The 60,948-nt window shown below is 39.5% G+C and overlaps 1 long non-coding RNA gene across 4 annotated transcripts; it reads left to right on the top strand.

The window, feature by feature from the left end:
* The first annotated feature begins 6,416 nt into the window (after positions 1–6,416).
* On the top strand, positions 6,417–30,655 carry LOC109551042 (uncharacterized). 4 transcript variants are annotated; one of them, XR_012327315.1, is made up of 4 exons: positions 6,419–11,892; positions 12,039–15,556; positions 16,528–16,563; positions 28,831–30,655. It is a non-coding gene; the product is annotated as an uncharacterized lncRNA (long non-coding RNA). The 4 variants fall into 4 exon arrangements; XR_002177749.3 differs by having other exon boundaries at positions 6,430–12,565; positions 15,341–15,556; XR_012327316.1 differs by having other exon boundaries at positions 6,417–15,653.
* Positions 30,656–60,948: the final 30,293 nt, after the last annotated feature.

The following is a 60,948-nucleotide window of genomic DNA, read 5'->3' as shown; positions in this document are numbered from 1 at the left end:
CTCCCCTTATACAGTGTCCCAGACAGTCAAAATCTCCCCACAGTGTTCCTGCTAACAGTTCACAGTTTCAGTGGACCCAAGACTGAGCCCCATCTGGTAAACAGGGCTTGGTACAGAGATTCCCTTAAAGTGATCTGACCATGCCACACAGTTTGCCTAGAAATCTTCTCCTGAATTTCTATAAAGCTAGGCCAGTTTTTAGAACTCTCCTTGAATTATTGGAGAATACAGTAATTAAAATAAACTATAATTGTGGATTCACTACAACAAAGTTTCCATAAAGAAACTTTGTTTCTAAATAATGGCATTTAGAGTTTTCTTGTTATTAAAAGGAGATGAATAAAGGTTAAATTTAATGGGGCGGGTATAAGGGTAAAAACATTTTTTGGAGGACCTACATGTGTCGGGAAATTGGTATGTTTTCTCATTTGACTCTCACAACTCTATGATGTAGATGTTATTATTCTTATTTTACGAATGAGAAAACTGGCTTAGAGATGTTAAATAACATTTCCAAAAGCATATGGGTAGTGAGTGGTGGACTTGGCATTCAAATTCAAGTGTGTGGGCTCCAGATTCTAGGTCTTTACATTCTGTTACCCAAATAATTACTCTTACTGAACTCCCTATTTCTCACCCCAGCTCTAATTCATTTCTTCTTTATCCTCTTTACTTTTCCCCTATTGTCCACCAGCCTGTTATATTTTTCATCATTTCTCCTTTCGATAGTCTCTTTAATGTCTTCTTTTTTTTTTTTTTTTTTTTTTTTTTTTGCCGTACGCGGGCCTCTCACTGCTGTGGCCTCTCCCGTTGCGGAGCACAGGCTCCGGACGCGCAGGCTCAGCAGCCATGGCTCACGGGCCCAGCCGCTCCGTGGCATGTGGGATCCTCCCGGACCGGGGCACGAACCCGTGTCCCCTGCATCAGCAGGCAGACTCTCAACCACTGCACCACCAGGGAAACCCTAATGTCTTCTTTTAATGACTATCTTTTTAGTTTCATTTCTCATCTCCTAGAGCTTAAGCCACTGTCATCTTTCCTAGACCACTGTATTAATATACTAACTGATCTCATATTTATTTTCTCCTTTCAGAGTCTGTTCTCCATACATGATTATCTTAGAGGAAATAAGTAAATTATGCCACTCCTTTGCTCAAAATCCTGTAATGGGCTCACATCACAATTTAGAGTAAAATTCTCCCTTTTGATGGCTAAGACATTCTGTGGGGTCTGGCTTCCACTTTAACCTCTTACTGAGTCTCCTGCTCTGCTCCTCATTCCAGCCACACTGCTCTTCCTGCAGGATCTTGCACTCCAAGCTCATTCCTGCTTTTGTACTTGCTGCTCCTTTGCCTTCCCTCTGACCTTTCCCTGGCTCACTCTCTTACTTCATTTAGGTCTCTGTTCAAACATTCCCTCGAGAGAGAGGTATTCCTTGACTCTCTATTTCTAAAATAACCACCAACTAGTCCTACTCTAATGCCTTACCCTAGAATTTATCACTCACTGCCTGGAATTACATTAGTTGTGAACATAAATTTATTCTCTTTGTCTTTCTCCTGCCATTAAAATACAGGCTCCATGGCAACAGGAATCTTTTCTGTCTTGTTTAGCACTGTTTCCCAGAGCCTAGTATAGTGCCTGCTTGTAGTAGACAATCAGGAAATATTTTTTTGAGTGAATATACTTTCACAAGTGCCTCAGGAATTTTCAAGGTGATCTTAGCAAATTGCTTTTCTGGCCACTAAATTATTTCTTCACTTCTTTTATTTGTTGCATTTTTAAAATTAAACACTTACTCTAGCACTTGATCACATACTGCCTAATGATGTATTTTGTATTATTACTTAAATAACGTCTATACAGTATTGTTATAGTTTGTGTGTTTCAATTTTTATCTTGTCTGTAAACACCATAGTAGCTTAAGGATAACTGTACTTCTCTTAGTATTTTCCAGAGCAACACAGTTATTGATACCACATAGTAGGAAATCATAGATGCTTCATTATTTGATGATTGAATTAATGACATGTTATTAAATCCCAAGACAATATTCTAACACTTTTTCAATATTATTTCTTTTATCCTTATGACAACAACCTGAAAGTAGGAATTCTTATTCTCCTCTTGCAAATAAAACCGTGGTTCAGAAAGGAGAAGTGAAATGCTTCATTAAGGTTGTACACCTAAGAAAAGATGAAGTGGGTCTTAAACATAGATCCTGACTTGAAAACAAACGCTCTTTCCACTAGAGACTATAATTTTGCAGTAAATCTGTTAATATATAGATTCATTTATAAGGCACAATGACTCCCAAATCATACTGAGCTGACTTGTCTATTGTGGGTAAAGAGGAAGAGTAGAGTGTGTGGCTCTTGATTTTTACCTTTGTGCCATGCGCTTACAGTGCTGTGAAAAGAAGAACTGCAAAGGCAACTGGATCTACTCAAAAGACAGGCATTTAAAAACGCAAAACAAACGGGCATGAAGGGTAAAGTACAATTTTGATCCAATCCTCCATATTACTTGACCCCCCAAGACAAACTATGTTGCTTTCTTTTCCTTCCCATGACCATTATTCCTAATGAGGCCTGTGATGCACAGGAAAGTGTAGCTCTAATTAGAACTGGGAAACTCAATGTACAGCCTAAGGGAAAGTGAATCAATCACTAGCTAACCACATTTCAGTTCTCCACAGTTGTCCAAAGCTTGCAATATCCTTGGCATCTTTGCAAGCATGACATTGTGCAAGGTGCCTAGCCAAACCAAAAATATCACTGCCTAGAGAGTACAAAAGAGGGCAGCAGCACACAGTAGGGATTTGGTGATGTGGTGAAGCTTGACATTTCATGAGATCTTCACATTTGCTGTACTTTCTTATTCAAGCTGAATTTCCTGAATGTTAACATAAATCAGTGGCTCTCATGTTTTCATATACAAGAACCACCAGTGCATCCTGTATGAAAAAGCAGATTCCAGGGTCCTCATTGCTAGGGATTCTCATTTAGTAAGCCGTGGGTGAGCTTGAGAACCTGAGTCTTAAGTACCTCCAGGTGATTCTAATAATACATCATCCACGGAGGTATATCGGTCTAGAAACACCTTTCCCCCCACTCAGATATTTTAACTCTGGACTTGTGTTTTATGTCTCTGAATAATGTATTATTTTCCACATGAGCATGGAGGACAGAGAATATTATTAAATGTGTTAATTTTAGAGACTCAAATCCAAAATGATAATCAGAGAAGAGATTGATCTTGGAATGATTTATTCAAGCCATTTTGTTTTTTGTTTTGGTCTTGTAGGGCTTTTAATGCACAGTCAATCTTTTAAATTAGACATCAGCCAAGTGTTAGCTCACAATCTATATTGCTAAGTACAAAAAGCTGGCCCAGTGTTCTGGCAAGAAGGATGAGCTGTGAACAGTGAGGCCTGACAACCAAAATGGTGTGAAGTGCTTAGATCACCTTGGGGGGAATCTTGGCACTAATGCTAATCCTTATTTCCCAGAAGGTTCCTCAAGTGTCACACAGTGGGGAAACCATTAGCTGACACACTGCGAGAGGATTTTGATTGCTGTGATACATACATGCTGCATCTTCTGGGGATTTTTGTACTGCTTTCATTACACGATTTCTCTAAATAATTATTGAAAACTTATATTAGACTCTATAAAGTTATATATATCACAGTCACAGTCCTTGCTCTATTTACCCCATAATATGGATATGGGCAGATATGGATAAGAGCAGACCTGTATGTTATTAATTACGATAGAATATGAAAAGCACTACACAAATGGTATGAACAAAGTGCTCAGAGTTTGGAGGCTATGAAGAATGTGGAGAGGACGACATTTGAGCTAGACTGTAGAGTATAAGTAACCTTTCACCAGGCATAGAATGGAGCAAAAGCCTTTCTAAAGAGAAGGACTGCTTTAGGATAAAATAATAGCAACTAACATTTATGGAAAACTTATTACTTGCTAGATACTGTTATGAGCACTTGTGTTTTATCTCATTTAATTCTCAAAAACCTCTATGTAATGGGCACTGCTATTATCTTCCATATGAAAATGAGGAGAACCAGCTGTGTGCATATGTTTGCAATACTCTTGGATAGCAGGAGCGGGTCAGGCAGTGGCAAATGGTGTGGCGTGACCTGAGTCAACAGAGGAGGACTCAAAGGTAGGCTGGGGCCAGGCGATGAAGTGCCTTTGTTAGATGCTGATGAAGTGCTTTTACTACATGGAGGGTTTTGTTTTTGCTTTTTAAATTAGTGTTTCTAATTACAAATGTGATATCTACATGTGATTTTAAAATCTACAAAGAGCGCATAATAAAAAGAATCTTTGGCACCCTAGATCTTCATTTCCACGGCCTCCCTCCTGGGAAGCAACCACTTCTTGTGTATCTTTGTGGAAATCGTTTATGTATAAACATGTCCTTTCTTCACCCATTTTTGCACACACAGGAGCATACCATACAGACCTTGATTTGTATCTTGAGATTATTCCGTATTTGGCACATTTAGATCTATCTCATTCTTTTCCACAGCTCCGTCTTTTACAATTATGTGGTTGAACCATGGTTTATTTAACCCGTCCACTAATGATAGATATTAAATATGTTGCCAGTCAATACACAATGCTGATTTGAATATTCTTGTCTTTGAAAACATGCAAGTATTACTTACAGGAGATGCTCCTCAAGGTGGAATTTCTGTGCCCCAGAAAGAAATTTAAACAGGGGAGTGGCGTGAACAAGCTGGCCTTTTCTTTTTATTTATTTATTTTTTTGGCGGTACGCGGGCCTCTCACTGCTGTGGCCTCTCCCGTTGCGGAGCACAGGCTCCGGACGCGCAGCCTCAGCGGCCGTGGCTCACGGGCCCAGCCGCTCCGCGGCATGTGGGATCTTCCCGGACCGGGGCACGAACCCGTGTCCCCTGCATCGGCAGGCGGACTCTCAACCACTGCGCCTCCAGGGAATCCCAAAGCTGGCCTTTTAGAGCCATCAATCTGGCTGTTGTGTGGAGGATGGATTGGAGGGACGAGCAATTAGAAGCAAAGAGATCAGGAGTCTCTTGTATTTCTTCAGAAGCGAGACAGTGAGAGTTGTGGACAGCGCTGGCAAGGAGTGCTGGGAGTGAAGGACAGATTGGAGAAACAGTTAATGGATAGAGTCAACTGAGAGAAAGAGTTTGCACCCCCTTTCTGACTGCTTCTCTTTCTTCCTTTATGCCTTTCTGTTTTCTACCGAGGTCTTTGAGCAGATATCCAGAACCTGTGATCAGAAGTATTTGTGCCAACATCACGACCTTTATCTTTGAAAGTATTTTGAAATTAGTAACCACAGATAATTGAAGAAGCCAACAAGTAGTGGGAGAAGTGGGGGAGGGAACTGTTCTTAAAAATGAATTACAAAAGGGACAGACCAGTTACCTTAGTGGTCAAATCTGCTCCCAATGCTACTAGAGGATTGCGGATGGAGCTGTGTATCTGTGCATCTTTTATTGCCATCTTTCCTTTTTTAAATTTTTAAATTTATTTTTTATTATTTTTGGCTGTGTTGGGTCTTCGTTGCTGCACGTGAGCTTTCTCTAGTTGCAGCGAGCGGGGGCTACTCTTCGTTGCGATGCATGGGCTTCTCATTGCGGTGGCTTTTCTTGTTGTGGAGCACAGGCTCTAGGCACGTGGGCTTCAGTAGTTGTGGCATGCAGGCTCTAGAGAGCAGGCTCAGTAGTTGTGGCGCACGGGCTTAGTTGCTCCACAGCATGTGAGGTCTTCCTGGACCAGGGCTCGAACCAATGTCCCCTGCATTGGCAGGTGGATTCTTAACCACGGCACCACCAGGGAAGCCCTCCTTTTTTAAAAAAATTCTTTTCTCCTACCAATAAAAGCAAGCTTGTTATCCTTTTCATTTGAGGGTAGCTACTATACCCTCATTAAGCCCTGTGATTTCTTCATTCGTTGTCTAGTCATAATCTTAATTACCCCTGCTTAAAAAAGCTTAACCTACTTAAAGGAGAAATAACAAACTAATCCTAGTTTGACAACACATGTACATTGCATCTGGCATTGGAAGCAAAAGGGTTTACCCAGCATCTATCACTGTGTGGCTTCCAGGGGGAAAATGCAAAGAAGCAAAGGCTCAGAGTTATCTTCCTCTCTTCTCTCTGTCTCATGCATGGAGTCAGCTTTGGGAATGGACTCACTCACTCCAAGCCTGAGCTCCAGAGTACTCCACAGCCCATGTGCCCTAGGGCCATCCAGCTTTATGTAACAGAGAAATGAAGTAGAACTCCTCCTGGTGAGGTTGCAAATCAATTAGAATTTGAGAAACATAAAACTGAAAGCCAGAGAGGACTGGCTGCCAGTCACACAGTGTGTCCTTCTGCCACGGCATTCCTGCCCCAATGATATGGGTACCAATGTTTATTCTGTTCTGGCAGAAAAAAAAAAAAAGCCCCAACTGGTGCAGCTCACAGCACTTTGGCTCAGAAGGGACCCAGCACACTCACACACCTGTGCTGCTCATCCAGCCATCAGGTTTTGATGATGGGAATTGCAAGGCAGTAAAGACAGTGCCTGCTGTTCATTCAGGGGAAAAAGTGAAATCTGCAGCTCAGCAGCCTTCTGGGTAAATGGTGTTCACAGTTTGCTCTGGGCTTCCTGATGCTTCCATTTAAACTACTATTGTTCTGTTTTCCTGGAGGAAGAAGAAAGAAAAAGGAGAGTTTTAACTGGGATTTTTCAGGTGGTGGGGCCTATTTATTTGTTTTTAGTGGTGAAATTGACTTTATTCAGCACATTTCTTTTTATTCCTGGAGAAACAAATTCAGAGCATGTGCAGAACCAGGGAAACGGAAGAGGTGAGATGGAGTAGGTTCTCAGTTCGCTTCCTGCTTACATGCCTGGAACGTTTCTCTAAGGCAGAACTTCCTAAACAGGGTGGATTTCAGTGTTCCAAAATACTGATCCTTTCAGCTCACAGGTGGCAGGACAAGGCCTGAAAGGGCCTCCAGTGGCCTTCTCCATGTATTTCAAGTCACTTCCAAATATAGTCCTTTTGTGTATATAGCAAGATGTGACATTTTTAGAGGCACTAAGAAACACTGTTTTAGAGCCTAACAGTCCCAAATTCTTGGAGAGAAACACAAGATGGCTATTTGACCCCATCAAGCCTCTGGTTTGCTAGGTTGTGTGGATGTGTATGTGTTTTACATATATACACATGTATGTGTATATGTGTGTCTGTACATATATCTATAGAGAGTATTAGAGAGTTAATCAAGCGTGGTGGCTAATAGCATATGCTTTGGAGTCTAGAAGATTTGGTTTGAAACTCAGTTTCACCATTATCTCACTGTATGCGACCTTGAGCAGGTTATTAAACCCCTCTGAACCTTGGTTTCCTGGGGAATAAATACCTACCTTTCAGGGTCATGACCTTGAGCAAGTCACACTCTGTTCTTCAGTTTCCTCATCTGTAAACTGGGAAAATAATAGTATTTATCTCAAACTTTTGCTGTAAGAATTAATATGTTAACTCATGTCTTAGTATATGAGTTAATATGTATATAAATCAGTTAGAACATTGCCTGTTATGTGATTAACTATGAAGTTGTGAGTCTTCATTATCATTAATCATCATCTCGTAAAATGTTTAGCACAATGTTTATCCTGTTTAGCACAGGATAGCTATCATCATCATTATTATCATAGTTAGCTTTGGAGAAGAAAATGTTTTTGTTCCCACCACAGAAAACCAAAATGTGTGGAGCTCTGACAATTGCTGAGAACATAGGAGATAAGACTCTTTTCTGAGTGAGTGTAAAGTAGACGTCATCTTTGCAGCCTAGAAGATGAGCTCCAATGCAGGCCTCTTATCTAGTCAAAAGTCTCTTCTCTTTACCCCTTTCTTTCCAGCCTCCCTCCATCATATTCCCGTCTTTTTTAAAGCACTTATCCATTAATTCTGCCAAAAAGAAAAATGGGAATATTTGTGTTCTTTGGAACCCTGGCCTGTCCTTGCCATATCAAAAAGCCAGCTGCCAAGGAAGATTTGCCCTGGGGCTCCCTGGCTTCCCCTTGGCATTCCCGTTCCACTGCTCTCCATGTTGGCAGCGGAGGGAAACAATGTTCATGGGAAGGAGTGTGAAGAGTCAGCAAAAGCTGAGCTGAGCTAAAGTGTTATTAGAAACAGAAGAATAACCAACAAATTGAACTTTCAGACAGGAAAATAGAGGCAACCAAGACCAAGTCCAGGTGGGCACCCCACGGGCCCAGGAGTCTTGGGGCAGATATATTGTGCAGGGGTGTGACATGGCAAAATGACCCCCTGTGGACTTCTTGTTGCTCCCTGTCATTCCATCTCGGGGTCAATCTACACCATCTCTAGGAATCCGAGCAGACAGCAGCCCCTAGAAGAGGAATAAAGCAGGAATCGCTTCCCTGGTTCACCCTCCTTTTCCGCATGCATGCTGGATTGTCAGGGAGCTGGTAGAAGAGGGCATGAGTCAGAACTTGAATACTCCAACTAGAGTTCATTCCAAAGCTCTCAGGACAGCAGCCCTGCTAAGGGGCTAGGAGAGCTGCGTGGGAGTCAGATGGACCTGTGCTGAAATCCTAACTCTTCTCTGCAACTGAATGATCATACTCAAGTTATTAATTTCTCTAAGCCTTGGGACCCGCATCTGAGAGATGGAATTAAAGGCAGTTGCACACATTACATTGTGCCTGAACCAGTTAATGTATGGAAAGAACTTGCCACAGTGGGGCATCACAGGTGCTTAATAAATGGTAGCTGTTGTTATTCTATCATCATTATCATTAACATTAAAGTCATGTATAAACCGCTCTTCAATGGGTCTGTCCACTGCTACCCCTGAGACAAAATCTTTTTCCTTTTTTCACTCACATCTGCTGGCAGCTTCCTGCTGGCCTTTCTTGACTCCTTTTCCTCTTTGAATACTGCAACTGATGTTGCTTTAATCTGGGTTTTACTTGTATATATGTGTTTACTCTTTGAGATAGTCCTGGGACTCTGAGCTCTCCTTGAGCCACCCTGGTAAGGAGTGAGGTTGGGACAGAACCCAAGTCTCAGATCTCATCTCCTGCTCTGATCCCTCCAAAGTCTTTTCCTGCCATATCCAATCTGACTGAGGAGACTTATAAACTGCAGATGCGTTCATGGGGCACTTGCTAGAGGCAGGAGAAGGGAAATGATCCCTCCCCACGGAATGATCTCTGGGAGGGAAGGTGGAAGGGAGACTGGGTTACACAACAGGGAAAAATCTTTCTGTCAGTAGCTTCTTATTGGCAGTTATTCTGGTTTCTGGTTTTCAAACTGCTGTGCAAAGTCAGCTACTGACAGTTTGGGCTGCCGTTTGATGATGGAAGAGGTTCATAAGCCCAACTGAAGTTCTCCCAAGCCTCCTCCATGGGATTGTTTCAAAGAAAAAGAGAAAAAATGCCATTGGTATCTTCTTTCTCCGAAGCTTTGATAGTCTCTCCAGTTATCATTCCGGAAAGGACTCTGATCTAGTATTTCATGAGAAAACCTAAATGAAGCATGTAAAAATAATCTTCTGTGGGGTCATAGGAGGGATGGCATTAGATGCTACAGATGGAAATGTTGGCTCAAAGGAACTGAGCTTCAGAATGAACAGGACCCCTTGGACGGTTGTCGACACAGGGTCTCCCCACAGGTCAGAATAGGGAAAAGGTGGTTCATCCTCTTAAGTGGCATGAAAAGAGGGCCTCAGGATACTTAAAGAGAGACTCTGCAATGCCAGGATTCTAAGCCTTACAAATCTAGCAGATGTTTTTGGTAGAGAATTTGGTTGGCTTTGAAAAAGAAGTAGAGGAAGACTTTTAACTCCGCGTGAGGACTCAGTCTTTGAAGGCTGATTAAACGAATACGTGGGTAATACTGTGTGTTTCAGACATCTCCCTTTCTTCGCTTCTGAACCCATTTTCAAGTGATTTTATCCGAGAGTTTATTGAAATGGCTCAGAATATAATTATATCTGTCTTCTTGGCCCTACCTGAGGGATTTGCTCTTTTCCATCTCTTATGTCTAACGAATTCTTGTCACTAAGTTCAATTTCTGGAATTATCTAGCTGACAAAAGTCTATAAAGTTTAGTGTGTCCTGGACATATCTAGTTAAAGAATTATAACTAAATTAATATTTACTGTGTTGCAGAGTGGAACTTAGGTCTGCATCCCCTCACTAGAGGGGGTAAAACAATGAAATGCAATGAGATGAAGTGATTCTATCCTTCCAAGGACAATTTCCTGTCCAACTTAAGCACCTTAACTTTGGTGGCTAAGCTAAGGACAATCTACTTTCTTCTTGTCCCTCCCTTAACAAGGAACTTATTAATTCATTCATTCACTCAACAAATATTTATTGAATATCTGCTGTGTGATAGGAACTCTTCCAGAAGCTGGGAATATAGTAGTGAATAAAACCAAGTTTATGCTCTCATGAAATTATATTTTACTAAGAGGCGATAGACCAATAACCTAATGACTATATTATATAATGCTGGTGGAGATAAGTGCTATGAAGAAAAACAAAGCAGGCTATCTAGCAGAAGACTTGTTTGGAAAGCAAACTATTTGGCTAGAGAGAAAGTAAAACACTAACACTTTTTTTTTGTTGTTCCTGCACAGTTTATTAAGTAAAAAGTACACTTTTAAACCAATGAATAAACCAGGGTTAATTCTAAATGCATTTATCATGTGTCTAGTTGCTTTTGGTTTCAGATTTTTTTTTCTTTATCACCAGATATATAGCTTGAGATTTCATCTGCCTAAAGAAACATGTTATCATTAAGTTAAGTTTTGATATATGGCAGAAATAACATGACCAAAGCATTAACACTTCAGGCATCCTTCAACCTGTACAGTTTTGCCACTTGAAGGGCTCAGGACTCTCAAATGATATTAGTGGTGCTCAGCAAAGATAAACACCTTTGTGCGGACATGGAGACGTGTACTTGTCATAAAGAGGGAACCGTGTCTCAGGGTCAGGTTTGACTGCCCCGTGAACACCAGCACTTACCTCAGAGATGCGCTGGGCAGAAATAGGCTTGTGATGCTGAACCCAACACATCCAATTTATTTCTTCTTCTTTTTTTGGCTTTAAATCTGCATTTTAAAAATCGTGGTAAAAAACACAGAACATAAAAAAATTACCCTCTAATTTTTAAGTGTACAGTACAGTACTGTTAACTATATACACAGTGTTGTACAGCAGCTCTCTAGAATTTTTTCACCTTGCATCACTGAATCTTTAGTGAAGATTGAACAGCAGCTCCCCATTTCCCCCTCCCCTGCATTCTACTTTCTGTTTCTCTGAGTTTGATTATATTAGATACCTCATATAAGTGGAATCCTACAATATTTGTCCTTTTGCGACTGGCTTATTTCACTTAGCATAATGTTTTCAAGTTTCATCCATGTCATAACGTTGGACAGGATTTCCTTCTTTTTTAAGGCTGAATAATATTTCATATATATATATATACACACACATACCACATTTTCTTTATCCATTCATTCATCGATGGACATTTCATTTTGGATGGTGGATCCAAATTTGGGTTTGTGGATTGTGCTGCGGTGAGCATGAGTAAGCAAATATCTCTTCAAAATCCTGTTTCCAATTCTTTTGGGTACCAATTTAGGCATTCTTGAACCACTGTATGATGTGTTGACCCCGAATGAAATGCATGGATCACTCTCTTTGTAATTTGCAGTGGTTCCTCCAACCCCCATACACCAAGTACCAGCTGTCTCCCAGGCTCCAGAGACCCAGAGGAGAATAGTAATAAAAGCTAACACTTCTATGATGCTGGGCACTCTTTTAAGAACCTTGGGAGGTAAGTACTATTATTGTCACTCAGGGAGAATGCTGAGGCATACAGTTAACTGGCAAAAAGAAAATGGGGCTTAGTCTCAGGCAGTTTGACCCCAGAGGCTGTGCTTGTAACCCTTACACTGAACAATCTCCTCTTTGCCTTCCAAGTGTTCAGGGTATGGCAGGACGGGGCTGACAGACAAGGAAATGACCACATTCAACAGTGCAGGAATTGCTGCTGTGTATACGCTCAAACAATTTGCTTTGGAAACATGGAGCAAAAAGCACTGAACTCTATGAAGTTGGGCAGGATTTTTCTAGAGGCAGAGAGGTTTGTGTTAAATCCTGACAGGTGAGTGGGAGGAACAAATGAACAAAGGGGCATTTAAGGTACCTTCCAGGTAAAACAAAATCCATGTTTTTTCACACCTGTTTCGTGCATACCTGCATTCAATACCTGCTGTTCAATTTGTGTGTGCTAGACCAGACTGCAAGTATTTTGTGTACTATTAATCCCAAACCCTTGTCACTGGAGGGCAAGTATAATAATCCTCATTTTACAGGTGAAGAGACTGAAATTCAGAGAGGTGAAGTATGGTGCCCAAGAACATCCAGCCGAAGTCCAAGTCCAGTTTGTCGGACTCTCAAGCTGGTACTCCCGACACTCTGCGAAGTATAAAGGGAAGACAGATGAGGTAGAAGTCAAGCTCTTCACCCTTGGAGACCCCTGAGGGTGCAGTTGCCCAGGCAAAGGTGTGGTGTGAGCTGGTCCAACTTGGTCCACTGACTGATAAACCTGCCTGGAGTACACAGCAGAAAAGGAAAGGTTAAGAACAAGGACAAGGTAGCAAGCCCTTTCTTTAAAGAAAAGAAAGCGGGGCCTCCCCCCCGCCCCCCACTCCCGAGCTTAGCACTTCGGCACCGCGGTGGAGCTGGGTGTTTGGTTGCCTTGCAGCCACTGTTCTCCTCGGTCTAAGGTTGCAGTTCAAGGCTCCGTTCACCTGACACTACTGAAAAGCGGAGCGAGTGAAACAGTGGCTTATCACAAGGCACCGGAGGTCTCTGTTTCTGGCTGCGTTCTACCGTGCACTTGGCATTCTGAAAGCACTTGTAGATGGACTGCCAAAATGCCAGCTTTTTTTTTTTTTTTTATAAATCCAAGGTAGGGTCAGATTTTCTCTCCATCCACCCTCCTCCCCATCCCCCAAGGTAGTAATCGCATCATAGGGAAACCTGAGCTGCTTGTTTTTTGCCGCTTGTTCCTATTTGCCTGGAAAATACATTTGCTGGAGAAGAATCCGGGAGGAGCTCGGTCTTGATTTATTGCTCTTTCCCTGTGAAATTTTTGCTTCTGAGAATTCTATTGTGTCAGAACTGGGGTGGGATTTAGGTCTTGCTCTCAAGGACCCGAGTCTTGGTAATAAGATTAATAAAGGGCATATTCTGGTCTTTCAAGCACTGTGATGTGGGCACTTATTAAGGAGAACGGAGAAGGGATGGTTTGTTAAATTGCTTTGCTGTTCCTGTGGACCTTTATGTACTACCCTAATGCACACGATGGGCAGACTCAGAGGTTCGAGGCTGTCTCACAGGTCCTCCCCAGAACTCTGCAGCACGTCTCTATCTCCTCATTCTCTCCCACACATAACGCCAAGATGCCCTTGACCAAGGGGCTCAGAAGAGGAATAAGTGTGTTTTGCCTTCAATTCAAACATCCTTAGTGATATAGGTGCTCCACGAATGTGTGTTGAACGGGTGAGCTGGGATTTAGGAAAGAGTGGGCGATGGTGGAAATGGGGGCAACAGGCTGGTAGAGAGTGAGGAAGAGAATGGTAGTCCATAGTAGGAAGGAAGACAAAGCTGGTGTCCTAACCTCCTTTGCTTTCTCCACCACCAAAATCCTTTACAGTCCTGGCTTGGGAAATTCAAATATGCTCAATATGTTCACACAGAGGAGGACTTTTCTCTTTGCAAACATGCTTGGGGAGTATTTTTAGTAGAACTTAAATCTGTTTTTACTTTGGGTTCGAAGAGCAACTCACATCCAATGACATTTTCTCTTTTGTGAGACAATCATGTAGTTAAGCACTTGTCAGCAATGGCCACAGGATAGGTTTCTTTTTGTAACTGCGCCAAAGTTTGAAGGGAAAGTTTTTTGTTTTTTTTTTTAAATCATTTCTCAATTCAGAAACTGTATTTTGGTAGATATGGAGGAAAGGACACTTTTGATAAATATACAAGGAGATGAAACAAGGATTACCTTGATTTTAATTATGACAATAATCCAATTGCTCTTTTTCGTGTGTGTGATTTTTAAAAACCACTTTATTGATATATAATTTACAGTCCATAAAATTTACTGTTTAACTATACAATTCAGTGGATTTAATTTACTTATAGAGTCGCTACTATCACCATAATCTAAGTTTGTAGCATTTTCATCCCCCTAAATAGAAACTATGTACCTGGTAGCAGTTACTCTTCATTCCCTCCAGCCCCCAGCCCTAGGCAACCACTATTCTATGGATTTGTCTGTATGGATTTGCCTCTTCTGGACATTTCATATAAGTGGAATCATCTAATATGTGGTCTTTCTTGTGACTTCTTTCACTTCGCATAAGGTTTTCAAGGTTCATCTGAACAATGTCTTAGCCAGTATCAGTACTTTACTCCTTTGTATGGCTGAATAATATTCTGTTGTGTGGATATACCACATTAATTAATTTTTTTACTTTTAAAAATGATTTATTTAAAAATTTTAATTTTATATTGGAGTATGGTTGATTTAAAATGTTGTGTTAGTTTCAGGTGTACAGCAAAGTGATTTAGTTATACGTATACATGTATCTATTCTTTTTCAGATTCTTTTCCCATATAGGTTATTAGAGTTCCCTGTGCTATATAATAGGTCCTTGTTGATTATCTGAAAATAATCCAATTGCTTTTAAATGACAAAATACAAAGTTATAAGCAGTTGGGATCATAATTTCTGAATGTGTGAGGTAATTATGTACATTCTTAGTGGAGTTAGACTTAACTCCTGAATTGTAATTTATTTGTGGTAGAGTGTCATTTTTCAACCTTTTACTAAGTTGGGGGTCAGAATAATTTGATACACAGTTGTACCTAAATACTTCCATAAAGAGGAAAAAAAGAGATTAAAATGCTGCCAGTTTACTGTGTGATATCACTTATATGTGGAATCTAAAAAATACAGCAAACTAATGAATATAACAAAAAAGAAACAGACTCACAGATGTAGGGAAAAACCTAGTGGTTACCAGTGGGGAGAGGGCAGGGGAGGGGCGATATAAGGATAGGGGATTAAGAGGTACAAACTATTATGTATAAATAAGCTACAAGGATACATTGACTACACAGGGAATATAACCAATATTTTATAATAACTATAAGAGGAGTATAACCTTTAAAAATTGTTAATCACTATACTGTACACTTGTAACATATAGTGTTGTACATCAACTATACGTCAACTAAAAAAAAGAGAGAGAAGAATCTGGAAAAGACAAAATCTATGAGACCTTGCTCCACATTGCTTGTCGTGATGCTTGAGGCTAAAGAAGATGGCTTCTGCTTTAATACGTTGAGGCCTAGAGGAACGTAAAATGGACTCAGATTCCTGGTGGTCTTCACTAGACAGCAAAGCATGCTTGGAAGATTTCCTGGTAAGAACCTGAGACCCTGTAAGAGCTCTGAGGTCAAGGACAATGTCTCTCCTGTTCATAGCTCTATTCAGGACACCTAATAAAGACTTCTAACCCAGTAAGTACTCAATAGATAATTGCTGAGTAGGCTGAATGAAATAAAATGGAAATGGAAATCTGAGACCTTATTGGGTTAAGTGCTGATGATTCAGCAGTGAATAAAACAAAGTCCCTACCCCTATGGTGCTTCCATTCTCACACAATGGTGTTGGTGTAGAGAATTTTGTCAGAATCATTCCACAGGCAATATATATTTTTGTTGAGAAACTATTTTTCCAGAGTGAATTGTACCAAATCAGTTTGATTCCTTGATCAATTTTCTACAGAGTACAGTTAAACATTTCTAATATTTCCATTTTCATTCTTATTTTATTAACTTATTTTACTATTTTTACTGAGAGCTTTTTTCTTGTGAAAACTTTGCAGTGAAATTTGATTCCTTGGTTAGTTTTTTGTCCATTTACAGTCTACCAATTATAGCTTATTCTATTTGTAATTTTTGAACTTCCTTTTGATTCCTGTTTTTAATAAGTCTAACTTTCCCAGGTCAGATTGAAGACCTCATAATTTAGCTGTTGCCAATCTTATTTGATGTTGATTGGTTCTACCATTTGTTATAAGTGAGATAAGAGATCACTAGATTGTGTTTATATCCCCACTAATTCTTGACATAGTGCAGGATGGCTCTACTGTCTGGAATTATTCTCCCATGTTTAACACAGATCTTCTGATCACTTTGCATATTCTGTTCTCTGTGTCAGCAGAACAGAGTGTCACCATATCTGGTTTCATCTCTAACTTTATCTCCTCCCCTGACACTTTAGGCATTGTTAGTTTCAGCCAAATGGACTTCCTACTGAATGATGCTTTACATTTTTTGTTCTTTCTAGCTTGAGAGGTTTTGCTTATACAAATTTTACCAATCTCTTTAGGTCTATGAAGGATGTTTCTGAATCTTCCAATCAGAGGTAAATTTTTTTATATCTTTGATGGCACAGATATTATGTTATATTATATTGTTATGTTATATTACATATTATGATATATAATACATATATATATATATATATATATATACCCCAAGATATATGTACATATATAATGACCTTGTCTTATTTTCCATGTTTATCTTGAAATTCCTTGAAGGTACTGTTTGTGCCTTATTTATAGTTATGTTATCTAGGGTTACTTAAAAACCAAGCTGAATCCCTTTCTGAACCCATATCACAGTAGGCTGGAGGGATGATCAGTCTCATTCTTGTTGCTTCTCCTCCCATCACAAGTTCACACTGCTACTATTGAGACACCTTAATCGAACCTGGAATGGTCCTTTCATTTTCTGCAGCTGTGCCCCATCTGTACCATATGTGGGGGGTGGGAAACAGGCACTGGGGGTTCCTGGGCCTAGGTTTCTTGGTAATTCATACAGACAAACCTCTGAGGCCTTGCCAACTCTCAGGAGTACTCCCCTGAGATGGGCCTGGGTCCTCATTCCTCTTATTTCTGTAGAATACACATTTCTCAGTTCTACCCATTTAGGTTATTTAAGATAAGCTCAAAAGACAAAAAAAGTCATCTTCTTCAAGTGGCTTCTGCTTTCTTAGGAAAATTCTCTGCATCAAGGAGATACTAAGGGCCTGGCTACTTGCTTGGAATGGTTGGGGAAGGGAAAAACATAAAGAAGAAAAAAGTATTAATATTTTAGGGAAAAATCCTTCCACAGACAAAAAGCTGAAAGACTGGCTCTGAGATGTGAACCTTTACACAAATAAAGGACTAATCTGAATCAGGGTTGTAGTCAGATGTTCAGCTGACTTGACACAGGAGACCAGTCAACTCTAAACCATTGGAAATATGAGGAAATAAGGACTGGCAGTTGAGCTGCTGGGGATTTGGTAACTAGCAATAGCTAGAAATGTCAACAAGAGGAGAAGCAGCATCAGGAAGGTTTGGCAAAGAGCGGGGAGGGCATTGGGACTCAGGGTCAGGACACTGGTCTTCAGGAGGATCAATGGGACTCAGGCAGGACCTTAGCTCTAGAGGAATGGGCATCAGGTCAGGCAATCACAACAGGGTGTTCAATAAGGAAAAACACAATGAGGACCAAATCACCAGAAAGGGATTCAAAGGTTAACCATATCCAGAAGCAAGGCTGACTTCATGCTAGGTTGCTGAGTCATTGAGCTACTTGATTATAGTTCCAGAATTTGCCCTCTAAAAGGAGGAAGGAAGATTGGTCCTCAAGCTGGGGGTGGGGCTAAGTTCCAGCCCGCTGTAGAAATATGAGTTGCCCAAGGGATGGAGAGTGAAGGGATGGGGGAGGAATGGAGAGTGAGTTAGGCAGGCCATTAAACTTGGGTTTCAATGCAGTGTTTGAAAGGACACTGGCATAAAAATTAGTCTTCACACACTTCTCCACACATGGATGCTATCAACACTTAACTTTAACTTTGACCAAAATAAAAATGGCCTGCTTTTAAAAAAATCACGACTTATATTTCCTTCTCAAAAGCTCCGTTGCCACAATTCCAAGGTAGAGAATGTCTTATATGTTGAAAAATATAGTGACAATATTGTTCTGATAATGACTGTTAGTGAAGTCTCCAGAATGAATAGAACATTTTCTGGGAGGATTAGAGAGCATGTCATGGATGATTGCCAGTTTGTGAACCATTAGTCAGGAAACACTTGTGTTAAGGTAACTCTAAGACCTTCAGTTGGGCAACAACCATAACTGATGCAGTGAAAGCACTTGAATGTTTTTCAGTGACTTCATAAGCAAATAGATCCAATCTCTTTCCACTTTAATCTGTACCACATTCTACAAAGAAAAAAAGTTTTCTTAAACTATTAAACACATTCTTCCTCTTGCTTCAAAATTTTGGTAGATCCTTAATATGCTCCACATCAAGTCCAAAGTCTTCCTGTCAAAGATATCCACCACTTGGGCTTCCCTGGTGGCACAGTGGTTGAGAGTCCACCTGCCGATGCAGGGGACACGGGTTCGTGCCCCGGTCCGGGAAGATCCCACATGCCGCGGAGCAGCTGGGCCCGTGAGCCATGGCCGCTGAGCCTGCGTGTCCAGAGCCTGTGCTCCGCAACAGGAGAGGCCACAACAGTGAGAGGCCCGCGTACCGCAAAAAAAAAAAAAAAAAAAAGATATCCACCACTTGAACTCACTCCAGCTATTCATTGTTCTCTCATTGTTCCCAGCCATATTCTTCCCTTAATCTGTTCTCTGAATATGTCAGGCTAATCATTCAAATCTGACTTCCACTTCTGGTCATGCTGTTGATGCCACTGGAGCAAACTCCTTCTGTCTTCTTTGGGATATCCAGATCCTGCCACCTTTCCAGATCAAGCTCTTGTTTCACTTCCTCCATGAAACCATTTCCAAGAACTTTCTCCCTTCTTTCGACTCTCAGTGTTGCAGAAACAAATGGTCATCTACTTACAACAACTCTCCTTTGCTTTTTCTTTTATAGAGTCCCAATTTTGTTCTGGGCAGCTCTTTTGAAGCAAGGAGTGATAATACTCTGGCTAGTGAGACAGAAATGAATTTCTATGAATTGTTTTCCCAGTATAGATATGGCATCTCCTTTTCCTCTTGAGGCTTCTTTTATTTTTTTCTAGCTTTATTGAGATAAAATGGACATGTAACATTTTGTGAGTAAGGTGTACATATACATATAAATGATTACCACCATAAGGTTACTTAACATGTCCTTCACCTCACATAGTTACCATGTTTTTTATTTTTGTGGTGAGAACAATTAAGTTCTACTCTCTTAGCAGCTTTCAAGTATACAACATAGTCAACTGTAATCATCATGCTGTACATAAAATCTCCATAACTGATTCGTTTTATAAATAGAAGTTTATTTCTTTGACTAACATCTCTTTTGTTCAACCCTCCAGTCCCTGGCAATCAGCAATTGACTTTCTGTTTCTATGAGTTCGGTTTTTTTAGATTCCATATATGTGATACTGGTATGTCTTTCTCTGACTTGGTTTACTTAGCATAATGCCCTCAAGTTTCATCTATATTGTTGCAAATGGTAAGATTTCCTTCTTTCTCGTGGCTGAATAGTATTCCATTGTTTATATACACCACATTTTCTTTATGCATTCATCTGTTGATGGCTACTTAGGTTGTTTTCATGTCTTGGATATCGTGAATAATGCTGCAACGTGTATGGAGTGCAGTATCTCTTCCAGATAGTGATTTCATTTCCTTTGGTTTATACTTAGGCGTGAGATTGCTGTATCATATGGTAGTTCTATTTTTAATTGTTTGAGGAGCCTTTATACTGTTTTCCATAGTGATTGTACCAATTTACATTTCTATCAATAGTGTTCCATCTTTCCTTTTCTCCACATCCTTGCCAGCACTCGTTATCTCTTGTCTTTTGATACTAACCATTCTGACATGTGTGAGGTGATATCTCATTGTGGTTTTGATTTGCATTTTCCTGATGATTAGTGATGTTTAGCACCTTTCTATTGCCATCTTTATGTCTTCCTTGGAAAAATGTCTGTGCAGGTCCTTTGCACACTTTTTAATCAAATTATTTAGTGTTTTTGCTATTGAGTTGTATAAGTTCCTTCTATATTTTGAATAATAACCCCTTAGCTATATGGTTTGTGATATTTTCTTTCATTCCACAGGTTGCCCTTTCATTTTGTTGATTGTTTTTTTTGCTATGCAGAAAATTTTTAGTTTAGTGTAGTCCCACTTGTTTATTTTTGCTTTTGTTGCTTCTGCTTTTGGTGTCATATCAAACAAATCATTACCAAGATTGATGTGAAGGAGGTTTTCCCTATGTTTTATTCTAGGAATTTTATGGTTTCAGTCTTACATTTAGGTCTTTAGTCTATTTTGAGTTAATTTCTGTGAGTGATATAAGATAGGGGTCCAATTTCATTACTTTGCATGTGAATATCCAGTTTTCCTAGCATCATTTATTGAAGAAACTATTTTTCCCCCATTGAATATTCTTGGCTCCTTTTTCAAATATTAGTTGACTGTATATGAATGGGTTTATTTCTGGGGTCTTCATTCTGTTTCATTGTGCTATGTGTCTGTTTTTATGCCAGGACCATACTGCTTTGGTTACTATAGCTTTATAGTATAGTTTGAAATCAGGAAATGTATTGCCTGCAGCTTTGTTCTTTTTTCCTCAAGATTGCTTTGGCTATTTAGGGTCTTTTCCACACAAATTTTAGGAAAATGCTATTGGAATTTTGAGAGAGATTGCATTGAATCTATAGATGGATTGGGGCAGCATGGACTTTTTAACAGTATTAATGGCTTTTTTGTGCCATAAACATGAAAAAATCTTTCCATTTATTTGTTTCTTCTTCAATTTCTTTCATCAGTGTTTTATAGTTTTCGGTATACAGATCTTTCACCTCCTTGGTTAAATTTATTTCTATTTTATTGTTTTTGATGCTTATTATAAATGGAATTTTAAAAAAAATTTCTTTTCAGATAGTTCAATGTCAGTGTATAGAAACCTGCATGATTTTGTATCCTGCAACTTTACTGAAATTATTTATTAGTTTTAACAGTGTTTTTCAGCTTTATTGAGGTATAATTGACAAATAAAATTATAAGATATTTAAAGTGTACATTGTGGTGATTCAATATATATATGCATTGTGAAAGGATTCCTCCAATCTAGTTAAACACACAATCACCTCACATATTTATCTCATTCTTCCTCTTCTCCTTCTTCTTCCTCTTCTTCTTCTTCTTTTTTTTAAACATCTTTATTAGAGTATAATTGCTTTACAATGGTGGGTTAGTTTCTGCTGTATAACAAAGTGAATCAGCTATACATATACATATATCCCCATATCTCCTCCCTCTTGTGTCTCCCTCCAACCCTCCCTATCCCACCCCTCTATGTGGACACAAAGCACCGAGATGATCTCCCTGTGAGATGCAGCTGCTTCCCAATAGCTATCTATTTTACATTTGGTAGTGTATATATGTCCATGCCACTCTCTCACTTCATCCCAGCTTACCCTTCCCCCTCCCTGTGTCCTCAAGTCCATTCTCTACATCTGTGTCTTTATTCCTGTCCTGCCCTTAGGTTCTTCAGAACCTTTTTTTTTTTAATTCCATATATATGCATTAGCATACGGTATTTGTTTTTCCCTTCCTGACTTACTTCACTCTGTATGACAGACTCTAGGTCCATCCACCTCACTACAAATACCTCAATTTCGTTTCTTTTTATGGCTGAAAAATATTCCATTGTATATATGTGCCACATCTTCTTTATCCATTCATCGGTCAATGGACACTTAGGTTGCTTCCATGTCCTGACTATTGTAAATAGAGCTGCAATGAATATTTTGGTACAAGACTCTTTCTGAATTATGGTTTTCTCAGGGTATATGCCCAGTAGTGCGATTGCTGGGTCATATGGTAGTTCTATTTGTAGTTTTTTAAGGAAACTCCATACTGTTCTCCATAGTGGCTGTATCAATTTACATTCCCACCAACAGTGCAAGATAGTTCCCTTTCCTTCACACCCTTTCCAGCATTTATTGTTTCTAGATTTTTTGATGATGGCCATTCTGACCGGTGTGAAGTGGTACCTCACTGTAGTTTTGATTTGCATTTCTCTAATGATTAGTGATGTTGAGCATCCTTTCATGTGTTTGTTGGCAATCTGTATATATTCTTTGGAGAAATGTCTATTTAGGTTTTCTGCCCATTTTTGGATTGGGTTATTTGTTTTTTTTGATATTGAGCTACATGAGCTGCTTGTATATTTTGGAGATTAATCCTTTGTCAGTTGCTTCATTTGCAAATAGTTTCTCCCATTCTGAGGGCTGTCTTTTCGTGTTGTTTATGTTTCCCTTTGCTGTGTGAAAGCTTTTAAGTTTCATTAGGTCCCATATGTTTATTTTTGTTCTTATTTCAATTTCTCTACGAGGTGGGTCAAAAAGGATCTTGCTGTGATTTATTTAATAGAATGTTCTGCCTATGTTTTCCTCTAAGAGTTGTATAGTGTCTGGCCTTACATTTAGTTCTTTAATCCATTTTGAGCTTATTTTTGTGTATGGTGTTAGGGAGTGTTCTAATTTCATTCTTTTACATGTAGCTGTCCAGTTTTCCCAGCACCACTTGTTTCAGAGGATATCTTTTCTCTATTGTATATTCTTGCCTCCTCTATCAAAAATAAGGTGACCATATGTGTGTGCGTTTATCTCTGGGCTTTCTATCCTGTTCCATTGATCTATATGTCTGTTTTTGTGCCAGTACCATATTGTCTTGATTACTGTAGCTTTGTAGTATAGTCTGCAGTCCAGGAGCCTGATTCCTCCAGCTCCGTTTTTCTTTCTCAAGATTGCTTTGGCTATGTGGGGTCTTTTGTGTTTCCATACAAATTGTGAAATTTTTTGTTCTAGTTCTGTGAAAAATACCATTAGTAATTTGGTAGGGATTGCATTGAATCTCTACATTGCTTTGGTAGTATACTCATTTTCGCAATGTTGATTCTTCCAATCCAAGAACGTGGTATATCTCTCCATCTGTTGGTATCATCTTTAATTTCTTTCATCAGTGTCTTATAGTTTTCTGCATACAGGTCTTTTGTCTCCTTAGGTAGGTTTATTCCTAGGTATTTCATTCTTTTTGTTGCAGTGGTAAATGGGAATGTTTCCTTAATTTTGCTTTCAGACTTTTCATCATTAGTATATAGGAATGCCAGAGATTTCTGTGCATTCATTTTGTATCCTGCTACTTTACCAAATTCATTGATTAGCTCTAGTAGTTCTCTGGTAGCATCTTTAGGATTCTCTATGTATAGTATCATGTCATCTGCAAACAGTGACAGCTTTACTTCTTTTCCAATTTGGATTACTTTTATTTCTTTTTCTTCTCTGATTGCTGTGGCTAAAACTTCCAAAACTATGTTGAATAATAGTGGTGAGAGTGGACAACCTTGTCTTGTTACAGATCTTAGAGGAAATGGTTTCAGTTTTTCACCATTGAGAATGATGTTGGCTGTGGGTGTGTCATTTATGGCCTTTATTATGTGGAGGTAACTTCCCTCTATACCTACTTTCTGAAGGGTTTTTATCATAAATCGGTGTTGAATTTTGTTGAAAGCTTTTTCTGCATCTATTGAGGTGATCATATAGTTTTGCTCCTTCAATTTGTTAATATGGTTTAACACATTGATTGATTTGCATACACTGAAGAATCATTGCATTCTGGGATAAGCCCCACTTGATCATGGTGTATGATCCTTTTAATGTGCTGTTGGATTCTGTTTGCTAGTATTTTGTTGAGGATTTTTGCATCTATGTTCATCAGTGATATTGGCCGTAATTTACTTTCTCTGTGACATCTTTGTCTGGTTTTGGTATCAGGGTGATGTTGGCCTCATAGAATGAGTTTGGGAGTGCTCCTCCCTCTGCTATATTTTTGAAGAGTTTGAGAAGGGTAGGTGTTAGCTCTTCTCTAAATGTTTGGTAGAATTTGCCTGTGAAGCTATCTGGTCCTGAGCTTTTTTTTGTTGGAAGAATTTTAATCACAGTCTCAATTTCAGTGCTTGTGATTGGTCTATTTATATTTTCTATTTCTTCCTTGTTCAGTCTTGGAAGGTTGTGCTTTACAAAGGATTTGTCCATTTCTTCCAGGCTGTCCATTTTATTGACATATAGTTGCTTGTAGTAATCTCTCATGATCCTTGGTATTTCTGTAGTGTCAGTTGTTACTTCTCCTTTTTCATTTCTAATTCTGTTGATTTGAGTCTTCTCCTTTTTTTTCTTGATGAGTATGACTAATGGTTTATCAATTTTGTTTATCTTCTCAAAGGACCAGCTTTTAGTTTTATTGATCTTTGCTATTGTTTCCTTCATTTCTTTTTCATTTATTTCTGATCTGATCTTTATGATTTCTTTCCTTCTGCTAATTTTGGGGGGGGTTTGTTTTCTTTCTCTAATTGTTTTTGGTGTAAGGTTAGGTTGTTTATTTGAGATGTTTCTTGAGGTAGGATGGTATTGCTATAAACTTCTCACTTAAACCTGCTTTTGCTGCATCCCATAGGTTTTGGGTCATCGTGTTTTCATTGTCATTTGTTTCTAGGTATTTTTAAATTTCCTCTTTGATTTCTTTAGTGATCTCTTGGTTATTTAGTAGTGCATTGTTTAGCCTCCATGGGTTTGTATTTTTTCCAGATTCTTTCCTGTAATTGATATCTAGTCTCATAGCGTTGTGGTTGGTAAAGACACTTGATACAATTTCAATTTTCTTAAATTTACCAAGGTTTGATTTGTGACCTAAGATATGATCTATCCTGGAGAATGTTCCATGAGCAGTTGAGAAGAAAGTGTATTTTGTTGTTTTTGGATGGAATGTCCTATAAATATCAATTAAGGCAGTCTGGTCTACTGTGTCATTTAAAGCTTGTGTTTCCTTATTTATTTTCTGTTTGGATGAGCTGTCCATTCGTGAAAGTGGGGTGTTAAAGTCTCCTACTATTATTGTGTTACTGTCAATTTCCCCTTTTATGGCTGTTAGCATTTGCCTTATGTATTGAAGTGCTCCTCTGTTGGGTGCATAAATATTTATAATTGTTATATCTTCTTGGATTGATCCCTTCATAATTATGTAGTCTCCTTCTTTGTCTCTTGTAATAGTCTTTATTTTAAAGTCTATTTTGTCTGATATGAGAATTGCTACTCCAGCTTTCTTTTAATTTCCATTTGCATGGAATATCTTTTTCCATCCCCTCACTTTCAGTCTGTATGTGTCCCTAAGTCTGAAGTGGGTCTCTTGTAGACAGCATATATACAGGTCTTGTTTTTGTATCCATTCAGCCAGTCTATGTCTTTTGGTTGGAGCATTTAATCCAATTACATTTAAGGTAGTTATCGCTTATGTATGTTCCTATTACCATTTTCTTAATTGTTTTGGGTTTGTTATTGTAGGTCTTTTCCTTCTCTTGTGTTTCCTGCCTAGAGAAGTTCCTTTAGCATTTGTTGTAAAGCTTGTTTGGTGGTGCTGAATTCTCTTAGCTTTTCGTTGTCTATAAAGGTTTTCATTTCTCTGTCAAATCTGAATGAGAAGCTTGCTGGGTAGAGTAATCTTGGTTGTAGGTTTTTCCCTTTCATCACTTTAAATACGTCCTGCCACTCCCTTCTGGCTTGCAGAGTTTCTGCTGAAAGATCAGCTGTTAACCTTATGGGGATTCCCTTGTATATTTTTTGTTGAATTTCCCTTGCTGCTTTTAGTATCTTTTCTTTGTATTTAATTTTTGATAGTTTGATTAATGTGTGTCTGGGCATGTTTTTCCTTGGATTTATCCTGTATGGACTCTCTGCACTTCCTGGACTTGATTGACTATTTCCTTTCCCATGTTATGGAAGTTTTCAACTATAAACTCTTTAAATATTTTCTCAGTCCCTTTGTATTTCTCTTCTTCTTCTGGGACTCCTTTAATTTTTTTTTTTTTTTTTTTTGTGGTATCCTGGCCTCTCCCGTTGCAGAGCACAGGCTCTGGATGTGCAGGCTCAGTCGCCATGGCTCATGGGCCCAGCCGCTCTGCAGCATGTGGGTTCTTCCTGGACCGGGGCACGAACCCGTGTCCCCTGCACCGGCAGATGGACTCTCAACCACTGCGACACCAGGGAAGCCCTGGGACCCCTATAATTTGAATTTTGTTGTACTTCATGTTGTCCCAGAGATCTCTGAGACTGTCCTCAATTCTTTTCATTCTTTTTTCTTTATTCTGCTCTGTGGTAGTTATTTCCACTATTTTTCTTTCTTTTTTTTCTTTTTTTTTTTTTGCGGTACGCAGGCCTCTCACTGTTGTGGCCCCTCCCGTTGCAGAGCACAGGCTCCGGACGTGCAGGCTCAGTGGCCATGGATCACGGGCCTAGCCACTCTGCAGCATGTGGGACCTTCCCAGACTGGGGCACGAACCTGTGTCCCCTGCATCGGCAGGTGGACTCTCAACCACTGCGCCACCAGGGAAGCCCCTATTTCCACTATTTTATCTTCCAGGTCACTTACCCGTTTTTCTCTCTCAGTTATTCTACTCTTGAGTCCTTCTAGGGAATTTTAAATTTCATTTATTGTGTTGTTCATCATTGTTTGTTTGCTCTTTAGTTCTTCTAGTCCTTGTTAAACGTTTCTTGTATTTTCTCCATTCTATTTCCAAGATTTTGGATCATCTTTAGTATCATTACTTTGAATTCTTTTTTAGGTAGACTGCTTATTTCGTCTTCATTTGTTTGGTCTGGTGGGTTTTTATCTGGCTCCTTCATCTGCTGTGTGTTTCTCTGTCGTCTCATTTTTTTAAAAAATAAATTTATTTATTTATTTTTGGCTGTGTTGGGTCTTCGTTTCTGTGCGAGGGCTTTCTCCAGTTGCGGTGAGTGGAGGCCACTCTTCATCACGGTGTGCGGGCCTCTCACTGTCACAGCCTCTCCCATTGTGGAGCACAGGCTCCAGATGCACAGGCTCAGTAGTTGTGGCTCACGGGCTTAGTTGCTCTGTGCCATGTGAGATCTTCCCAGACCAGGGCTCGAACCCGTGTCCCCTGCATTGGCAGGCAGATTCTTAACCACTGCGCCACCAGGGAAGCCCTCTCTGTCATCTCATTTTGCTTAACTTACTTTATTTGGGGTCTCCTTTTTACCGGCTGCAGGTTCGTCTTTCCTGTTGTTTTTGTTTCTGCCCCCAGTGGCTAAGGTTGGTTTAGTGAATTGTGTAGGCTTCCTGGTGGAGGGGACTGGTGCCTGTGTTCTGGTGGATGAGGCTGGATCTTGTCTTGTTGGTGTGCAGCACCACATCCGGTGGTGTGTTTTGGGGTGTCTGTGACCTTATTCTGATTTTAGGTAGCCTCTCTGCTAATGGGTGGGGTTGTGTTCCCGTCTTGCTAGTTGTTTGGCATAGGGTGTCTAGCACTGTAGCTTGCTCATCATTGAGTGGAGCTGGGTGTTAGCGTTGAGATGGAAGTCTCTGGGGAAATTTCGCCGTTTTATATTACATGGAGCCGGGAGGTTTCTGCCGGACCAATGTCCTGAACTGAGCTTTCCCACCTCAGAGGCACAGGCCTGACACCCAGCTGGAGCACCAAGACCCTGTCAGCCACACACCATGTGTTCTTTTAAGAGCACTCTTAAGTAACAACCTGATTATGTGCAGTACAACTTTGCTTTTGAATTGAGAGTTGCGGTGAATGTGATTTTTGCCTTCTCCACATGGTTGAAGGTTACAATTTTTGTTTTTGGAAACCCCACCACCTCCTTGTTTCTATTACTATTTTTGCAAGAAAAGTGTAAGGAGTGTTGGAGTGGAGGTGGGATTTGTGATCAGGAAAGCCCTGGATGCCCCCCTTCTCCATCTTCCACCTCTCTCTCTCTGATTAGTTCCTATCCAGCAGCAGATTGAAGCAGGAGATGGTCCTTCTCAATGTTTGTTCAGCAGCTTCACTTCTAGGTGAAGTCTTCATGAACCAAGTCCCTTCTTCTTCTTCTCCTTCTCCTTCTCCTCCTCCTCCTTCTTCTCCTTCTCCTCTTCCTCCTCCTTCTCCTTCTTCTTCTTCTTCTTCCTCTTCTTCTTCTTCTTCTTCCTCTTCTTCTTCTTCTTCTTCTTCTTCCTCTTCTCATTATTGGTGTGAATATTTAAGTTCTACTCTTTTAGCAAATTTCAATTATACAATAGTGTTATCAACCTTAGTCATCATGTTATACATTAGATCCTCAGACCTTATTCCTCTTATAGCTGAAAGTTAATAGCCTTTTGCCAACCCTTCCCTATTTTCTTTATGTCCCAGCCCCTGGCTACCACTTTTCTACTCTCTCTAATAATTTTTTTGTGGGGGGAAGGTAAAGTCTTTAGGATTTTCTGCATATAAGATCATGTCATATGCAAACAGGGAAATTTTTACCTCTTTCTCTCTGATTTAGATGCCACTTTGTTTTTCTTGCCTACTTGCTCTGTCTGAAACTTCCAGTACCATGTTGAATAGCAGCAATGAGAGGGGGTACCCTGGTGTTGTTTCTGATCTTAGAGAAAAAGCTTTCAGCCTTTCACTGTTGAGTCTGATGTTAACTGTGCTTGTTACAGATGGCCTTTATTACATTATTTTTATACCCAGGTGTTGAGAATTCTTATCATGAAAGAATGTTTAATTTTGTCAAGTGCTTTTTCTGCATCTATTGATAAAATTGTATGATTTTTATCTCTTTCATCTTCTTCCTAGAACCTGGACTCTAAGTTGCAGGTGGAGAAGTCATCTTGTGTTTATAAAATGACCAAAGGAATAAAAAAGAAATGCTAAGGATGGCAGAACATAAAGAGAGTAGACTGGGATTTTAGTAATATCATGGGTTTACTGCACCAGCCCTGCACTGCCTATCTATAGCCATCTTTTTTTTTTTTTTTTTGTATGACAAAATAATCCCTCTTTTGGATAATTCACAATAGGTTAGTGGGTGAAATGTACAGCTATTGGAACACCTATATAGTACCCCCATGTACTATATACATATACATATACATATATATACTATATACTATATACATGTCAATGTCATACCATAAATCAGTTATTTATTTTCTTACCTCTTTATCTTTGCTAATTTTTTCTCTCCAATTAGATGATTATCTCCTTGTGGGTGGGTATGATCTTATATGTCTTTATCAATATTTTATCATTATTCTTAGACACTGTTAGAGGCATCTAAGTAATTGAGTGCAACTAACACGCAATTATATCAATCAGCCAGTAACTATGTAATAATATAAACTATGCATCCAGAATAATAGAGATCATGCAAGCTGGGGGAGTTTGCATTTTGGAGTAGTTTTATTTTTATACTAGAAGTCAGATCGTTGCATATGGGTTTTTAATGTACTTGTTTTAAAATGGTCGTTGAGTCTTTTCATACATTAGATTGTTATATTTCAGTATTTAATTTCATTATATTTTGCATTAAAGGAGTGCTTGTAATTTCAGCAGCCAGTGTTAAAAACAGAATAATTAGATGATAGAGTCAGGCAACCTTATAAAACCTATTTAAACTATATCTTAATGTAGTTCTTATTATGGGATAAATCATATAATACTATGAAGATATTCTTGCATTTCCAATGCAAATTTGAAAGAAATATTCTTTCATTAGCTGTGTAAGAAGCCATTCCTGCAATTCAGGAAGTCAAGAAACTGAAAGCCTGGGCGTTGGATGAATTATCTATATAGAGTTAAGTTCACCAAGATGATAAGAGTAAATGATAGAGAGGGAAAGAGTGAGCCAGGTACTAAAGTGACTGATGAATGAAGAAGATTGATCAAGAGGTAAAAAACAGCAAAATGAAAGTCAGCAAGGGATATTGTCAAATGATTATGTATTGGTATCAAGTATTATTATTAAAAGCATTATTTTATTAAAGTTTTGATTTTTCTTTCCAATAATTATTTATGAAAGTAATTTTAAGTTTCTAAATTAATGGTTTTCTTTTATTTGTTCTTTATTTTGAATTTTATTATATTTTGACTATATAACATGGCCTGTTTAATTCCATTTAGTAGAACTTCTTTGTGGCTTAATACATGGTCAATTCTTATCAGTGTTTCACTGTTGTTTTAAAAGAATATCATTCTCATTTTGAGGGGTCTAGAGTTTGATATATAGCTCTTGAGTTCATCTTACTAATTATATTATTCAGAGAGTGAGGAAATCAAACCCACAGTTTAACTCATTTTGTATTAAACGCAGAATAATATGTGTATGCTATTATATAGTTTGTTGTGTGGAAGAAAACTTGAAAATTTAAAAAATTTGAAAGATTAACCCTGTGATTCTGACTTTAAAATATTACTTGATGCTGTTTGTTATTTTAAGCTGAAAGTTGTTAAGAGAATTTGCTTAAATTTTAAAAGACTATTGAAATATTTTAAAATAATTTGTAATTAACTCTAAATAGTTGTGTAAAAGCTAAGGAGGATTTGCCTAGTAGTGTTGTGTATGTATCTGCCCTATCAAGCACTTGAAGTTCTTCAAAAGAAAATAAAATATACTAATCTAAATGCAGTTCAAAATGCTTAAGGAAATCAATTAAGTCCATGAATTAAATGGCTTAAGTGTAATTTAGTCCATTCTACATTAGTTGGCCATACATTAATTAAAGATTTTCCTGAAAATTATTGTTCTTGTTTTACATAAAATTTACTAGATTTATAGATAACATGAAAGAATCTTTAAGTGAATTTGAATTTAAAAGCTTAAGGGAAATTTCAGCACTTTTTTTGTGTATGTCCTATTTTTTTTCTTTTTTTTAAATTGAAGCATAGTTAATTTACAATATTACGTTAGTTTCAGGTGTACAATGTTTTTCTAGATTAAACTACATTTAAAGTTATTATAAAATAATAGATATATTTCCCTGTGCTGTACAATATGTCCTTGATGCTTATTTATTTTATACATAGTAGTTTATATCTCTTAATCCCCTGCTCCTATCTCGTTCCTCCCCCCTTCCTTCTCCCCACTGGTAACAACTAGTTTGTTTTCTATATCTGTGACTCTGTTCCTGTTTTGTTATACATACCCATTTGTTTTATTTTTTAGATTCCACATATAAGTGATAACACAGAGTATTTGTCTTTCTCTGACTTATTTCACTAAACATAGTGCTCTCTAGGTCCATCCACGTTGTTGTAAATGGCAGAATTTCATTCTTTATTATGGCTGAGAAATATTCCATTGTATCGATATATACCCCATCTTCTTTATCCATTCATCTTTTGATGGGCACAGGTTGCTTCTATCTTGGCTACTGTAAATAATGCTGCTATGAACTTTGGGGTGCATATATCTTTTCAAATTAGAATTTTCATTTTCTTTGGATGTATATACCAAGTGAAATTGCTGGATCAGTTCTATTTTTAGTTTTCTGAAGAGCCTCCAAACTGTTTTCCACAGTGGCTGCACCAACTTACAGTCCCACCAAGAGTGTACTAGGGTTCCCTATTCTCTATATCCTTGCCAACATTTGTTATCTGTAGACTTTTTGATGATAGCCATTTTGACTGGTGTGAGGTGATATCTCTTTCTGGTTTCAATTTGCAGCCAATTTCAGTTTTAAATTGGGAAATTTATTATACTGAATACTTAAATTCCATGTAATTCTAAATAGTCTTTTCTGGGCACAAAATCCCTCCTTGAGCATCAGAAAACTCCCATTAATGAAAGCTAATATTTTTAATACGAAGTCCAGAAATGGGGGTGGGTGGATATGGCTTTATAAACAAAGAACCATAGAAGAAATCTCAGTGAAAGACTTCAGGGAAAATGACAACATGAACACAGGTGTCATAGAATCCTCCCATCCTCAACTGAATTGAACAAAGGAATGCAAACATAGAGAAGCTGTACACAACACCAGAAAGAAGACTATCTGTATCTTACAAAATTTCATGAAATTTTACTAGATCCATTTGCAAATGGGACCAAAATTAAAGGAAGCTATCAAGGGGTCAATAACACTTCCATTTAAGAAAGTAGAATGGTTTCATGAAGCAAATGGACAGATATCCTGGAAAAATACCATCCTCTAATTTTGAGGGGCCAGGGCTGGAAGCAAAGGGCAGGGGGCCCTGGAATGGGTCAGGGGAATCTTTCATTTAAAGTCTCTTTTACCACCACAGATCAACAGAGTTTGGAAGCAGAATGGGCACCCTTGGCAGGAAGCTGATTCTCCCATCCCTGTGGGCTCCTTCAGGAAGGAGACTAGACAAGGGCTCATCATGTGGCTGAACTTGTTCCAAATAGTGCAAATCATTGGGCAAATATGAGAGGGGAGGAGTGATGTAAAATGTTGAATGGAAGGGTTTTTGGATCTGGAAAAAAATGCTTGAGTTGGGGATTGGCTCAGAATCATAGGGAAAGGACGAAGCTCTGCTCTTGCGCTGATTTTTTTTCATGTTGATCCTAACTATCCGTACTAAAAATTAAGGCCTAAAATTTACTTTCCTACTTCCTCCTGTGCTTGCATTATGGATGTCCAGGTCCTATCTAGTTAGAGTTCTAGAGTATGGAATTATGGAATTGGGAAGTGAGTGGGTGGGAACTTGGTCTACACCAGACCCTCTTCAATCTTCTGTTGACTGTAGAATCTCTGCTTTTCAATGTAGACCTGAGAACCTGAGAAGGTGGTGTGTGATTGGCTTCTTTGTGTGCACAATAGAGTAATGAAGCTTACTGGGTGTAAAGCACACAGCAGACACATAAACACTTCAGTATATGCACTAATTAATGCATGTGAATCTGTGGTGGGTGGGAGTAGGTAGGCAGCCGGGCCAAGGGAGATTGTGGAGAGGCCAAACAGCACTATCACCTTGATGGCTGATGTTAATAAAAACCAATGACATTTGTCTCTTTGTACTATAAAATGGATATATGTCAATTCATCCATCCTCAGTCTTACTGATGCCAGTTTACTCCTGCAGTAAATTACAAGAGAATAACCAATATTATCTTATGAATGTAACTATTACCAAATCCTACTTATTACCGGGGAAAGCAATTCATAGGCTTTTTTACCCCCTGTCTTTGCCACGACCATGGCTGAAATCAGAGTGTAGTCTTATTATGAAGAATTGGTCATATACAACTGTGTTTGACATTTTTAATTGTTTTCTAGTTCTTTACTTCTTTGGCTGAAAGATCAAGTGGCAGCTAAGTGATTTATACGACGTGTAAAATCGTGACTGAGAAAAGATCTACTCAGTGTCTGCTTTAAAGTAACAGTGTGGTTTAGTGGGAGGGGCAAAAGCCCGGGGCAGAAGGACCTGCATTTACACTCTGGCTTTGCCACTAACTAGTGTGTGATTTTACATAGGTTGTTTGATTTTTCCAAGTCTGTTTCCTCACCTGGAAATGTGGTAACTCTAACGAGTAATTGTAAGAATTAAAATTTTAAATTAGACAGCAAAAATCCTCTAACATAGTACCTGAAACATAAAAAATGTTCAATAAACACCAACTATCCCTTAAAATAGCTTATAATTTATTCCAGAGGATGTCAATAGCTCCTGTCTTTACTTGTTGATTTTCAACTGTGTATAGACCCCAAAACCCAGCTGTAAATTATGCAGAGAAAGAATAATTCCCAAACATCTGAAAACCCTTCTATTCTAATGCCATTCCTCAGTCCTGGGTATTTGGATATCTATTTACTTTTTAGGGATTAAGGTGGGATGTCTCAAAGGGCAAATGATGCACTTTTTAAAGACAGAGATTAAGTTTTATTGCATTATTTTCTAGTGGCTAAAACTCTTGCCAGGCATTTTGCTATATTCTGTCTTTATATGAGAAATGCATATTAAAGTAAGGGGATTGGGGGTATAGAGAATAAGGGAGAAATCAGGAGGAGAAAAGTGAGAGCAACAAGAAACACTCTTTCTTTCTGTCTTAAGTTATTTTTGCGCATTCACATAGGCAGAGTGTCTAAGAGCGTGGCCTGTATAACTGCCTTCTTGATATGCACAGTTTAGTAGAGTTATGGAGTTTAATGAGTGTGAAGCAGCCAGCAAACACACCCAACTCCTTCAGCATATGCACTAATTAGCATATGTGAGAGAAGAGTCGTTGGGGTGGAAAGAGCTCTCCAAGGGAGATTGGGGCAAGACGGAGCAGCCTTGTGATTTTGAGAGCTGATTTTTTTAAAAAACAGTGATAGTTTGTCTCTTTTGCATTCAACAAATTCCTATAAAAGCTGGTAATACCCATAATAATTTAGTTTATATGTCAGACCCCGTAGGTATTTTGTAAGCTCCTTTAAGGCAGTTTCTATGTCTTATTTCTCTCTGTACAACCATCCCCTAGTATAGGCACTCCATAAATGTTTGATGGATAAATGAATAAATAAATGAATGAACACGAAGTTAAGTAGACTGAAGTTACTGAGCTGAATGTGTTCTGCAATCCTGAAAAGCTGACTGTAACTTCAGTAAAATATCTTAAGAGGCTACCTCTGTCCATTTACTTGTCTAGAGAAATATTGTCCCTCACTATCACAAACTGGAGAACCACAGACTTAATCTGTGAATAATGCATGTATGCCTGTATGTGTTTTAAAAATTTAAGTTAGCTACAGGTGGAAGTTGGGATATCATATATCATAAAAGTTTGGATTTGTGTGGTTTCCTTGATTGTCTCTTGACTGATGCACCATTTCTCTTGAAAAAAGAAAAGACTTGGCTTTGGTAGGTCAAATGCTTATGTGAAAAAATTTGGCCAGACCTAAGTTGTGACTACCCTCTCTGGATGGGACATGTAATTTGTAATTCACCATCATCCCTATCTACTCACTTTACTCATTTACGTTCCCTACTTGATCCAGAATAGCTGGTTGAGTTTGTGATCTCTGCACCAGATGATGGCCTGGTTAAAAAAGGGGCATCCAAGGAAGAAGGGGATACCTTACTCTCTTCCAGAAACACTGTGAGGTGTTTGATTGGACCTGATGAGGATCTGTCTGGTTGGGGTTACAGGGAACGAACACCTGCAGAGCAGCTGCATTTGGGGACAAAGCTGATACAACTGTTTTTGCACTGAGAAATGGAGGGAAAAGAAATGAAAGATTCCAAATTCCATTTCATTAGGCTGCATAATGGTCCTTTGTGGTCAAGAAGACCAGTCTTTCAGCAGACAGGGGGTTGCAATGAAAGAACTTGGTTTCTGAAGGGGGAAGAGCAGAATGGAGTTGGGCTGAGATTGTGCTCAGTCTAAACTATCGCATACAACCCTCTGGTTCTTAGAAGTCAGCCAATTCAATTTACTTACATTTGGCTTCCACTTTCAAAAACGCATACATTGGATGATGCAATCGTGTTATATTAGATTCATTAATATTTTACAGTGACGCAGCAAAGAGCAGGCCAAGTACCTTAGACACATGAGATTTATGACCAGTGATTAATCTTGTAAAAATAATGAATTGCCACTGAAAAGGGGGAAAGAACAGATTCTTCCCCAAAGAATCTAGCCCTCTCATCTGATGGATGGGTATATCTTTTGAGAAAAACAAATAGAAAACATTTGGAATCTAAAAAATCTCTTTCCGAACACCAACAGTTAACATCTTCCAAAACCCACTTGGTGGGTACAGTTGGCAAAACTGAATTTGCCCTCTCACCTTAAGAATATTAGCAAACTGCAATGGGTTCCCTCCAGAAGAAATGTAATATTCTCGTGCTAGGACTTTCCAGCAGGAATACAGCTTCTACAGTTGGCAGGCTCTAACTGACACTCACAAATAGGTCCAGTTTGAAAGATGAGGATTCAGGATGCAGTGAACAGCATATTTTTCTTATTACTTTTTATGTGTATCTAGCTTTTTGGAAAAAAAATTTCAAATGTCCCTGAAACTGAAACTCAAATGGCTTATAAAAACCATTCCTTTATTTTTTCTCTAATGTTACTTTTTTCCCCTGTGACTTGAAAAGAAAGGGGAAAATGAAATTAATTATGTTTTAGATTAAAAGGAAAAGTAATTTTGAGTTTTTGAGGAGGAAAGCTGTGTAGCAGGTTGGCTAAATCTATACATAGTCACATACATGCTGTATTCCTGGTAGTACTCTTACTCATTATTATCATGTTTTTAAATGAAAAACTCACCTTTTCTGAAGTGGTATTACCTATGGTTCATTGCCTTTTTTTTTGAGCTTTATATAAAAATTCAGGGGAGTCTTGCTTCACTGGTTTTTCCTGAAAGAAAACATTTCCTTTGCAGCTTGGAATTAAAAAATGCAACTATTGGAGTTGTTTTCCTTTTCCTTCCTCTAAAACCAAGAAACATATTTTTCTTTCTGCACTGAGACTATTACTGAACTATCAGATGACCAGTGAGTCCTGAAACCAAGATATTTATAGTCTGTAAATATTTTTATGGTGGTAGTGGTGAAGAAAGGGGTGGTCTTCCCTATACACACAGACTGCCTTATAATTTTTTTTCTATCATTTAAAAGTAACCGATTTTTCCTGCAATGAGAGCAAAGCAATCTAAGTTTCTGCTGGGATAATATGTGGTTATTTTCTTTTGTTGCAATCTCAGACATTGTGGATCTGTGAATTTTACAGATTATAGATTGATTTTTATGGTTCTTTTTCATAGGTATTGAGAAATAAAAAAGGTTTATAAACATAGACAAATTTATATTTCAAACATTACATTTTTTTCTGTACCAGTTTTATCTCAGAGCATGTAGTACTGGCAACAAAGTAACTCAGGAGTTTACTTTAAAAAGCTTTGGTTTGCACATCAAAGACAATTTAATGATGTATAAGTCAGCTCTGCTTTGGTAACAAATAATCCCTCAGTCTCAGTAACGTAGAACAGCAAAGGTGTCTGAGGGTCAGCTGTGGCTCTGCTGCCAGTGTCGTCTTATTCTAGGATTCAGGATAAAGGAGCAGCTCTTATTTGAAACATGTCATTTTCATATCTAAAGAAAAAGGGCAAGCATCATGGCTCTTAAAGCTTCTGCTTTGGTGTGACATGGCTCACACATGCTGTTGATCACAGAAAATTGCACAGCCAAGATGGATATCAGTGGGGCAAGGAGGTGTGTTTCTCCCACAAGAAGTCACTGCATACTCCATGGCAATGGATAAGATAATTACGCTAAAGGAAAGGGGAAGCAAATCATTGAAAACCAGAGTACAATCTAACAGGATAAGCAAGAGGAACTTCCATAAACCCATCATCAGTCAGTCCAGGGTGCTTCCAGTTTCCACCCTACTTCCATGATTTAAATTAGGATTCCCCCTGCTGTGAAGAATACATCCAGAGTTCCTTCGTCCTGTCGTTTAATGTGCACTCAGGATATTAAGAAATAAATTTTATTATTTGCATAAGCAGAGAAGACTCAGAAGGGTCAAAATTCTAAAAGAAAGCGTTATAATGTAGCTCATAACTGGAGATGCCCAAAAGTATTGCTTAATGTTTCTAATTTCTTCTATCTTCTCTTATTCTTTTTCTCTTTCCTTCTGTCTTCCAACCTCTCTTCTTCTCCCTTTCCCAAAGTACATAAATTTTACTTATTATATCTCTCCTGTTTTCTTAATTTCTCCTTTCTTATTTCCTTTTCTCTTTTCATTTTATCAACTCATTCCTTCAGTTAATTAATATTACCTCCTAAACACATCTAGGATACCAAGATAAAACATAGTCCCTATCTCAATTTATGAAATAAGAAAGTCCTTCTAAGTCTGTCCAAGGTATTTTTTTAAATATAAATTTATTTATTTTTGGCTGCATTGAGTCTTCATTGCTGTGCACGGGCCTTCTCTAGCTGCAGCGAGTAGAGGCTACTCTTCCTTGTGGTGCACAGGCTTCTCATTGCAGTGGCTTCTCTTGTTGTGGAGCACGGACTCTAGGTGTGCGGGCTTCAGTAGTTGCGGCACGTGGGCTCAGTAGTTGTGGTTTGTGGGCTCTAGAGCACAGGCTCAGTAGCTGTGGTTCACGGGCTTAGTTACTCTGTGGCATGTGGGATCTTCCCTGACCAGGGATCGAACCCATGTCCCCTGCATTGGCAGGCGGATTTTTTTTTTTTTTTTTTTTTTTTTTCTTTCTTAGCAGTACGCGGGCCTTTCACTGTTGTGGCCTCTCCCGTTGCGGAGCACAGGCTCCGGACGCGCAGGCTCAGCGGCCATGGCTCACGGGCCCAGCCGCTCTGCGGCATGTGGGATCTTCCCGGACCGGGGCACGAACCCGTGTCCCCTGCATCGGCAGGCAGACTCTCAACCACTGCGCCACCAGGGAGCCCGGCAGGTGGATTCTTAACCACTGTGCCACCAGGGAAGTCCCTCCAAGGTACATTCTGACTCTGAATTTCTATGATTATTTCCTCCCCAGGGTATGCAGATTTGTAGGAGAGATATATAAAGCTTGCTATAATACAAAGTAAAATGTTTTAAGTGCTGAGATAAGGTAATTGATAAAGTGCTATGAAAATCAGTAGAAGGAGATTATTTTTAGGATGTGTTGGCAATAGGTAAGTCTCATTACCTAAATTTTCTAATCATTTCCTCTTTTAAAATTTTCATTCCAAGACTGACTTTCCCTCTTTCAGATATTTTATCCTTGGTAACCAGCCCAGGGCTCTGAATAATGTTCTTATATACCAGGAGTTTTGTTTGTGAGTTACAGAAACACAACTCAAACCGACTTAAGCAGAAAAATGGAATGTACTATCCTGTAAAATGGAGATGTGTCTGTCCTATACGCATGGAATCTAGATGTTTAAATGATGTCATTAAGAATCTATTCCTCTACCTTGGGTTTTCTTTTCTTGGTGTTGGCTCTGTTTATAAGCAGGCTCTCTTCTCATGGTTCGAAAACAGCCAGCAGACTTCCATCCTCCCAGGTTAGCTGCCTCAGCAGTTCCAGCTCCTTCAGGAGTTCCAGCAAAAGTTTTACTTTCATTGGTCTGTCTTGGAAAACAGTGCCACTCCTGAATCGATTACAGTAACCAGGTGAATGGAATTGTTCAGTTAGTCAGTCTGGGGTCTCCGTACCACTCTTGGAGCTTGGAGGAAGGTGAGTCTTCCTTATAGTGTGTGTTTCCTTATTAAGGAAAATAAGATGGCTACTTGAGAGGAAGGGAGTGAAAAATAGACATGCAAAAACAACAGATATCTGTTACGTAGTAGGGGCTTAATAAAGCATTTTGATGAAAATGATGGTATTGTTATTGACTTTATTCATTATATAGGCATGTATGTATGCAAACAGAATCCTCCAAGTTTTCTCCCGAAACTTTATTGTCCTTAGCCTTGTCTTCCTACCTCATTCACGGTCAATCCTATACCCTGCAGGTATCGTCAAGCTTGTTTTTTAGTATTTCTTTAAACACATTAAAGCATAGTTGTTTTATAGTTTGCTTGATTACACCAATATTTGTAGTCTTTGTGGGTCCGTTGTCTGTTGTTTCTTGTCCACAGTGATTTTTGTGTGTGTATGCATCTGGTTCTCTTGTATTTTGTGCTGGTTATTGTATCTGAAAAATTATTTCTAGAAATAATGTGAATTCAGGATGAATGTATTTTTTTCCCTGGACAGGTTTTAAATTTGTTCCTGCCAGCTCCTATTTAATTCCTCAACTAATGTGAACCTTGCCTTTGAATTTCTATTTCCCTTCCCACAAGACACCCTCACTTTACTGAGAAAATGAAAATTCACGTTTTTGTGTTAGGCAAATAGCCTCAGGATGAAAGTGGTTTTGTGTTCACTTACCATCCTGGGTTCTTGTTTGGCCTGTTATTTCTTACTATCTTCTTAGCTCTTTGTGGCTATTAGAAAGATGTTTATTATATTCATCATTTTTAGTTGTTTTCAGCTGGAGAGTTGTTCAGATAGCCCAGCCTGCCATTCCTAGGAACTGGAAGTCTTCTTCCTGAAAACCCTGGTCAATGCTTCGTCATTCCTGATCCTTTCTTTCTGTGCCCACTCTCCCAGTTTTCTGCCCCTGTCCTTTCACTGTACTTTGCTTTTGAATAGGTCTTACTGGAATGTGATAGACAAACCTATGTTTCTTTTTAAATAATTAATTAGTTAATTAAATTTTGGCTGCATTGGGTCTTCGTTGCTGCGCGCGGGTTTTCTCTAGTTGCGGTGAGCGGGGGCTACTCTTCATTGCGGTGCGTGGGTTTCTCATTGCAGTGGCTCCTCTTGTTGTGGAGCATGGGCTCTAGGTACGCGGGTTGCAGTAGTTGCAGCATGTGGGCTCAGTAGTTGTGGCTCGCGGGCTCTAGTGTGCAGGCAGGCTGAGTAGTTGTGGCACACAGGCTTAGTTGCTCCGTGTCATGTGGGATCTTCCCCGACCAGGGCTCGAACCCATGTCCCCCACACTGGCAGGTGAATTCTTAACCACTGCGCCACCAGGGAAGTCCCAAACCTATGTTTCTTGATGTGACATCATGGATCAACTTTTCATGATCTTTGGTACATATCTTTCTTTCTCTACCTTGAGATTGATGGTATGGGGCGCTTCCAGTTTCTCCAAAAAACGATCTTCTTGGTCCATTTGGACTGTGGTGTATTTCCAGGATAACCAATCTTAAATTATTTCTACCATCTTAAAGCATGATAAAAATTAGACTGTTACAGAGGCAACGGGTACCAAATATACAAATAATGTTGCATATTTAGAATTGTGTTTGCATACATAGTATTTCCTTTACTTCCTGTCCTGCTTGGGGAACATTTACTAGCCTTTTTACTTGTTATTGTTCTTATAATCCCCTTAGATTTGAGATTTTCCCCCCAAATTTCTCCTTGGCTTTTTCATTGGTTCTTTTCCACTATACCCCTTAAATTTAGTATATATTTTCAAGGTTTTATCTTTGGATTTTTGCCTCCTTACCCAAGCAATCTCTTCTATTCCTACAGCTTCAATTGTACTCTATATGTACCTTATAATCAAATTTTATACCTAGCTATGGCCTCCGTAAGGTGCTCCAGTTCCACATTTTAATGATTACTGACTATCGCTACCAGGATGTTGCCCTTGTTTTAAAATTCTACATTTCCAAAATTGTATTATCTTTCTCCTCCAGACTCTTTTTCAGGATTATATTTTTTGGTAATAACATTAACATTTACCCAGTCTTCCAAAATAGAAACTTCAGCAACATCTTTGCCTCCTACCTCTCCCCATTCCCACATTTAATTGATCAAATCCTTCCTTCCCATTTCCACTAACATTGCACTGGTTTAGTTTCATACATATGTATGTATACAGGTATATATAGTCGATACTCATGATTTGTAGATTCTGTATTTGCAGATTTGCCTACTCACGAAAATTTATTTGTAGCCTCAAAATCAGTATTCCTGGTGCTTTCTTGGTCATTTGTGGACATGCACGGAGTGGCAAAAATTTAAGTCACCTGATGTTCATATTCCCAGCTGAGGTCGAACAAGCGGCATTCTGCCTTCTTGTTTCAGCTCTCATACTGTGAACAAGTATCTTTTTGTGATCTATTTAGTGCCAGATTTTTTTTTTTTTTTAAAGAAGATGTTGGGGGTAGGAGTTTTTATTAATTAATTAATTTATTTTTGCTGTGTTGGGTCTTCGTTTCTGTGTGAGGGCTTTCTCTAGTTGCGGCGAGCAGGGGCCACTCTTCATCGCGGTGCGTGGGCCTATCACTATCGCGGCCTCTCTTGTTGCGGAGCACAGGCTCCAGGTGCGCAGGCTCAGCAGTTGTGGCTCACAGGCCTAGTTGCTCCGCAGCATGTGGGATCTTCCCAGATCAGGGCTCAAACCCGCGTCCCCTGCATTGGCAGGCAGATTCTCAATCACTGCGCCACCAGGGAAGCCCTAGTGCCAGATTTTTCACATTTAAAAATTTTTTGTTGGTAATTTCATTGTTTAGAAAGGTCCCCACGTTTAGTGTTGAAGTGTTGTCTAGTGTCCCCCAGTGCAAGAAGGCTGTGATGTGCCTTACTGAAAAAATACGTGTTAAATAAGATTCATTCAGGTGTGAGTTTATAGTGCTGTTGCTGTGAGTAGGATGTTAGTGAATTAACAATACATATTAAATATGGTGTCTTTAAAGGAAAATACACATAAAACAAGGTTATGTATTGATTGGTTGATGAAAAGTGATCAGAGACTTGCAGGAATCTTATTTCTCCAAGGAGCAATGGGTCAGTATTTGCTAATTCTGTGTTCATGGTGACTTTGTAGAACACAACTACCATAAATAATGAGAATCAACTGTGTGTGTGTGTATATATATATATGTGTCATATATAATATAGTCACATATCATATATATATAATTGACCTCTGAACTGGCTTCCCTCCAATACATTTTCAGTACTGCCAAAATAATTATCTTCCTAAGGTAGAATTGAATATGTTACAACTCCTGCTTTAAAAAATTACTCAGTCCGTATTGAAGGTAAAATTCCTATTCATTACCATGGAAGTCCATTCACTTACAATCTGACTGCTATCAACTTTGCCAGTCTAAACCCTTATCTTCCCTCCCTTCATGCCCCACTCCATTAGCACATTGGTTTATTAGCCAGCTATTTCCCTTTATATCTTGGCTTTCCCTCTTTCTATCACTTTTGACTTAAACGCCCTTTCCTGCTTCCCTGATAAAATCCTACTTAGCCTTCAAGACCAAGCTTATGTATCATCTCTGGTGAAGCTTTTCTTGATACTCACACAACAGCAGCAATTGCTCTTTATAGGTATTTCCAACTTACCTTTATCACTGTTGCAGAGGGAGTTACAAATATGGAAATAGAAAAGGCTAGAATGAACTCTGTGCTGTTGGATTGGAATGAGGGGTGTATATAAAGAACTCATGATTTTAACTCTGATGCTGAGAAGAAGTAGAAGCTATGACATACCAGTAGAATTGCATATACCAAGTACCCAGGTCTTGGTTTCTAAATATAATTCTCCACTAAAAGGAACCAGGGCTGCTTGGAGAAAAGCAGGGCTTATTCCAGGGCTGGAACAGGGAAAACACAAGATAAGTCTGGAAGTTATGGTTGCGCCTAAAAGTGAAAAAGTCCTTAAAGAATCTTTGAAGCACAGAACCCAGCTTAATATTCTCCACAGGCCAAATTTGGGTCAAACTGAGACTCAAAATAAAAGTAGTAACACAATATAACACACTGAGCAAACTAAGAATCTATGAGTCCATACTGATATCAGTCAATTGATCAGGGAGAAGAGAAAGCTTTTCCTTACAGTAGAATAATAAATGTAAATAATAAATAATAATAATAAATGTAGAAGAAATAATGGAGTTAGAAAATCACCATTTGACAACCATCAGAGTAATAAGTGATTTACCCTCTTTACATCACAGTAATTAATTATCAATTAATAAATCATTAATGGATGACAAAAGTAGGGGTTAAAGTTTGATGAGAAAGAGGATATTTACATAATCCAATATGTTTCCCACAAATTAATTATTAATCTCAAAAGGAAAAATAGTGACTTTACCGTGTAAAATCCTGGCAGACAACATCTTAATCAAGTAGTAGGTAATAGGATAGATCAGCAAAATGTTCCTCTTGATATGATGCCCTGAGAAGGACACAGCATCAATTTTATAGTATTCTTCCCCAAAAAGGCATAACCTCAATTTAATTATGAGGAAATATTAGACAAATCCAAACTAAGGGTCATTCAACAAAATAGAATGTGTTTTTCAAAAATATTAATGACAAACAATGACAAAGAAAGACTGAGGAACAGTTCCAGGCTAAAGAGGACACTGAGGCATGACAACTAAACGCAGCATGTGATCCTGGACTCAAGCCCGGGCTGAGGAATCAGTGGCTATAAAGGGCATATTGGACAACTGAGAAAATTTGAATATAGACTGTGAATTAGGTAACGATATTTTATCAATGTTAAATTTCCTAATTTTGATAATGTTGAGGTTATATAAGTGGATGTTCTTGTTCTCAGGGAGTATACACTGAAGTATTTAGGACTAACAGACCATATTTAAAACTTACTCATCAATGGTTTAGAAAAAATATGTATAGCTGTAGAGATAAAGTGACTGAAAAACAAATGCAGTAAAATTTAAATTATTAATGATGTTTGGAAAAGAGTATGTGGGAGTTTTTTGAACTTGCATCAAAATAAATGTTAACATAAACACTTAGGGAAATAAAGACAATCCTGCGTATTTGCTTTTTATTGTTTATATTTTCCCAGTTAGCATATAGGCTCCATAAGGATCTTGTCTTCCTTTCTCACTGCTGTATCCTCAGCACCCATAACAGTGTCAAAATATAGGACTTCAATCATTATTTGTTGAGTGAATAAAAGAAAAACAAAGACAAGTAACAATAAAGTGGATTCCCATGCCTTTAATTTTTTTCTCTCCTGAAACCTTACTAAATCTTAAGTGAAATAAGTTTTTCAAAAGTTTTTCAAAACTTAAGTGAAATAAGTTTTTCAAAAGTTTTTCAAAAGGGGAGAAAATACACAAGGGAAGGAAGAATTAAAGACAAGACAATAACTGCCACCCCTCAACCCTCCCTCTTTGCAGAATATTGGAAAACTTTGTTCTGGGAAATCTAACCAAACCTAGTGAAAACAGTTAAATAAATTATATTTTGATTCTTTCCAATAAATGCCTCAGTCCGTTTGCTTACGGTCTGTATTTACCATACAGTAAAGCTCAAGTTGGCAAGCATCACCCAAGTGGTAAGAATCGTTTTTCAAAGATCAGCTTGTTAGTCTCTCACTTTGAAATATAAACAAATAGCCAAGAATTTAAAATATCAAGAAAAGCCTCAAAGATGAAAGATAAAGACCAAAACAAACAACAACTTGGAATAAACAAGACTATGAACAGTAAAGGAAATTTTAAAATCAAATAAGAGAGCTCTTGGAAATTAAAAACAAAGTGAGAAGAGCAATGGAAAACTCATTAGAAGACTCGGACGATGAAGTTGAAGGAATATTCCAGAAAATAGAGAAAAAATACAAAGAGATGAAAATAGGAGAGAAAATATAGGAAAATTAGAGGGCCACTCTAGGATGTCCAATATGTGAACAATAGGTATTCCCAAAAAAGGAGGAGAGAAAAATGTGTGTGTGTGTGTGTGTGTGTGTGGTAGGGTGGGGAAGGGGTGGAATCATACACCAAATAATTAAAGAACATTTATAGAACTGAAAAATATGAATTTTATGGTTAAAAGGGCCATCAAACCTCTAACAATATCAATGAAAAAATATCCATGACAAAGTAGTTTCAGTGAAATTTCAGCCCTTCAATCTTCTGGGAGTGGGCTTCAGACAGGAACATGAGAAAGAATCAGTAATTAGAATGGTTTTGGCCTTCTCGAAGCAATATTGCAAAGTAAAAAAGCAATGGAGTCATGTTTTCAAACTACTAAAGAAACATGATTTCAATATAAAATTTTATATTATCCAAATAGTCAGTTGTGAGAGTAGAATAGGGACATTTCTGACATGCAAAAGTCTCAAAAAAATTTTACCCCTATACAAAATTTTTCAGGAAACTCCTGGAGAATGTCCTCCACCACAATGAAAGGTTAACTAGGAAAGAGGAAGACATGGGACATAGGAAACAGAAAATCCACCAGAGGTGAAAGAAAAAGGGAATCCCCAGGAAGATGGTAAAGGGACATCCCAGAATGACAACTGTGTATCAGGCACAAAGGGTAACCAGTCCAGCAGAAGTATGCCAGAGCCTTCAAGAGGAACTTGAAGAAAATGAAACTGATGATCTACTTGGTAGGTAGGAACCTAAGAGGTTATTAAGATGACCCGAAGAATGTTTGGGTTCAGTTTTTTATAAGTCACAGAAAACTCTGCAGAGGAGAAAACAAGGTAATGATAATTTCAGAGAAAACAAAAAGTTGCACAGGAAAGTAACAGTAGTCCAGTTTACTGCATGACTCAGCTCTGAATAACATAGTCAGACATAGCCACTCAATATTGATCTAGCCATATTTGAAGGATGGGGTTGGTGGGTGGGGGGAGGATGGTGTGTAGGAAAGAAACAGGAGGAAAAGGGAATAAGTTCTCATATTTAATAGTGGAAAAATCAATTGATAATAGTTATATCAGCCATGGTTCAGTCAGGAGAGCAGAGTCACTGGGTGTTACAGATGGAATGATTATAGGAACTAGATCTTATATGATTGTGAGAAGAGCTGAGGAAGGGAAGATCTGGAAGGAAAATTGGAGGGAAAAAGAGGAGTCACTAATATGTCTGAGAAGCCAAGTGTGACCAACCACCATAGTGTGATGGCAAAGGGGGAATTTGTGGAGAGGTCTCTGGAAATCTACTGCCTCTGCAGCTGGTCATCTAGTAGTGGGCCTGGGGGCTCTGGATAAGCAGAGCGGCATTCAGAAGAGCAGGATGTAGAGCAGAGCGAGTTTCAAGCTGGTACCTGCTGTATACCTAGGCTTCTGTCTGTCACTGCATCATATTGAAAAAAAGACCTCCAAGAAAGTCTTGAATGCGCTTTCATTTCTGTCCCCCCAAATCCCATGTAAATTCCTCTTTTATTCAGCTCCAACCTAAAAGCATTACATGCCAGAGGATTTGAGAAATACAGTTCCCAACTTAACCCAAGTGATAGTGTAAACCACAACAGTCCATCTCTTGACAATCTGGCATCCAATACATACGTCTTTTAACCACATTTAACTTCCAAATAAAGATAAATGCAAATTTATGCTTCTACAGTACATGGCACAGCTACCTGCACAAAAACGTACAGACTGGCTTCCCGAAAGAGGATACCCAAAGTATCAGATGTCCCTTTATTAATCTTGGGGTGAAATTCATTCTTTTAGCTGAGTCACTTGCTATTTCATATTTGGTAGTTTAAATACTGAGATATGAGGTTAACTATCAATACAATTTACACAACTTATGTTAAATAATAGAGGAGTAGGAGATGACAAAATATTGATATTTGTTATTTATATCAAATCAAGGAAGAAATACTTATTGCTATAGTGTGTGTTTCTGAAGCTAGTTATGTGATTGTAATTGGTACTTATAAGTTACTTTTATCTAGGACTGAAGTAGATGGACAGCCTACTAAAGTCTTGATTTGTATAACAGAAAAACTTTAGGTCTGGCTTACAGAAGTGTAACTTGAGTCACCACAATAGTCACAGCCCCTTAACCAACCCAGACTTGAGCCAGTTCACAGCCCCAGAGCTCCTTGAATGAAGACAAGGTCAGGTCTCTTGAGCAAGGACTCTCACAGTAAATCTTTCTCCTGATCTCCCCCCACAGGACCTGGAGCCATTTATTCAGATGACTGTGTTTTGGGGAGGGGGAAATAACTAGACTTTGGTTAATTTCTTGACACCCAAAATATCAAGAGAAGGGGTTTATGAAGACTGGGTAATTGATAGAGTTTGGGCTTGGGTTCATCTCCCAGTGGGCCTAGTGGATCTCCAAATTCATGCCATGGCTATTTCCTCAGTCTTGAATGAACAGTTGGAATAGATGTAATCAGCAACTAGAACCCCTATGTTGATTCTTTGACATATATATATTTGTATTATCATGTGTATAAGGTATAAATTATTATTTTTAAATTTTCTATATTCCAAAATTAAAGCAGCTTATGAAGATGCATAATAATACTGCAAAATACAACATTAAAAATAGGTGAGAAAAAATTGAGCAAGAAATGAGACTAGTACATAAAGTACCTGACCATTTTGTATACTTGCTGATGGTAAACCACAAATTTGCTCTTGAATAGTAACGCAGTTCATTATAACCATAAGTTAAAGACAAATCAGTTGCTTAGGAGAGGTGGATCTACTTGGGATATCAATACTGAAAAAGGTTCTGGGGAGGGTGTTTCCTGCTCTTAGGGATGCTTGTCCTATTGTTCATCTCAATTAGCATAACTAATTGAGTGTCCACAAACAGTGAAAAGAGACATTCTCTTCTATTAGTGAAAACTGTGTCTCATTCTTAAAATAGCTGAGAATCTTTATCTCTTGTTATTAACCAAGTGTAGTAACACTTCCTTCCAGCAACCACATTCACACAAAAAAGAATGGAAATGACACTACTTTAGTTCAAAAGAGTTCAGAATGCACAAGATTAAATAAAGGGAATAATTTTAAAGCTTCAGGTCAAATCTTGAGTTCTTTTCTTATGAGCTGGTCTGAGTTGGACTTCCTTTGAAGAGAGCCTCCTGGATCTCTTCCATGGGGATGAAGAACAAAATGAGAAATAGGCCTTATCACATCAGTCTACAGAAAGAGTTCTCAAGTGGCAGGACATAGTATTAATATTTGGAGGAGTCAAATATTTACACATTTTTCAAATGTTAAATAAGTGATTATGATGTGGCTTTTAAAAACAACAAATTAGCCTGGATAAGGACTGGTCAGTGACCTGGTTGAAGATCTTTCATATCAATTCATTTAATTATTTCATACAAAATATAGTAAGTGAACATAGGTTATCACATGCAGCTAGCAAAATGGACATTCAGCTTATATTTAACAGAAAAAAAATATCAATTTTGATACAATGACAAAAATGCCATAATTTGTTTCAAAGTAAGTAACGGATAAATTCTAGACTGGAAGAATAAGTATGACACCACCAAATTTCAACAGTGAATCAGAAGATTGTGGGAAACTTTAAATCTGAGGGTATGAATCTGATAACATAAAAGATAAGAGAACTCTAAATCAATTAGCTAATAAAGATGAGAGTCAGAGCCAAAGTCAACCAAATCTGTGAACATAAATACTCAGGAAAGATTTAGAAAATGTAAACTCTATTCTGTTGCAGCCACATCATACTGTCATAAAATCACTAACATCTTATGGTTTTTAATATCAAAAAAAGTATCTTAGAAAGATCCCAAATAGAAACTTAAAAAGAATGGCATGGGGAAAAACTTTTTACAAGTGTAACACAAACATAGAAACTATAAAGATAAGACTGACAAATTTAACTACATAAAATTATTTAAAAAGTTTTAGCATAGTAATGTACATCAAAAGTAAAGTTAAGAGACAAATGATAAACCTGGAAAAATATTTGCAACTCAAATAACAAAAGATTATATATACAAAACATAAATTGCTTGGGCATATTAAAGATGCCTAATTTCATTTAAAAGAAAAGAAATAAAAATTAAAACCATTGAGATACCACTTTTTGCCTAGGAGTATCAAAGATCAAAACACATTGGCCGGTATATAGGGAGATGGGCACTTTCATACATTGTAACTGGATAGAATCTCTGTGGAAGGCAATTTTAAGGATACACATACACACACACACACACACAAGTATGTCTAACTGTTTGATCCAACTTTTCTACTTTTAGGAACTTATAATACAAATTTAAAATGACCCATGAAAAGGTTAATTGAAGCATTGCTTATAACAGAAGAAGAATGTAGATAATCTGAATGTCTATCAGTAGGGACCTGGCTAAATACAACCAAACAATGAAATGATAGGTGACTGTATAAAAACAACGAGAACATTTGCTATGAACTGATACTGAATGAACTCTAAGATGCATGAAAAAAATCGCGGTGCAAATTAGTGAATAGAGTATTCTACTAGTTGCCTAAAGGGGTGAAGAATATATATGTGTATACACATGCATTTTCTTGATAAGCACAACATATCTCTGGAAGTATACTAAAAACCTGGAAGGTTGTACATGAATAACTGGCTGTTTCTGAGGAGGAGAACTGGCTGGCTGGTAGAGAGGCTTTTCCCTGTATGCCCTTTATTAACGATTGAATTTTAGCTGTATGAATGAATTACAAGTCAAAAAAGTAAAGTAGGCAACTTGCTTCTAATCTATAACATCATCTCCCCCCACCCCCACCCCACCGGCACTCAGTTAACCTTCTCTATCACCAGTGCATGGCATGAAGTCAACCTCGTCAGTACGCTTCTCTGTAAACAGACACCAGACACATGCCTATTTATAAAGCGAGTTTAATGAAACCACCGTCTAAACTCGGTTTGAAGAAAAAGCCCATTGAGTCTCCAAGATGGAGAAACTGTGAACTCTGAGCCTCAACAACAACGCTTTCACAGTTTAGAAATGAAAGGACACAGAAATATGGGGTTAAAGTTAATGATAGTTTAGGATCCACCAGGGATGTGTTTTTTAGTAGCAAGAACATTCCTGGGTTCTTGAAATCAGGAGAAATATTCAGTGAATGGCAAAAAAAAAAAAAGAAGAAGAAATTCTGCTTTATCAACAAACTAGCCCAAAGAGATTTCGTGTGAGATTCTAAGTACCCCAAGAACTAAGTGTGACAGATCTTTTTGAAGTTCCATGGTGTCCTTTAAAAAGCACAGATAGACCAGGAGAGAGCACAAGGAGAAAGGAATTAGGAATCTTCTTTACTTCTAGTGCCCGTTCTTGTCTTGTTAAGAGCATTAACCTATCTTCAGCAGAAATGGTGCTGTTAAAATTCTTTTTTTGTGAAATGGATCTAGGAGCTCACTAAACTGAAAAGTATCTCTGGTTTAAAAAATGTCATCAGTGCAACCCAAATGATTAAAATTTTGGAAAGTAACCTTTGAAGAGAGATTGAAAGTGGTCTGTAAATTTAAGGATGACAGTGGCTAACTCTCATCTTTCTATATTGAAAATTCATCAACGATGAGTTTGTCCTGACACTGTTAGACTCTGTAGCAAACTTCTTGATAGAAATAGAAAATTGATTGTAAACCAGAACATGGTAGGGGTGAAAGAGATCTTGTTCTAATTTCCTAAAAATACCAACAAGGAAACAGATCCAGAGACTTGCCCAAAATGACCCAGGTGGTTAATGGTAGAGCTAGATCTACTTGGTCTTGTGCTTATTTTTGTCTTTATATATTTTAAAAGACACTGATGTCCACTAACCTTGAATGAGTCCCAAGGCTGTACAGAAAGGTAGATGGCTTATTTATAGAGGGCTTTGTTCTTTCATGGATTTAACTCCTTTAGAAGTGCAATAAATTTGGTGTGCACATGTGTGAGTGTATGGGAGAAATGGTATTTCTGATGATTGGGGGATATTCACTGGAATATCATGTCAAATGCTGGGCCACTCCCTAAACTGAAATGTTTCCTATCACTTCCAAATTCTGTGACAAAAATCAAAGACTCTGAAAGCTAAGAAACAGATCCACTGTTGCTATTATGTGCTTTGTCAACTCTACTTGTGCCCTATGGGCCAATCTCAGGGGCTGAATTTTCTTATGTGGGAAATGGGACCAGGGACTTCAACTCAGATTGACTTGGGTGTTCTCAGACATACATAACGTGAATAACACTAAAATTCTTAGCACATAAATACTGCTATGTAATAGTGATTCCATTAAAATAATTATGGATAGGCATTAATGGAACAATTAATAAACATGACTATTTTAATATTCTTGTTGTTTCTATATGATTGTCTCAAGTCTCCAAACTTCTGAACATCTTCTGAAACTGAAGGCATAGAGAAAGAAATTTAAATGATACAAAATGCTAGCATAATAATATGGTACCTGAGGTCATATTTGCAAACATTCCTCCTGCCATGGTGAGCAGTATAAATTCTTATCTTTTGCCTAGGGGGTAAATACATTCATTCCTACAGTAATGAATTCAGGACAGAAGATTTCACCAGAATGAAATCAGATAGCGTAAGTGTATTTAGTGTAACACTTTGTTAAACAGAGCATTCCCCAAACTCAAGGCACCTAAAAGTTCAATTCAGGAGACTTTTGAGGGTGGGGGAGGGAGGAAGATTATGAATGAGAAATACTTCAGTAGAAAGTGAACTTTTCTTTGAAGAACCAAGGCCCCAATTTCTAGCGTACTCAAGAAAGGGATCAAAGTTTTTTGTAAGTTTTTCTGCAGGAGACACAAAGTCAAGAAGTACAACCTCTAAGGATAAGCAAAGTATTGGAATACTCTTTTTACTCCCTAAACCGAAGACGCGTTTTAGTTTCAGCCTTGCTAACATCTTCCTGTAAAACAAAGCCAAGACGTAAAACTTAAGAGTGGCAGAGGTGTGGCATCTTTCGGGGTGCGGCTCAAGTTTAAACGCCACTTTGGAAGCAGCCGTCCCGGCCGGGAGCTCGGAAAGGAAGGTTTAGGAGAAGCCATCAGTCAGTCAGATCTTCCTGCTGGAAGGTCGGCGCTGAGGTTGGAGTCGACCCCGGAGCAGCGGAGAAGACGCCTTGGGGGTGAAGACAGCTGGGTCGTCAGGCCAGCACAGTCAGGGGGCACCTCCACCTCAGCTACTCTTCAGTTTAGCCACCCACTCCAGGAAAGCCAGGAGGGGATTCGCCTGGGGTTAGGCCCGCTGGAGGCTGTCAGCGCTCTTTAGGACCTCAGGGAAACCGGAGAGGTCCTGGCTTTAGGACCCAGGAACTCCGAGGCAGCCCTGACTTAGTTGCCTTGGACCACAGCACCACCTACTTATAGAAGCATCCCGAGCCTCGGCCCGACTGCATCTCCATCGGAAAGTGAGCTCGCCATCCCTTCGGCCTCCCGGGAGCGTTCTGTCTCCCACAGCTTGGAAACGGAGAAACCTTAGCTGTGAAGTGGCTGTGGAGAGAGCTCTGGAAACCGCACAAGTGGACAGGGACCCAGAGAGTGAGAGCGGGCGTAACCCTTGCCCTAGGATCGCACACACCGGCGGGGACGCAGCATCCCAGAGGCTGCGGACCCGCCCGCCCCGCCGCGCTCCTGCTAGGCGCGGTCAGTCCAGAGGACCCTCCGGGCACTTCGAACCCGAGGCAGCCGCCGGGATCCCAGAGCTGCTACGCGCTCCCGGCGGGTCTCGGCAAACTTTTCCCCATCCCACGTGCTAGCGAGGCGTCTCGCTTTCCGAGCCCTGGATGGAGCTCCGCGCCTAGGCACGCCGCACAGCCTGAGACGTAAGTGCTCACGGTAGCGACCCGCGCCTGGCCACCGCGACCACGGCGCTTGGGTACCCCACTGTGGGACCAAAGGACCGAAGAGCGCGCCTTTACCCCTGCACCCTCGGGAACTGTGGAGCTCTTTTCTTTTCCGGAGCGCCCGCGCAAAGTCCTTTCCCCCGGGTCGGAGCCTATAGGTCTGCAGAGGTTGCTAATTCACTGATTGTAATCACCTTCCTCTCCAAGTTGCAGGCAGCTGTGCGCTTGGGGTTAAGCTGCTCCGCAGCTCCTGCCAGGCAGTGAGTTCGCTTCCCCCCTCCCTCCCCTTCTTAAATTGGGACGCGTGAAGAGGCAGCAGCCTCCCTGGGCCTCTCTCCACCCGGCTTCTCCTCCTCGTCTCTCAGGTTCAAGGCGGAAAGATGCTGGTTGCGCCGAACTGACCAGTGCAGGCCCCTGGGCTAGTGGCGACTCCCCCTCGGCGTCTTCCTCAACAGCGCGGACGGCGCCGGCTCCTCGGATGAGCCCTCCAGTTCCCCGACTTTGAGAGGCGTCTCTCCCCCGCCCGACCGCCCAGATGCAGTTTCGTCTCTTCTCCTTTGCCCTCATCATCCTGAACTGTATGGATTACAGCCACTGCCAAGGCAATCGATGGAGACGCAGTAAGAGAGGTGGGTTCTACCCTGCCGGAGGCGCGTGGGGTCGGGGGCGCGGGTGGCGGCGCTCGCTCAGGGGCTCAGGTGGGCAGGACCGTGCCCTCCACCCCCCGCCATTGCGCGCCACCGCTCCCCGCTTTCCGGTCTCCAGAGCTCTGCCGAACGCTGTCTTTTCCGTGCTCAGAAGGCGCGGCGAGCCGGAGCGAGACGCGCGGCGAGCCGGGCGTCCTGCGGGAGTTCAGGGCTGAGCGGTGCGGTCCGTACCCACGTTGACTGCCGAGCTTCTACTTCTGAACTCTTCTCTCTTTCGGTCTCTCTCTCTCTGTTTTTAAGCCTGGCATCCTTTTTTCTTGTTCTTTTTGTCTTTTTCTCTTTTTAGCCCTCTCAACCATCTTCCTTGCAGCTCATCTTTCTCTACATTCACCACCCACGTGCGCCCCAAGTCCTGACCCCAGATAGCTTTGGACACGGCCTACTACTCGGCGTGTGTGTGTGTGTGTTGGGGTGTGTGTATGTCTGTGTCTGCGCGCGCGTGTGGGATCGAGAGCTGGGGAGGGTTACCAAGTGGATGTGGAGGACCTGCATTTCTAGGAAAAGAGCAACATTGATTTCTTTTTCTGGACTCTAAGACTAGGTGGGGTGACGTACTGAACTTAGCGCATTGAGCGGCAACTCGTGCGCAGGTTTTTTGGGGGGGACGCTTGCTTGCACGGTGATGTTTTGGAGACAGGCCCGACTTTGCCCTCTCTCTTTACTCCCCTCAAAAGCAGCTACTTCTGAGAGAAGTGCCGGCGCTCAGTGAAACTCACTTGGCGGCTTTTTGACCTCCTTCCTCTCCATCACCTGTGTGCACTGCGGGGAGGCGAGTGGAAGCCTTCAGAAAGGTTTCAGAAAGCTAGATTTCCTGATGATTTACTGCGCCTGTATTTCTGTCTCCGAGTTCTGCTGCGGCTGCAGCTAGTCCAACTGCCTTTTAGGGGAAGGGCTGCTAAACACTGTTAAGTCCCCTGAAGGATTTAAACGCAAACCTCAACACCCCCGCTCCCAGCACGCACAGCCCCACCTTGCAATACCGCCTCACGGAAGGTGCACAGCAGCCCCTTAGAGTTTATCCGTCTTGGTCGTGCAGTTTGGACTTTTGCGCAGTTTGAATTTGTCTTGAGGTTAACAGATTTTGATTTTTCTGGGATATGAACGTCTCGCTCGACTTGTGATGCGGTTTATTTACAACTCGTTTCATGGAATCTCCAGTCCTGCATCCAGATTTTGGAGAGAGGTTTCTGCGCCCTAATTTTTCAAAGCTTTTTGGGACGTCGTTAAGCTGTTCTCACCTACCCGCAGGGCTGAAGGTTGGCCGGCCAGAGGGCAGAACTCAGGATAACTTGGTGGTGTGCGATTTCCGCCGCCTCTGCTCTCCAATTGACACTATGGAGCTGTGGTTTATGAGAAGGATACCCCTTTCTCTCGCCTTCATTTCTCTTACTCTCCTTGTCTTTCATTTCTGACATTTGGAAAATGCTTATTTTCAGAAGTTTTTCTGAATAAATGTACTAGGGAGGAATTTCTTCCCAGAGGCCATGAAAGTTTGATACTGATACCAGTCTTGCCAAAGTCCCTTTCCATCTCCTTCACCTCCCCTCTGCCTCCTTTCTCCACTCCGGTATTTTCTTTCCAGGTATCACTTGGTAGAATTGGCAATTTTTGATTACACTGGTCTAAGTGGTCAAAGTGTAGGGAGAGGCTTCCCTACACCCCTCACCCCCTGCCCCCAAGTAGACACTGCAGCCTATTGGGTGGAAAAGACTAAAGTGCTTTAAAATGTTCAGAATACAAAATATCTAAAATCCTTTGCCAAATTCTTGTTTATTAGATGACTTGCTAATTCAGCGATGTCTTTCTGATCCACATTGCCTGCCCCATTGTGGTTGAATTGGGAAGAATCAAGCATGTTGCTTTAGTAGAACTTAATGCAGAGATGCTCTTTGGTGGAACATGACATTACAGCACTCCTGCGGCCAGAAGCGATACTGCATGCTTTCCTTTCCAGTGCCATCTCCAAAGTCCTGCCTATACCTCCTCCTATATCTGATGCAAAACCTATTTGTTTCAAAGGTGCTTTAGCAAAATCTCATGGCAGTTACCACCACATCCCCAAGTGCTGACATTTAGAAACCCAGTTCTAAAGTGTGCAGTAGTGACTTTTGCCAGACAAACCTTTCAATTTAATAAAATTCAAATGCTTTCAAGTACATGTAAACTGGTAAGGTTGCAAAGAAAAAATTCTATCAAAATGTGTGTGTTTTCCTTAACAGATGTCCCTTCCCAAATCTCAAGCTTCTGGCTAAAATAACTGCAACCCTTAAAAGTGACCACACTATCTGTACCAACAAAGGGCGTACTGTGTTTTTAATTAAAAGTGGAACTACTTAAAGTGCTGGCTAGACAGTGTAGGGTGATAGTAGCTTTTCTGCTTTGCAAGGAAGCTTAAGGATTGCATTGTGAGAGTATTGAAATGAATAGAGATCTAACTCAGGTTGTGTGAATTGTCCCTCTTCACAGGCTTAAGCTGGTTTTAATTGATCTCATGTCCACTGATTGATCCTACACCAATTGTTGCGCATACCAAACAATTGGCCTTCCCAAAGGAGATTGATTTAAATTAGTTCCTTGGCGAATGCTTGACTACTAGCCAAATCATGTCAGCAGTGACAGTTGACATGCTAGAGCCTATTGTGGTACCAACATTTCCCCCTTTCCCTTTGTTTTGGGTAGTGGCAGTTAAGTATTACTTTCTAGGAAGAAAAGTGATTAGTACATTAAAAAAAGGTGTTGTGGCTTAGAAGATCAGTTATTTTCTTGGCTTTGTGCTGTGATGTCGGCAGCAGTGATACCAGGATTGGTTAGGCTAATGCCCGGGATCTGATTCTTTTTCTTTTTTTCATATTCCATCTGCAAATAATCAAACCTTCACTGTGGAGCATTCTCAGAACTCCTTTGGCATTATGTTTAGTCTGCTCTATGATCTCAGATGCTCTATAATATCATTTTCTTAATGAAATAAAATTCTTGGCAGAGATCAGATAATTTAGTCAGTTAAAATCAATTGCATCCAGTCTGGAATAGAGAGCAAATATATCCTTTAACTTTATGCTTTATTTCAAACTATGGCCAGAGGATTAGAGACTAGAATGTCAGATAAAACTGTGTATGGGAGAGACTATCATAAACAACACTAGCCATCTACTAGTCTTTTTGTCTGCTTATTTAGAAAACAAAATCATACAGTAAAAGTGCATTTGATAATCACTACTGGGGCCTGGCAGCAATACGTTTGAAAGTAAGGCACAAACACAATAGTGAGAATGAATATCTTGTAGATGGGAGACACATGCCAACGTTTTGAAAGGCTGATTGACAACTCGTGTGGTGTCTATGTGGTAACTCATTGGCCCCTCACCCTCCAGTCCCCTTCAAAAACATAGTCGTTATTAGCTACTGTTAACCCCTGTGGCCTGTATCTGTCTTGGGACCTCTTATGGTTTATTTGTATGGTAAACTGGGTTATCCGATTTGTCTTATTTTTTGGAACGGTTGTAAGCCACATTTCAGGCCGCATTACTGAAAGGTAGATAGACAAATCATAACTTTATTATGGTCTTCTGGGATTTCTTGAGCTTAGTATGTAGTGATTTCATTTTATATCTCCTTCATTCTATTGATATGCCCAGTCACAGATTTACCAGGGATTTATGAAAACTTCTTGATGAAATTCTTTAAAAGCAGCAAGGCTCCCAGACATGTAATTGTGTTTCTGGTGGTCTGATGGTAGGGGGCGTGGTATGACAAGTGTTTCCCGCCATAGCCTTTTCCCTCCTGAAGCCTCAGCTTCTCTCTCCATAACCGCTCATTTTCCTACGATTAGATTTGGCTTCTTCCATGAATCTGAAGTGTTTATCACAAATAGTGTGGTATGTTACTGGCAACTTCGGTTGTTTAAACAAAACAAAACAAAACACTACATTTCCTCTTAAACCTTATAAGGCTGAATTAATTAGTGTTTTAAAAAATCAAATGAGTAGATGTGGAGATATTTACAAGTTTTACAAGTACTTTTAATGATAGCTTATTTCTCACAGTATTCTTTCAAAATACAAAATGGCACATGGAACATATTAACCTACGCTTAAAAGCTTCGGAATACATTTGTAGGCCTGCTTTTTTAAGTTTAGAGTGTTTCAGAAAAGCTCATGTGATGTTTTAACTTTGCAGCATAAATATGTTCTTTCTTTTCTTTTGTTCTTTTGTTAATGGGCTTTTCTTCCAGCATAATTCTGAGTTTTTCTGGCCAGTACCTTACCAGTGCGCAGAGGTTAGAAAGTTGCCATTTCCCCAACCAACGTCTTATTCCTCTCTTGAAATTTGGAAGTGATTCAGAATAGGTGACATTTCCTCAGGCCTCCACTTATCCTGGCTTTCGTTATCTGTTTATAAAACTAGCTTGGGTCAAATCCAATGTTTACAGAAATCACAAGTTGGAGACGACACTTCTAATTTCTTTTTTTTTTTTAAATAGATTTTATTTATTTATTTATTTATTGGCTGCGTTGGGTCTTCTGTTGCTGTGCGCCGGCTTTTTCTATTTGCTGCGAGTGGGGGCTACTCTTGGTTGTGGTACGCGGCTTCTCATTGCTGTGGTTTCTTTTGTTGCAGAGCACGGGGTCTAGGCGCGCAGCTTCAGTAGTTGTGGCACACGGGCTTAGTTGCTCCGTGGCATGTGGGATCTTCCCGGACAGGGATCGAACCCATGTCTCCTGCATTGGCAGGGGGATTTTTAACCACTGGGCCACCAGGGAAGCCCCGACGCTTCTAATTTCTTAATGCAAAACTACGTCTTGATTTATTCAGAGACTAACTGGACAGTTTATAGATTATCCAGGCTTTTTACTTCTTTTCTTCCAACTGACTGCCTTTTGAACCTTTTTTTTTTTTTTTTCTGGAAATAAGCACTCTTACCCCTCCCAAGTTCAGGAAATAGATGACAGACAAATCATGTGACAGAGTACTTGAGAACCACCCTGCTAAAAGGAGGTGGTAAGCTCTGGGATAAAAATAAAGTTTAAAATGTTCTTTTTCCAAAATGTTGTGATGGTCACTGTTTTTTTTCCCCATTATCTGCCACAATCAAGGATTGACCATTAGATACAGTGTTGCATGTCATATTTATACATTTTCACAATTTTAGCTGGAATAAATATGGAAGGCACTAATGAATACAGTACATAAGTAGTATACGATTATATATGATAGGGAAGGCATATCTACTTACGTGCATATACGTACGTGTATATGTAGGTATGTGGGGTGGGGCATGGTGTAACTATGGAGAATTGGGTTTTTGTAACTAAAAAGGATTTTTAGTCGTCTTTCCCATTTTTCATCTTTTTCTCGGGACAACAGAGCAGGACAGGGGTAGGTGGGGGGGCTGAGGACTAGAGGAGGGAATGGGTAAGGATACGGTGTTTTTATTCTTTCCAAGACCCACCCCCCACGTATCCTTCTCTCCTCTAGGACCTTTCTGTAACCAGTCACCCTCTTTTCAAGCCTGCTGCTATCCCGCCATCCTAAAATTCCTAGGACCTTTCTGTAACCAGTCACCCTGTTTTCAAGCCTGCTGCTATCCTGCCATCCTAAAATTCCTAATTTCCTTCTTTCTCACCTTACTTTCCAATCTTTTTCTTGACTTCAACCCTTCTCTTGTCTTGCCTAATAATCCGCTTTCATTCACTCACTTGTCAGTCTGTCACCATCTGGCTTCTACCTCCACCGTTTCATCGAAAGGGTTTTCTTAATGGTCATCCATTCTCACTACTCACCTCAGTGCCAACCCTGCCAACGTTACAGCCCTCCCGTCTCTGAGATTATCACTCCTTTCCAAAGAAAGTCTCTTCCTCTGGTCAGTGACACTGCACTCTAGTTTCACCTCCCATATTCTGCACATTTTTCTTCTTTGGTCCCCTCATTCGGAGTAGGTGTCGGCTCCTATTTCTTTACCTTTATTCTTTCCCTTGGGGAATTTTATCCATCCCTTTATCCTCAACTGCCTTTTCCATGTAAAGTCCTTCAGTTCTATCCCCCTGTTTTTTGAACTCCAGATTATGTTACTCTCTGATTTCCCAGCTACTGCCATATGGATAAATATTTCATGCACCCTCATATATGGATAGGTGTTCCATTCCATGCACATTCAGTCTTGACAACTCAATTCCTCTTCTATGTGTGGAATTACTCTTCCTCTCCCAAATGTGTTCCTGTACCTGTGTTCCTTTTTTCTGTTCAGGGGTTTCTGTGTGTCAAGGCTGGAAGCCTAGCTGTAGCCTTTGACTTTCCTATTGTCTCTTTTGTTGGTTTGTTCAGTCTTAGCGGGTATCAGAAATGTTGTTTACGTCTACCCCATACTCTCCATTCCCAGAGGTATTTCCTAGCTCAGGTCCTCACTGACTCATTTCCCATCATCCACTTCTTCCTCACTCCATCCTTTACAATGCTGCCACATTGAATTTTTCTCAATGTGATCCACAGATCTGATCATGTTACTTCTTTGCTAATAAACCTCAAACCTCCCAGGTCTCCATATTGACTGCAGAATAAATTCCAGCTTCTTTCACTTTACATTCAAGGGTACTCTACCATCTGACCACAGCCTGTTTCCAACCTTCCACCACCACGAAAGCACTGTATGCTTAAGCTACACCATATGAGTTCATTTCCAAGCATACCATTATGTTTTCATGTTTTTGGGTTGTCGAGCCTGTGGTGGTGCCCAGCTAAATAAAAGGTCACCGTTTCTGTGAAGCCTTCCTGGAATTTTCCCTAAAAGCTTTCTTAGCTTTTCATGCTACTCCTAAAGGACTCTCATTTCCCCCTTTATTTTGGCTACTTTGCCACATGTGTCATCTTTACTATATTTTAAGCTCCTCTAGAGCAGAACTTTGGCATATTCATCTTAATACTCCCCAAACCAGGCCAACTAGAGTGCTTCCTCCACAAGCTGTGGCTGAACAAAAAGTCAGTGATGATGAGATTTTGTTGTTTGCCCTTAAAATAATGCTAATGACTTAATGAGAAATGTTTTTCTTTTCAATTCGAAGCTCTTTGGGAATAGTTGAATGAATAATTAGGATAATAGGTATAATTTGATTATTTACTATTCTTTTTTAGAGTTTAAAGATGAGCAACACTGATGTATAAAAGCATCCCAGTCTAGCCTTATTC

The sequence above is a fragment of the Tursiops truncatus genome, chromosome 17, assembly GCF_011762595.2.
Source record: "Tursiops truncatus isolate mTurTru1 chromosome 17, mTurTru1.mat.Y, whole genome shotgun sequence".
NCBI classification, from domain to species: domain Eukaryota; kingdom Metazoa; phylum Chordata; class Mammalia; order Artiodactyla; family Delphinidae; genus Tursiops; species Tursiops truncatus.
This window is presented reverse-complemented; position numbering and strand designations above follow the sequence as displayed.